Raw genomic sequence first — 72,089 nt, forward strand, 5'->3', positions numbered from 1 at the left:
CAGCCTGCTCTGTAGAAGGAGAGAAAGGAGGTGAGGTAGGAGGGGTCGAAGTGATGGAGAGCCTTGAAGCCGAGTGTGAGGAGTTTTTGCCTGATGCGTAGGTTGATTGGTAGCCACTGGAGATTTTTGAGGAGGGGAGTAACATGCCCAGAGCGTTTCTGGACAAAGATAATCCGGGCAGCGACGTGAAGTGTGGATTGAAGTGGGGAGAGACAGGAGGATGGGAGATCGAAGAGGAGGCTGATACAGTAATCCTGACGGGATAGGATGAGAGCTTGAACGAGCAGGGTAGCCGTTTGGATGGAGAGGAAAGGGCGGATCTTGGCGATGTTGTGGAGGGGAGACCGGCATGTTTTGGTGACGGCTTGGATGTGAGGGGTGAACGAGAGAGCGGAATCGAGGATGGCACCAAGGTTGCAGGCTTGTGAGACGGGAAGGATGGTAGTGCCGTCAACAGTGATGGGAAAGTCAGGGAGAGGGCAGGGTTTGGGAGGGAAGACAAGGAGTTCAGTCTTGGACATGTTGAGTTTTAGGTGTCGGGCAGACAACCAGATGGAGATGTCCTGAAGGCAGGAGAAGATGCGAGCCTGGAGGGAGGGGGAGAGAGGGCAGAGATGTAGATTTGGGTGTCATCAGCGTAGAGATGATAGTTGAAGCCGTGGGAGCGAATGAGGTCACCAAGTGAGTAAGTGTAGATCGAGAACAGAAGGGGACCAAGAACTGAACCTTGAGGAGCCCCCACAGTAAGGGGATGGGAGGGGGAGGAGGAGCCTGCAAAAGAGACTGAGAATGAACGACTGGAGAGTTAAGAGGAGAATCAGGAGAGGACAGAATCTGTGAAGCCAAGGTTGGATAGCGTGTTGAGGAGAAGAGGGTGGTCCACAGTGTCGAAGACAGCTGAGAGGTCGAGGAGGATTAGGAAAGAGTATGAGCCGTTGGATTTGGCAAGCAGGACGTCATTGGTGACCTTTGAGAGGGCAGTTTCCGTGGAATGTAGGGGACGGAAGCCAGACTGGAGGGGGTCGAGGAGAGAGTTGGTGTTGAGGAATTCAAGGCAGCGCATGTAGATGACTCGTTCAAGGAGTTTGGAAAGGAATGGTAAGAGAGAGATGGGGCGATAACTAGAAGGTGAGGTGGGGTCAAGAGAGGGTCAGAGTGTGTCAGAGTTAGGTCAGAGTGTTTTGGAGAGACTGGAGGCCAAGGAATTGGGAGCCTGGAAGTCTTTCTCATCAGCCAATCGAAGGCATTTATTGAGCACCTATTGGGTGCAGAGCACTGTACTAAGTGCTTGGGAGAGTCCAGTGCAACAGAGTTGGCAGACTCGTTCCCTGCTCACAACCAGCCAGCTGCAGGGACTTGGATGGGAAAGAAATCAACCTTCTACGTGGTCCTTTGAAGGCCTTTGGAGATGAGATTTGGGAAGCAAAGTGGGGGTGTGGGGTGTCCCTTGTGGATGGCCCAAGAGACAAGATTGGGTAAAATTTCCTTCTGGGTGGCCCTGCTTGGGTGAGGGAAGGAGGGAGGTGATGCAAGCTTCTTGGTCCCTGCTGGCTTAGATCCCCAGGTGTCCTGAAGTCCAGGAATTCAACTACATTCCCCAAAATCTAGAAATGTGACATTGTTGTGCCAGTGTGGCCTAATGAGAAGCAGTGCGGCCTAATGGAAAAAGCGCAGGCCTGAGTGTCAGAGGATCTGGGTTCTAATCCCGGCTCTGCCACTGAACTGCAGCGGCACCTGGGGCAAGTCACTTCACTTCCCTGGGCCTCAGCTACCTCATCTGTAAAATGGGGATTAAATCCTCCTACTTATTCTGTGAGCCTCCTGTGGGTATTATCAATCAGTAGTTTGATCGATCAAATCAAATCAATTGATCAATCAATAGAGAAGCAGCGTGGCTCTGTGGAAAAGAGCCTGCGCTTTGGAGTCAGAGGTCATGGGTTCAAATCCCAGCTCGGCCAATTGTCAGCTGTGTGACTTTGGGCGAGTCACTTCACTTCTCTGGGCCTCAGTTCCCTCATCTGTAAAATGGGGATTAAAACTGTGAGCCCCACGTGGGACAACCCGATCACCTTGTAACCTCTCCAGCGCTTAGAACAGTGCTTTGCACATAGTAAGCGCTTAATAAATGCCATCATTGTTATTATTATTATTATTTTAAATCATGTTTTAATGGTATTTGTTAACTATGACTACTACTCAGTGTGGCTTACTGGAAAGAGCACGGACCTGGGAGTCAGAGGTTGTGGGTTCTAATCCCAGCTCCACCGCTTATCTCCTGTGTGACTTTGGGCAAATCATTTAACTACTCTGTGCCTCAGTTACCTCATCTGTAAAATGAGGAGTAATACTGTGAGCCCCACGTGGAACACCCTGCTGACCTTGTATCTGCACCAGCGCTTAGAACACCGCCTGACACATAAGTGCTTTACAAATGCCATCATTATCATCATCATTACAATATAACAATAAGCAGACATATTCCCTGCCCACAATGAGCTTAGTACAGTGCTCTGCACACAATAAGCACTCAATAAATATGATTGATTGATTGTATCAATTAGCATTTTCAGTCAATCCTTTTTAATGGTATTTTTAACTATGACGACTACTAATAATAATTACAATTATGGTTATTGTTAAACACTTACTGTGTGCCAGGCACTGTACCAAGCTCTGGGGTAGATGCAAACTAATTGGACTGGATACAGTCCCTGTCCCATATGGAGCTCACGGTCTTAATCCCCTTCTTACAGATGAGGCAACTGAGGCACAGAGAAGTCGAGTGACTTGCACTAGGTCACAGACAGTAGACAGGTGGCAAGGCCGGGATTAGAACCCAGATCTTCTGAGTCCCAGGACCATGCTTTTTCCACTCGGCCACACTCCTCAAGCAGTTTCAGTCAATTAATCATTCAATGATACTTATTGAGTGTTTACTGTGTACAGAGCGCTGTATTAAGAATTTGGGAAAATACAATACAACAGAGTTGGTAGACACGATCCTAGCCTCAAGAATTTTACAGGCAAGAGGGACTTTTCTGTGCATTCCTGTCCAATTTTGGGGTCTTCAAAGAATCACCACAATCTATCTTGTCATGCATTTAAGCACAAGGACTAATACAAGGACATAGTTATTCACACAGCCAACTCCATTGAAGACCACCCACTAGGGCTTTGAAAAAGGGAGATGTGGTATGGCAAAGCTGAGGAGGGGACTGTCTCAGATCATTTTCGATCTGCAGACAAGTTTTCTCACTGCTCCCTTCACTTCCCGTTTCCTAAGGCTGTAGATGAGGGGGTTCACGGTGGGAGGCACCACGCTTTAGAAGAGGGACCCTATCAGGTCCAGAATGGATAGGGTCTTGGCGATAGCGGTGGAATATTCTAACAGGGCTGGGAAGACGAATAAAGTCACGACGGCGAGGTGGGTCAGGCAGGAGAAGAAGGTTTTGGCCCAGCCTGTTGCGGACCACATCCTCAGCACAGCCGAGAAGATGGGCACGTAAGATAGAATTATGGAGGCAAAGCAGTCCGAATGCTATAAGCATGTTGAAAGCAATGACTCCCAGATCACTGTGGAAACCTCCGGAGCAGGAGAGTCTCTGGAGTGGAGCGATGTCACAAAAGAAGGAATCAATTTGGACCCACAGAAAGATGTGGAGAAGAAAGCAGCCGTGTGCAGGAGACCATTGAGAGCCCCGCTGAGCCAGGAGGCAGCCGCCATCTTCCCACAAGTCCTTGGTTTCATGATAATGTCATAGCTCAGGGGGCAGCAAATGGCCACGTAGAAGTCGTGGAACACTGCCGTGAGCGAGGCCATTTCAGAACTGACAGAAAATCCGAAGAAAAACACCTGGAGGACACAGTCCGGGAAAGAGATGCATCTGTTGTTGGTCAGGGAGTTGAGGATGGACTTGGGGACAATGGTGGAGATGAGGCAGAGGTCGAGGACGGACAGGTTCCTGAAAAAGAAGTACAGGGGCGGGGGGAGGCGATTCCCCATCAGGGCCGCCAGGTAGAGCAGGAGGAACAGAGCGGCGTGGAACAGCTGCAGCTCCCGGGCCTAAGAGAATCCCAGAAGAAGGAATTCTGTCACCGCCGTGCTATTGCCCATGCTTTTAAGGTGACGTTGTGTTTTCCTGGAGGACAGAGGAGAATCAGACTTCAGTAAGAAAGGGCACGGAGCACAGAGCTCAGGGCATGTTACTCCCCCTCCTCAAAAATCTCCAGTGGCTGCCTGTCAACTTACGAATCTAGCAAAAACTCCTCACTCTCGGCTTCAAGGCTCTCCATCACCTCACCCCCTCCTACCTCAGCTCCCTTCTCTCCTTCTACAGCTTAGCCCACACCCTCCGCTCCTCTGCCGCTAACCTCCTCACTGGGCCTCTTTCTCACCCGTCCCGCCGTCGACCCTCGGCCCATGTCCTTCCCCTGGCCTGGAATGCCCTCCATCCACACATCCGCCAAGCTAGCTCACTTCCTCCCTTCAAAGCCCTACTGAGAGCTCACCTCCTCCAGGAGGCATTCCCAGACTGAGCACCCTTTTTTCTCTCCTCCTCCCCACCACGCCCCCTGCCTACCTCCTTCCCCTCCCCTCAGCACTTGTATATATTTGTACAGATTTATTACTCTATTTATTTTACCTGTACATATTTACTATTCTATTTATTTTGTTCATGATGTGCATATAGCTACAATTCTATTTGTTCTGACTATTTTGACATCTGTCTACACGTTATGTTTTGTTGTCTGTCTCCCCCTTCTAGACTGTGATCCCGTTGTTGGGTAGGGACCGTCTCTATACGTTGCCGACTTGTACTTCCCAAGCGCTTAGTACAGTGCTCTGCACACAGTAAGCGCTCAATAAATACGATTGAATGAATGAATGAACATGGGAGTCGGAGGACGTGGATTCTATTCCTGTAGCTGCCCGTTCCTTGAAGTCTCTGGGCCTCAGTTTCCTCATCTTTAAAATGGGGATCTGATAGTTCTTCTCCCTCCTTAGGCTGTGAACCTCATGTTGGATGGAGACTGTGTCTGACCTAATTATCTTGCATTTATCCCAAGGCTATATATAGTCCTTGACCCATTGATAAAAACTTAACAAATATCACAATTATTATTTATTACCATTAGAAGAACATAATATGATATGAAACAGATATTCCTGATGACCCTTCTGCTGACCACCTTCTATTACTCCTCAACTCCGCTGACCTCCTGCTCCACCCCACCTCCCCCACTCACCAACCTGGACAGACAGTCTATTTCATCATTGCTAACCACTGTATGATCTCTACCCTCACCAACTCTCAAATCCCTCTATGTGACCACAACCTCTTCACTTGCCTCCTCTCCCACACTCCTCCTCCCCATAAATCTGTGCTATTCCCCCACAGACACCTCCTATATTTTGACCCCATCTAATTTTCTCAACTCACCATGCCCTACTTAGCCTTCATACCTCAAATCTACTCTCCCTTCATGACCAAATAGATGCTCTCAACACCACCCTCTCTGTGGATCTCAGCTCACTTGCTCCCCTATCCCTTCATTGTTCTCGTACCACTAACCCACAGCCCTAGATAACCTGCACAGTCAGCCTCATTCACACGTGCCACTACTGGTGGAAATCTAAATAGTAGGTCGACTTCGTCCATTTCAAGTTTATCCTTGCATGCTTTAACTCCGACCTCTTCTCTGTCCAGTAGAATTATTTCTCCACCCTTATTGGCACTCTTGCCCATCATCCTAGCCAGTTGTTCCAGACAGGTAACACCCTCCTCAAGCCCCCTGTCCCTCCACCTCACCCATCCCTTTCCACTAATAACCTGGCTACCTACTTTATTTAGAAAGTTGACAATGTCAGATGTGAGCTCCCTAAAATCTCCCCGACCCCTCTTCAGTTCCTCCCCTTTCCGGTCCCCTCTTCAACTTTCCCATCCTTCCCAGCAGTATCTCTGGAGGAGATCTCCTGCCTCCGCTCAAACGCCATCCGTTCAAAAGCCTTCACCTGCACATCCAACCACATTCCTTCATACCTTATCAAAACTCTTGCCCCCTCCCTTCTTCCCTAACAGCCATCTTCAACAGTTTGCTCTCCATTGGGTTCTTCACTGCTTTCAAACGTGCCCATGTCACCCCAGTCCTAAAAAATCCTTCCCTTGACCCCATGGCTCCCTCCAGCTATTTCCCCATCTCCCTCATACCACTTCTCACCAAACTTCTTGAGTGAGTTACCTACACCCGCTGTCTCAAATTCCTCTCCTCCGGTTCTCTCCTTGACTCTCTTCAATCTGTCTTCTGCCCCCTTCACTACACATAAATCGTCCTCTCAAAGGTCAACAATGATCTACTTATTGCCAAATCCAACGATCTAATCCTCCTAGATCTCTCAGACATCTTCGACAGAGTGGACTACCCCCTTATCCTGGAAACGTTATCTAACCTTGACTTCACCAATTCTGTGTACCCCCTCCTACCTCACCTTGCTTCTCTCCTACTACAACCCAGACAACACACTTCGCTTCTCTAATGCTAACTTTCTCACTGGGCCTCGATCCCACCTATCTCGCCCCTGAACCCCTTCTCCTTGTTCTCCTCTTATCTCATGTGGGCTCTTCCTCTGCCTCCCACCCCCTAACTGTGGGGGCCCCTCAAGGTTCAGTTCTGGGTCTCCTTCGGTTTTCCATCCACACCCACTCAGTTGGAGAACTCATTCAGTCCCAAGGCTTCAATTACCACCTCTATGTGGATGATACACAAATCAACATCTCCAGCCCTGATCTCTCTCCCTTTCTGCAGTCTCACATTTCATCTTGCTTTCAAGACATCTCTCCTTGGGTGTCATCCCAGCCCCGCAGGTTTAACAAGTCCAAAACTGAACTCCTTGTCTTCCCACGCAAACCTTGTCCTCCCCATGACTTTCCCATCCCTGTAGAGAGCACCTCCAGCCTTCCTATCTCACTAGCCCGTAACCTAGGTGTGATCTTTGACTCCTCTCTCTCATTCAACCCACATATTCAATCCATAACTAAATCCCGTTGGTCCCACTTTCACGACATCGCTAAAATCCACTCTTTCCCCTCCACCCAAACTGCTACCACCTTAATACAATCACTCATCCTACCCTGCCTGGATTACTGCATCAGCCTCCTTGTTGACCTCCCAGGCTCCTGCCTCTCCCCACTCCAGTCCATATTTCACTCTGCTGCTTGGATCATTTTTCTACAAAAACGCTCAGGGTATGTCAACCACTCCTCAAAAAACTCCAACCGTTGCCCATCCACCTCGACATCAAACAAAAACTCCTCACAATTGGCGATAAAGCACTCTATCACCTTGCCCACTCCGACCTCACCTTGCTTCTCTCTTAGTACAACCCAGGCCACACACTTCACTCCTCTACTGCTAACCTTGTTACTGGGACTCAATCTCACCTATCTCACCCCTGACCCCTCGCCCAAGTCCTGCCTCCGACCTGGAACGCCCTGCCTCCTCAAATCCAGCAGACAATTACTCTCCCCGCTTCAAAGCCTTACTTAAGGCACATCTCCTCCAGGAGGCCTTCCCTGACTAAGCCCCCCCTTCCTCTTTTCCCACTCCTTTCTGCATCACCCTGACTTTCTCCCTTTGTTCTTCCCCACTTCCATCCCTACAGTACTTATGTATATATCTTTAATTTATTCATTTGTATTAATGTCTTTCTCCCCCACTCTAAACTGTAAGCTCCTTGTGGGCAGGGAATGCGTCTGTTTATTGTTCTATTGTGCTTTCTCAAGCGCTTAGTTCAGTGCTCTGCACACAATAAGCACTCAATAAATACTATTGAATGAATCAAATTTACCTTTAGTATTATTGTTATTATTATTTAATTTAAGTGCTTACTATGTGCCAGGTGCTGTGGCACTGTAGAGAAGCAGTGTGGCCTAGTGGAAAGAGCACGTGCCTGGGAGTCAGAGGAACTGGATTCTAATCCTGGCTCTACCACAAGATAATCAGTTCAAGACATATTCCCTGTCCTACATGAGGCTCACAGTTTAAGAGTAGGAGGGAGAAGAGTTATTGAATTCCCATTTTACACATGAGGAAACCGAAGCCAGGAGAAGTGAATTGACATGCTCAAGGTCACACAGCTGGCAATCAGAATTAGAACCCACGCCCTCTAGCTCCTAGGTCCATTCCATTTCCACCAGGCCACACTGCTTCTCATGGATACCTAGAGTGATAACAATAGATTATGGACAATAGATAACCCGATTATCTTGTAAGTCCTCCAGTGCTCAATACAATGCTTGACACAAAGTAAGCACCTAACAAATACCATCCCCTCTCAGGGTCGCACCTGGAGAGTTTCCAGTACTCTATCTGTCTTGACTATGGGAGGGAAAGTCAAGCAGAAGCATATCCATTCCATTTCTAGCTTGGGAAGTGGCTAGCAAGTGGAAAGCATTCTGCTACAAGTCAAAACTCCCCTGTGCTGGGCAGCAGCAGTATGAGAGAGAGTCCAGGACGGAGATCTAATTTACTGTGCGGAAGGAAGGAATGGTAAACCACTTCCGTATTTTAACCAAGAAAACTCTATGGGTAAGCTACCAGAACGATTGCAGATGGAGGTGGGGCGTTCTGGGAGGGACGCGTCCATGACATCGCTATGGGTCGTTGACGACTCGACAGCTTAAGACAAGACAACAAATACCATCATTCTCCTTATTAACACTAAGAACCTGTCTACCGACTAATGGTATTTATTGAGCATTTATTGTATGTAGAGCACTGTACTAAGCGTTTGGGAAAGTATGATACAACAGAGTTGATAGACATGTACCCTGTGTGCATATATATACATATATATATATGTACAGTTGCTGTGGGGAGGGGAAGGAGGTACGGCTGGGGGGATAGGGAGGGGGAGGGGGAGAGAGGAAGGAGGGGGCTCAGTCTGGGAAGGCCTCCTAAAATGAACATGTGAAGATAAGTATTAAAAGATCTTGGAACATGGATTCCTGAGACCCCTTCACTGCTGCAGGAAAGCGGTCCTTAGTCACACACACCTGTACGTGACCCAGCATTATGAATTTTTTATGATATTTGTTAATGATGATGATATTGGTATTTGCTAAGCACTTACTATTTGTCAAGCACTGTTCTAAGTACTGGGGTGTACACAAGGAAATCAGGTTGGACAAAGTCCCTGTCCCACATGGGGCTCACAGTCTTAATCCCCATTTTATAGATCAGGTAACTGAGGCCCAAAGGAGTTGAGTGACTTGCCCAAGATCACATAGAAGACATGTGGTGGAGTTGGGATTAGAACCCAGATCCCTCTGACTCCCAGACCTGTGCTCTTTCCACTAGGCCAAGCACTTACTATGTGTTAAGCACTGTTCTATGCGCTGGAGTAGAAACAATCAATCAAGCTGGACATAGTCCCTGTCCCACATGGGGCTCACAGTCTAAGCGAGCTCCTCCACCACTTGTCTGCTGCGTGACTTTGGGCAAGTTACTTCACTTCACTGTGCCTCAGTTACCTCATCTTAAAAATGGGAATTAAGGCTGTGAACCCCATGTAGGACATTGACCGTGTCCTACCTAATTACCTGGTATCACCCCATTGCTTAGTACAGTGTCTGGCACGTAGTAAGCACTAAAACGATACCGCGGGACAAAAACAATGAAAAAAAATATGAAAATGGCTCAGATTAAGACACGAAAGGATCTTTTGGCATTAAGCGGTATTCAACACCTACAGTGGCTGGTCCAGCTATTGGGCAGCTCCAGTGAGGCCTGGACTTTCAACGGACTCTGGGTAAAAGGACTGACATTCCCTGCCCACGCCTGATCTACCTCATCCTCTCCCCAAAACCAACAACCTACCTAAAATCCTTAGCCCATGGTAAGGTAAATCGAAATGGTGTACCCAAGCTGGCTACGCCACCGGTTTCCCTTAGCAATGCATCTTCCCGCAGCGGGTCACAGTTTCCCCATGTGCAGAATGAGCACAGCAACTGCAGATCCGAGACGGGACATTAAGGTCCTACCGCAATGGTGGAATGGAAGGCCATACAGGAATCAGCTCTTCGATCACGAGGAGAGGCAGGACTGAGAGCAAGGGATCTTTCCTGGTTTCTGCATCTCAGTTGTGAGGCCAGATTGGGGTTGATGGTGAATTTTTAGGGAATGTTAACTGGGGCCCTGGGGGAAAAGGCAAAAAGGAAAACTCTGATTAGACCCAATAAACAATGCAGGAGAAACCTTCTCTCTCTGGGGTGGTGGCTTTCTGGAGCGGGGAGATGGAGAGAAGGGAGGTGGGGCTGACTTGTTGGCATTTTCTTTGGTCCCCAGATATCCAGGAAGCGAGAGGCTCAATTAGACAGGGCAAGGAATCAAATCATAGAATTGCATTGCCTGAAGCAGCCTCAAGGGGCCATTCCTTCCATCCCTCTCTGGTGACTTTTTCTTGTGCTCAAGGCGGGAAAGATACTGCCATTCTGGCCTCTGAACTCAACCATGTTAGAACTTTCTTTTTTCCTTGACCTCTCTTTCATTCAACCCACCTATTCAATCCATCACGAAATCCTGTCAGTCCCACCTTCACAACATCGCTAAAATCCAGGCTTTCCTCTCCACCCAAATTCTACCACCTTAATGCAATCACTCATCCTATCCCACCTGGATTACTGCATCATCCTCCTCGCTGACCTTCCAGCCTCCTGTCTCTCCTCACTCCAATTCATATTTAACTCTGCTGCCCGGATCATTTTTCTACAAAAACGTTCAGTACATATTTCTCCACTCGTCAAGTAACTCCATGGTTGCCCATCTACCTCTGTATCAAACAAAAACTCCTCATCATTGGTTTTAAAGTACTCCATTACCTTGCACCCTCCTACCTCACCTTGCTACTGTTCTACTACTACCCAGCCCAAAAACTTCTCTCCTCCAATGCCAACTTTCTCACTGTACATCTATCTCATCTATCTCACCGGTGACCCTTTGTCATGCCCTTCCTCTGGCCTGGAATGCCCTCCCTTCTAAACTCCAATTAGTCTCTCCCACTTCAAAGCCTTATTGAAGGCACATCTCCTTCAGCAGGCCTTCCCTGATTTTAAGCCTTCCTTTCCTCTTTTTCCTCTCCCTCTGCATCGCCCCGAAATTGCTTCCTTTGTTCGTCCCCTTCTAAGCCCCACAGCACTTGTGTGCATATTTGTAAACTCTTTGTGGGTGGGGAATGTGTCTGTTCACTGTCGTATTGTACTCTCCCAAGCACTTAGTACAGTACTCTGAACACAGTAAGTGCTCAATAAATATTATTGAAACCATGAATATTTGTTAAGTGCTTACTATGTGCCAAGCACTGAACTGAGCGTTGGGGTAGATTCAAGAAAAGCAGATCCCACATGGGGCTTAAAGTCTCAGTAGGAAGAAGAACAAATTTTGAACACCCATTTGCAGATGAGCGAACTAAGGCCCATAGAAGTTAAGTGGCTTGCCTAAGGTTACACAGGAGGCATGTGATGGAAACTGAATTAGAACCCAGGTCTCTGATTCCCAGGGCAGTGTTCTTTCCACTAGGCCATGCTGTTCCTCTCACAGATCATCAACTCAGTTCTCTCCTCTACTGTTCAGGAAGGAAGAGTTTGCTCTCCAGCCATTGGTGGAAGAAGAAGATCTCTTCTTCCCCAGAACCCCTCATGTTCTTACCTCCAGTTCCATTTTGGCATAAGTGGGCTTCAATTTTAGCTATCTTGGGACTCCCTCCCCTTCACATGCACCAGACCACCACGCTCCCCACCGTCAAAGTCATATTAAAAGTGTATCTCCCCCAAATAAACCCTCTTTTCCTCGGGTCTCTCTCTCTTCTGCATCACCAATGCACTTGAATCTGTGATGTTTTGGTATTTAATATCTGCCCCACTCCCGACCCCACAACACTTCTGTGCATATCTTTGAATTATATATTATAAATTATTTGTTTATATCAATTTCTATCTCCCTCTCTAGATTGTAAGCTCACTGTGGACAGGGAACATATCTACCAAATCCGTTGTGCTGTACTCTCCCAAGTGTTTAGTACAGTGTTCTGCACACAGTAAGTGCTCAATAAATACCATTGATAATGAGGTGATGATATGGGGGTGTAACAGCTCTGGATGTGAAGGAAATGGAGGTGACAGACAGAGTAATGAAAATAACAATTCATTCATTCATTCATTCAATCGTATTTATTGAGAGCTTACTTTGTGCAAAGTACTGTACTAAACGCTTGGAAAGTACAATTCAACAACAGAGAAAATCTCTGCCCACAAAGGGCTCACAATCTAGAAGGGGGGAGAGAGCAATCATCATAGTGGTATTTCTTAAACACTTCCTTTGTACCAACCACTGTAATAAGCGATGGGGCAGATACAACATGACCAGGTTCCATATTGGACTCACAGTCTAAGTAGGAGGGAGAACAGGGATTGAGTCCCCATTTGGCAGATGAGGTAACTGAGGCATAGAGAAGTTAAGCAACTTGCCCAAGGTCATGCATCAGGTATGTGGAGGAGCCAGGATTAGAACTCAGGTCCTCTGACTCCCAGGCCCTGGTTCTATCCACTAGGCCACACAGCTCCTCAAGCATCATCAGCAACTAGCATGTACAGGGCGCTATTTGGGGCTCTGAGCAGCCACATTCATTCATTCATTCATTCATTCATTCAATCGTATTTATTGAGCACTTACTGTGTGCAGAGCACTGTACTAAGCAGTTGGGAAATACAAATGATAATACCCTTCCTTCCTTCCTTCCAGGCCCTAGATTCTAATTCAGTGGTTCCCTAACTTTTGAGCTGAAGTTCATGGGAGCACATTGTTCAGAGGTTGACGTCAACAAACATCCTCACCTCTCAGCCACTTATATATTCTGGTTTAGCTGAGCCTGGCCCAGATTCCTGGAGGCTATCTGAGGAAATTATAGAAAACAATAGACAAGAAGCCCTCTCCTACCTCACCTCCCTTCTCTCTTTCTACAGCCCAGCCCTCACACTCTGCTCCTCTGCCACTAACCTCCTCACAGTGCTTCGTTCTCCCCTGTCCCATCATCGACCCCTGGCCCACATCCTACCTCTGGCCTGGAATGCCCTCCTTCCTCACTTCCGCCAAACAAGCAAACCTCCCCCTTCAAAGCCCTACTGAAAGCTCACTTCCTTTGGGATGCCTTCCCAGTCTGAGCCCCCTTTTCCTCTGCTGCTCCTCCCCTCCCCATAACCCCGACTCCCTCCCTCTGCTCTACCCCACTTCCCACCCCAAAGCACTTGTTCATACATGTAGATATTTATTATTCTATTGATTTTATTAATGATGTTTATAAATCTATAATTCTATTTATTTATATTGAATCTATGGATTCCTGTTTACCTGGGTTTTTTGTTTGTTTTGTTGTCTGTCTCTCCTCTTTTATACTGTGAGCCCATTTTTGGGTAGGGATTGTCTCTTTTTGTTGCTGAATTGTAATTTCCAAGCACTTAGTACAGTGCTCTGCACACATTAAGTGCTCAATAACTAAGATTGAATGAATTAAGGAATGCCAGCTAGATCTGCTGGGCCCTTCCACCCAAACTGGTCTTGATTATTTCAAGTTTGAGTGGGTAAAGCATCTTTACATTGTGCCCTGTTTGGCTTCTACAAAGTTCTAGGACTTGTAGGTGGGACTTCTAGAGGGAAGGTAAACTTCATGTGTTAGGTTCCCACAAAGAATGATAAGGTCAGAGGAACAAAATACAGAGAGTGACTGAAAATGGGATGGGGCATGAGTAGATGTAATAGTAGTAGTAGTGGTAATAGCAGTAGTAGTAGTAGTGGTGGTGATAGAAGTAGTAGAAAGAGGAGGAGGAGGAGAAGGGGGAAGAGAAGGGGGAGGAGGAGGAGTATTTTGGTGTAATAGAGTACTGGCCTGGGAGTCAGAAAGTCATAGGTTCTAATCCCTGATCCACCCGTTGTCTGCTGTATGGTCTTTGGCAAGTCACTTCTCTTCTCTGTGCCTCAGTTACTTAATCTGTAAAATGGGGTTGAGACTGTGAGGCCCACATGGGACTGGGGCTGTGTCCAATCCAATTTGCTTGTAACCACCCCAGGGCTTAGTACAGTGCCTGGCACAAAGGAAGCGCTTAACAAATTCCACAGTTATTATTAGTAGAAGTAGTAGTAGCAGCAGAAGTAATAGTAATAGAAGTAGTGGTAGTAGTATCAGTAGTAACTGTAGACGTAGTTGACATAGTAGTAGCAGTAGTAATAGTAGTAGCCTTAATAGAAGTAATAATAATAGTAGTAAAAATAATAATAATAATAATAATAACAGTAATAATAATAATAATAATGGTATTTGTTAAGCGCTTACTATGTGCCAAGCACTGTTCTAAGTGCTGGGATAGATACAAGGTTTTCCCACGTGGGGCTCACAATCTTATTCCCCATTTAACAGATGAGATAACTGAGGCCCATTGAAGTGAAGTGACTTGTCCGAAGTTACACAGATGACAAGTGGCAGAGACATGATTAGAACCCCGACCTATTCCACTATGGCACACTGTTTCTTTACTACTCCTACTAGTAATAGTGGTAACAGTAATGGAGTAATAGTGCCAGTAGTAGTAGGAGTGGTATTGGTAGTAATAGCAGTAGTAATAGTAGTAGTCATGGTAGCAGCAGTAGAAATAGTAGTAGTATTTGTAATAATAGTAACAATAGTAGTAATAGTTGCAGCAATAGTAACAGTAGCAGTAGTCATGATAGTCATAGTAATCGATCAATGGCATTTATTGAGCACTTCTGTGCAGCCCACTGTACTAAATGCTTGGAAAAGGACAATGCAACAGTAGTAGTAGTAATGGTGGTGATAGAAGTAGTGGCAGTAGTAGTGATGTTAGTAGTAATGGTGATAATAATAATTGTGGTATTTGTTAAGAGCTTACTATGTGCCAAGCACTGTATGAAAATACAAGATGATCAGGGCCCCCATGGGGCTCACAGTCTAAGTAGGAAGGAAAACAGGTACTGAATCCCCATTTGGCAGATGAGGTAACTGAGGCACAAAGAAGTGAAGTGACTTACCCAAGTCACGCAGCAGGCAAGTGGCAGAGCAGGATTATCATCATCAATCGCATTTATTGAGCGCTTACTGTGTGCAGAGCACTGTACTAAGCGCTTGGGAAGTACAAATTGGCAACATATAGAGACAGTCCCTACCCAACAGTGGGCTCACAGTCTAAAAGGGGGAGACAAAACCAAACATACTAACAAAATAAAATAAATAGAATAGATATGTACAAGTAAAATAAATAAATAAATAGAGTAATAAATATGTACAAACATATATACAGGTGCTGTGGGGAAGGGAAGGAGGTAGGATGGGGGGATGGATAGGGGGATGAGGGGGAAAAGTTAAACAACTTGCCCAAGGACCCACAGCAGCAAAGGGACAGAGGATTAGAACCAAAGTCCTCTGTCTCCCACTAAGCTGTATTTGGGAGACACACAGAAGTTAAGCGACTTGCCCAAAGTCACACAGCTGACAGTTGGCGGAGCCGGGATTTGAACCCATGACCTCTTACTCCAAAGCCCGGGCTTAGAGTGCAGTTCCTCTGATTCGCAGGCCAGTGCTCTTTCCATTGGGCCACGCTACTTCCTGATGATTTATCCCTCTCCTTAGTCTCCCAGCACCCCCGCCCCCGCCACCTCTTTCACCCCTGAGCTGTAAGTTCCTTGAGGGCAGGAATCAGGTCAATCAACTCTGTTGTACTGTACTTTCCCAAACACTTAATACAGTGCTCTGCACATTGTAAGTGCTCAATAAATACCATTGATTGATTACTATGACTATCATAGTAAGTGCTCAATAAATACCATAGTAATGATAATAATAATAATAATAATTATCTTGTTCTGAAAAGCAGAAAGAGAGAGATGAACAGAGGAAGAGGGAGAAAGAGAAAGGGAGAATTGAGGAAGTGAGAGAGCAATGTAGAGACAAGCAGAGTGACAGGAGTCAGGAGAGAGGTGAGTGGGAGAGGAAGAAGAAGGGGACAGGGAAAGTGTCTGTACTGCCACTACAGGGCCCACTGGAGCTGATCGGATGTGTATTTTATGTTCTTTGGGACTCCCAGGAGACTATCTCTAGAGACATATTGATAATAAAGCATTATGCTTCACCCTTTAAATTTTGAATCCTCTAGACACTTGAAGAGCTAGCAAGTCAAAATTCGGAGGTCTCAGATATCTCACCTTCTCCTAGGGAACGATCACGAAGCTAGTCTGCCCATCATGGTCTCCAAAGCATAATCAAACTGAGTCTCCCTGGGTGGGCCCCTCCCTGCCCTCATTTTATAAATGGGGAAATGAAGGTGGAGAAAGGGGTGGTGATGGGGTCTGAACTCTACTACAGGGGAGCCTCTAGGGTGTTCATTTCGGGGCTGGAAGGTGGGGAGTAGAGGCCTAAGGGCTGGAGGAGTTGGTGCGGGGGGGTCGCTTGGTGGAGGTCCTCAACTCTCATCCAATCAATGGTATTCATTAAGTGTTCACAATGTGCAGAGCACTATTCTAAGCACTGGGGTTTTATCAGGTTGAACACCATCCCTGTCCCACATGGGGCTTCCAGTCTAAGTTGGAGATTGATTGATTGGTTGATTGATTGACTGCATGAATGCAAGGAATCATAAGCAAGCAGAAACTCCTGATTACTGGCTTTAGGGCACTCAATAAACCTTTTCCTCTCCCCTTAAGCTCTCTCCTCTCCTACAATACCCCAGCTCACACAATTCATTCCTCTCATGCCACCCTGCCTCATTCTTATCTTTCTCACCATCAATTCCTTGCTTTTCCCCTCCCTGGAACACGCTCCACCTTCACCTCAGGAAGGCCACCACTCTCTGAATCTTCAAGATCTTTCTAGAATCACATCTCCTTCAAGAGATCTTCCCAGAATGTTCTTTCATCTCTCCACCGTAATTCCTCCCCAGTGATCATGGTTACTCTCACACACTGCATTGCACTTATAGACACATCTCTATCCTCTCTGGCTTCCTCTTAGTTTTGATTATTTTAATGTCTATCTCCTGCACTAGAATGTAAGCTCCTTGAAGGAATGGATTAATGTCTTCTAACTCTATTGTAATCTCACAAGCATTTAGGACATTGATCTGTACAGAGTATGTGCCAGATAAACATCATCCATTGACTGTTGTGGCTATGTCAGTTCCAGGCAATTCTGTGAGGTACCTTCTCCAAATTCTCCTCACAAGAGATGACACTCTTGTGTCACAGAGAAAGAGGGAGGGAGAGGGAGAGAGAGAGAGACGGTAAGCTCCTTGTGGACAGAGATTGCATCTACCAACTCTATTGAACTGATATTAATTATGGTGTTTGTTAAACTCTTACTATATACCAAGCACTGGACTAAGCTCTGGGGTAGATACAAATTAATCAGGTTGGACCCTCCCCATCCTAAGTAATACTTTCCTAAAAACTAAGTACAGTGCTCTGCACACAGTAGACGCTCAATAAACACTATTGATTGATTGATTGAGAGAGACAGAGAGAAAGACAGAGATACTGTAGACAGTAAGCTCCTTGTGGGCAGAGATCTTATCTATTGTAATTAATCACTCAATTAATTGTCTTGTCTTGTCCTATGCTATCGAGTTGCTTCTGACCCATAGCGACACCATGGACTCATCTCTCACAGAACGCCCCTCTCGCCATCTGTAATCATTCTGTTAGTGTATCCGTACAGTTTTCTTAGTAAAAATGTGGAAGTGGTTTAACCATTGCCTCCTTCCGTGCAGTACACTAGAGTCTCCATCCCCAGCTCTCTCCCATACTGCTTCTTCCCAGCACAGGGGAGTTTTGACTTGTAGCAGATTGCCTTCCACTCACTAGCCACTGCCCAAGATAGGAATAGAATGGGTAGGCCTCTTCTTGACTCTCCCTCCCATAGCCGAGACTGGTAGCGTACTGGAAACACTCCAGGTGCGACCCTGAGAGGGGTCTCAATTAATTACTCTATGTAATTAATTATGGTACTTCAAATGCTCTGTACAGTCAAGCACTGTACTAAGCGCTGGGATATATACAAGATAATCAGGTCCCACATGGGGCTTACCGTCTATGTAGGGGGTAGAACGAGAATTGAATCCCCGCTTTGCTGATGAGGGAACTCAGGCAACAGTGAAGTTAAGTGACTTGCCCAATGTCACACAGCAAGTATGTGGCAGAACCAGAATGAGAACCCAGGGTCTCTGACTTCCGGTACTGTGCTCTCTCCATTAGATCATGCTGCTTCTCAAGCAAAGAGAACCCAAAATGCGGGGGCCATGAAAGAGCATGGAGAGGATTTGGTGGGTTGTAAAGGAAGACTTTTTTTTAGTATACCAGGGATAAAGAATTGGAGTAGGCTACTACGGAGGAGATTGGAGATTCCACCCATGGAGATTTTTAAGGAAATGTCAGGCTCTGCTCCACCGAGGAAGTAGACATATTCCTGCCCACAGAGAGGTTAATTACTGCTCTGAGGATCTGCCATTTTTAATTTCTCCTTTCCTCCTTAGAACTCCTGGTTGGGACCTTCTCCCTTGAAATGGCAGGAAAGAAATGACCAATCACAAAGTAGTGACAGAATTCCTCCTCCTGGAGTTCTTGGAGGTCCAGGAGCTACAGCTGGGCCACACCGCACTGTTCCTCCTGATCTACCTGGCAGTGCTGACGGGGAATCCCCTGATCGTTGCCTTCACTGCCCTCGACCGGCACCTCCACAACCCCATGTGCTTCTTCCTCAGGCACCTGTCTGATCTTGACCTCTGCTACATCTTCGTCACCGTCCCCAAGTCAATCCTCAACTCCTGGACCAACTGCAGCTCCATTTCCTTCCTGGAGTGCATCTTGCAAGTATTTTCCTTACTGGTGTTTGCTTGTGCTGAGCTCTACATCCTCAAGGCGATCTCCCTCGAATGTCATGTGGCCATCTGTCTCCCCCTGCGTTGTGATGTCCTTTTGGATCGAGGGACCTTTGAGAAGATGGTAGTCACCTCCTGGCTAAGCAGGGTCCTTTCTGCCATCCTGCATACTTCCACCACCTTCTCAGTTCCCCTGGGAGGGAACAGTGTGATCCACCTGTGAGATAACACTTTTCACATCTTCGGTGAGATCCCCCAGATCATCAGGCTCTCCGATTTCCAAGTGGAAGGTTTGGGAATTTGTAGCCATGATCCCTTCGGCAAGCTTGAGCTTGGTCTGTTTCTTGCCCATCGTTGTGTCCTAAGTTTACATCTTCTAGGCCGTGCTGAGGATGATGTCCGCAGGGAGCCAATCTGAAGCCTTCTCCACCCACCTGCCCCATCTCATCGTCATCACTTCATTTATTTCCAACACCGGTGAGGTGGCCTATCTTAAACCTGTGTCAGACTCCCCGTCGATGCTGGACCTGCTGGTGTCCATGTTCTACACCATGGTGCCCCCCGTCCTGAACACCCTGAGGTTCAAGGACACGAAGGCCACCCTGAGGAGGGTCGCAGCGTCGAAACGGTTCCCCTAGGACAGAAAGCACCTCTTGCGTATTGGGAACACCATCTGACTCCTCGTGATATCAAATGTGGCCCTCCAGCCAGAGAAGAGTTATTTAAAGTAATTACGTTATTGTTAAGCAATGACTATGCCAGTCACTGAGTCAATCGTATTTATTGAGCGCTTACCATGTGCACAACACTGTACTATGCACTTGGGAGAGTACAACATAACAATATAAAAGACACATTCCCTGCCCACAGTGAACTTAGAGTCTACTATGTGCCAAGCACTGTTGTAACAGCTGGGCTGGAAACAATGGGTACCAGGTTAGACACAGTCCCTGGGGGATTCAAACCTGTTCTCCTTCCTACTTAAACTGTGAGTTCCCTGTGAGACCTGATTACCTTGTATCTACCCCAATGCTTGGTACACAGTAATTCACAAATACCACAATAATTCTTACTACTCCAGTGCTTAGTACAGAACCTGGCACCTAGTAAGCACGTAACAAATACCAAAATTATTACTATTACTAACTGTCAATTTTTTATGGTATCTGTTAACGTGCTTACTTTGTGCCTATCACTAAACTAAGCACTGGGGTAGATACAAGATAATCAGGATGGTCACAGTCCGTGTCCCACGTGGGGAATCACAATCTTAATCCCCATTTTATAGATGAGGGAACTGAGGCACCAAGAAGTGAAGTGACTTGCTTAACGCAGAGCCGGAATTAGAAAGCTGATCCTTCTGATTCCCAGGCCCGTGCTCTGCAGTTCCCCCAAGCCCTTTCTCTCTCACAAGCTCTTAACAGAATGGTCTTCACACAGCAAGCACTCGATAAATACCATCGATTGATTGGTTGACTGCGGGTTACTGACGTCTCTCTCTCTCTCTCTCGCTCTGTCTCTGGCCCATCACCGCTGGGATCTCTGGCAGAGTCAGAAGGCCGCCCTCACACAAGCAGCTGGTCTGGGGTCTTCTGTTGAATGGGGCAGGTGGTCGCCCACCCCACAAGTCAACCAGGGGAAATGGGAAGGCTCGGGGAGACAGGGTCCTTTAGGTGAGGCCAGTCAACTGCCCACCCTTTGCCATTTCGACAAAGTGCCCACAGGTTCAGTAGTGTGAGTCCAGCTCTACTGCAGGCTGAGCAGCTCTCCGACGTTGGAAGGGAGGAAGAGAGTCCAGGGGCTCTGGGCAGGGGCCAGGGAAGCTCTTAGACATCCATCATGCCAACCCGGTAAGCCTCCACTCTCATGCCCAAATGGCACAACCAAAACCCTGTCATTGGCCAGGGGGCAGAGGAGGCAATGTGGTGCTCTGAGCCTGGAAAGCTCTCTGCAGCCCCTGTTTATTGAACTGTATTCATTAAGCGCTTACTATGTGCAAAGCACTGAACTAAGCACTTGGGAGAGTACGATATAACAATAAACAAACACATTCCCTGACCATAACGAGGTTACAGTCTAAAGAAGAGGGTAAGGGATTCCTGGCCGACACCCAAATCTACATCTCTGCCCCTGCTCTCTCTCCCTCCCTCGAGGCTCGCATCTCCTCCTGCTTTCAGGACATCTCCATCTGGATGTCTGCCAGCCACCTAAAACTCAACATGTCCAAGACTGAACTCCTTGTCTTCCCTCCTAAACCCTGCCCTCTCCCTGACTTTCCCATCACTGTTGACGGCACTACCATCCTTCCCGTCTCACAAGCCCGCATCCTTGGTGTCATCCTCGACTCCACTCTCTCGTTCACCCCTCACATCCAAGCCGTCACCAAAACATGCCGGTCTCCCCTCCACAATATCGCCAAGATTCGCCCTTTCCTCTCCATCCAAACTGCTACCCTGCTCGTTCAAGCTCTCATCCTGTCCCGTCTGGACTACTGTATCAGCCTCCTCTCCGATCTCCCATCCTCCTGTCTCTCTCCACTTCAATCCATACTTCACGCCGCTGCCCAGATTACCTTTGTCCAGAAATGCTCTGGGCATGCTACTCCCCTCCTCAAAAATCTCCAGTGGCTACCAATCAACCTACGCATCAAGCAGAAACTCCTCACCCTCGGCTTCAAGGCTCTCCATCACCTCGCCCCCTCCTACCTCACCTCCCTTCTCTCCTTCTCCAGCCCAACCCTCACCCTCCGCTCCTCTGCCGCTCATCTCCTCACCGTGCCTCGTTCTCGCCTGTCCCGCCGTCGACCCCCGTCCCACGTCATCCCCCTGGCCTGGAATGCCCTCCCTCCGCACATCCGCCAAGCTAGCTCTCTTCCTCCCTTCAAGGCCCTACTGAGAGCTCACCTCCTCCAGGAGGCCTTCCCAGACTGAACCCCCTCCTTTCTCTCCCCCCCTCCATCCCCCCGCCCTACCTCCTTCCCCTCCCCACAGCACCTCTATATATGTTTGTACGTATTTATTACTCTTTATTCATTTATTTTATTTGTACATATTTATTCTATTTATTTTATTAATATGTTTTGGTTTGTTATCTTTCTCCCCTTCTAGACTGTGAGCTCACTGTTGGGTAAGGACCGTCTCTATATGTTGCCAACTTGTACTTCCCAAGCGCGTAGTACAGTGTTCTGCACACAGTAAGCGCTCAATAAATATGATTGATTGAATGAATAAATGAATGGCCTGTGCTAGGGATTTGGGCCACATGGACATCATCAGTATCCCTTGACCACCGGATTTAAAGCCTTCGATCAACTCTTTCCCCACTATCAATCATTCAGTGATGAGCACTGAATACTTTGCAGAACACTTTACCAAGCGCTGGGGTAGATACTAGATAATTGGATTGGACACAGTCCCTGTCCCACATAGTGTTCGTAGCCTTAATCCCCATTTCAGAAATGAGATAACTGAGGCCCAAAGAAGTGAAATGACTTGCTCAGCATCTTCATCTTGTAACTTCATCCTCTAGACTGTAAGCTCGGTATGGCAGGGAACGTATCCACTAATTCTGTTGTAATGAACTTTCCCAAGCGCTTAGTACAATGCTCTGCACACAGTAAGCGCTCAATAAATACGATTGAATGAATGAATGAATGAGTAGTAAGTTCTTAATGAATTCCATGGGTTAATTAAGGAAATCTCCACACAAGGAAGCTCTCCCTATTGCTGCCAACTGGATGGTCCTTCCAATCAATCAGTTAATCAATCAATGGAAATTATTGAGTGCTTACTATGTGCAGAGCACTATACTAACCACTTAACCATGGTGGTCTCCCACAAGTCCACTAATAATAATAATAGTGGTTCTTCGTAAGCATTTACTATGTGCCAAGCACTCTTTTAAGTACTGGGGTAGATACAAGTTAATCAGGTTGGACAGAGTCCCTGTCCCACATGAGGGTCAAACTCTTAATTCCCATTTTGCAGATGAGGTAACTGAGGCCCAGAATAGTTAAGTGACCTGTTGCCCAAGGTCATGCAGCTGACAGGTGGCAGAGCTGGGAATAGAACCTAGGTCCTTCTGACTCCCAGGCCCATGCTCTATCCACTAGAGAAGCAGCGTGGCTCAGTAGGAAAGAGCACGGGCTTTGGAGTCAGAGGTCATGGGTTCAAATCCCACCTGTGCCAATTGTCAGCTGTGTGACTTTGGGCAAGTCACTTCACTTCTCTGTGCCTCAGTTACCTCATCTGGAAAATGGGGATTAAATCTGTGAGCCCCACGAGGGACAACCTGATCACCTTGCAACCTCCCCAGTGCTTAGAACAGTGCTTTGCACATAGTAAGCGCTTAATAAATGTCATTATTATTATTAATAATAAATCATGCTCCTTTTCTAATATCTTCTAGACTGTAAATTCACTGAGGGCAGTGAATGTGTCTATAAACTATGTTACATTGTACTCTCCCAAGTGAGAAACAGTGTGGCCTAATGGATAGAGCATGGTCCTGGAAGTCAGAAGGACCTATGTTCAAATCCCAGCTCCGCCACTTGCCTGCTTTGTGACCTTCAGCAGGTCATTTCATTTCTCTGAGATTCAGTTTCCTCATCTGTGAATTAGGGATTAAGATTGTGAGCCCTTTGGGACAGGGACTGTGTCCAACCTGATTAACTTCTATCTACCCCTAGTGCTCAGTACAGTACCTGGCACATAGTAAGAGCTCAACAAAAACCATTTTAAAAAGTCCGGTTCTGGACACCATTCTATAGAGTGGATCCGGTTCTGGAAGCCATGTTCTGGACATAATGCCCTAGAGTTTCTCCAGTTCAGGACACAATACTCTAGAATGGATCCTGTTCCGGAAGCCATGCCTTAGAGTGACTCCGGTTCTGGACACAATGTTCTGAAGTGGATCCAGGCCTTGACACAATGCCCTAGAGTGGCTCTAGATACAGACGGAGCCTGAGTGGGCTGAGTGGGAAGCTGCCCTACAATAAGCACTGTTACCCTCTCCTCATTGATTCTTTGACTTACTCGGGTCCCTTTAACTCCAGAGCATTGAAAGGCCAGAAGCAATTCCTCCCAGATTTTGCTTAGGAAGCAACCCAGAGTCTGAAACCGCTTGAGCATGCATGGTTGCCCCAGAGGCAGATTGTCTGGAAACGGTCATGATTCTCAGGCCTAACGAAGATCTTCGGCCCTGCTCTCGACCAGTCCTATTGGCAGAAGTCCCCATTGTCCCACCCCTATCCAGGGCAGCTCTCAGTGGACAAGCTGGGGCCACGTGGAGAACAGTTCAGCCCCAGGGAGCGCTTCTCCCAGGCTTAAAATCAAAGTTATTTCACAGTCTGCAAACCTCAGGGAGAATTGGGAATGATGCACCCCGGACCAACAGACAAGCGAAGAACAAGAGAGTGCAGCCTGGACCTATAATCACCAGTCTTCTTGAGGTCAGTGAGTTCATTATGAAATGTATGGTCTTGATCAAGAGCTCACGCTAAACTGAGCACTCTGCTTGGCACTGGGATAACCACACGGTCTTCACTGAGCCCAGGGAGAGTCCTTTCTATGGCCCTGAGCCTTACTGATGGCTCAGCTTCTCCAAGAGGCCTTCCCTTAAATCATTAAATTACCTTGTCCCCTCATACCTCACCCGACTGCTCTATCATAACCGACCCCACACACTTTGCCCCTCTATGCCAGCCTCTTCACTCTATCTCGATCTCGTCTATCTCGCCGTTGACCTCTCACCCACGTCCTGCCTCTGGTCTGGAATGCTCTCCTTCTTCATGCCCGTTAGACGATTGCTCTTCCCAGCTTCAAAGCCTTACTGAAGGCACATCTCCAAAAGACCTTCCCTGACTAAGCCCTCCTATCCTCTTCTCCCACTCCCCTTTGTGTCACCCTGATTTGTTCCCTGTATCTGCCCCCGCTCCCCTTCCAGCCCCACTGCACTAATGTCTACATCTGTAATTTATTTATTTTCATTATTGTGTATCCACTGTGGGCTGGAAAGTGTCTGTTATATTGTTGTATTGTACTCTGCCAAGCACTTAGTACAGTGCTCTGCATACAGTAAGTGCTCAATAAATATTATTAATTGACTGATTGATTAGGCGTCGATCATCAGGCAAAATGAGGAAATTCTCTCCTGATGTCAATTGCTCTCCAGCCAGAAACTCAGATTTTCTGTAATAGACCAATCAATCGATCAATCATTGGTATTTGTTGAGGATTTACAGGGTGCAGTGCACTTGGGATAGTACAGTACAGCAGAATTGGTAGGCACATTCCCTATTCACAACAAGTTCACAGTCTAGAAGAGGAGACAGACAATCATAGAAATAAATAAATTACAGACATGTATATTAAGCTCTGGAGGGCTAAGGGGTATGAATAAAGGGTTCAAATCCAAGTATAAAATCAATCAATCAATGAGGTTTTTGTATGGCATTTGTTAAGCACTTACTATGTGTCAGGTACTGTTCTAAGCACTGAGGTAGATAGAAGTTTCTCGGGTTGGACACAGTTCCTCCCATGTGGGGCTCACAGACTAAGTGGGAGGGAAGGAGAATTTAATGCCTATTTTTCAGATGACAGAAGTAAGGTATGAGGAAGCTAAATTACTTGCTCATGGTCACACAGCAAGCAATTGCCAGAGCTGGATTTAGAACCCAGGTCCTCTGACTCGCAGGCCAGCTCTTTCTACTAGGCAACGCTGCTTCTATTTTTTGAGTGATTACTGTGTGTAGAGTGCTGTAATAAGCACTTGAGAAAGTACAGTTTAACAGTGTTAGCAGTCATGTTCCTTGCCCACATTGAGCTTACAGTCTAGGGGGAAGTTAGAAAAGGAGCAGTCCTTCAAGATGATTAGATAAATAATAATGACATTTGCTAAGCGCTTACTATGTGCAAAGCACTGTTCTAAGCGATGGGGAGGATGCAAGGTGATCAGGTTGTCCCACGTGGCGTTCAGAGTCTTAATCCCCATTTTACAGATGAGGTAACTGAGGCACAGAGAAGTTAAGTGACATGCCCAAAGTTACCCAGATGACAAGTGTCAGAACCGGGATTAGAACCCATGACCTCTGACTCCCAAGCCCGTGCTCTTTCCACTGACCAACGCTGCTTCCCATAAGCAGATCTACTTTGTGTCCACACTAGAGATGAGAGAAGCTGTGTGGCCTGGTGGAAAGAGACCGGTCCTGGGAGTCTCAGGACTTGGGTTCTAATCCTAGTTCTGCTATTTGTCTGCAATGTGACCTTGGGAAAGTCACTTCACTTCTCTGGGCCTCAGTTTCCTCACCTGGAAAATGAAGACTCATTACCTCTACTCCCTTCCCCTCACACTCTGAGCCCCATGTGGGACAGGGACTGTGTCTGACCTGATTATCCTGTATTTGTCCCACTGCTTAGTACTGTGGTTGGCATAAAGTAAATTCTTAACAAGTACCACGATTATTTTGTTGAGGTAGGATGAAATAAAATGACTTGAGAATTAATAATAACTGTGGTATTTTTTAAGCACTTACTATGTTCCCAGTATTGAACTAAACACTGCCGTTGATGCAATACCAGCAGGTCAGACACAGTCCCTGTGCCACATTGGGCTCAGAGTGTGAGGGGGAGGGAGTCCCCATTTTCCACATGAGGAAACTGAAACCCAGAGAAGTGAAGTGACTTACCCATGACCACACAGCAGGCAAGTGGCAGATTCAGGATTGGAACCCAAGTATGAATAGCTTGTATCTACCTCAGTGCTTAGTAGAGTGTCTGACACCTCGTAACTGCTTAACAAATGTCATTAAAAAAAGTGGCAAAGCCGGGATCAGACTTCAGTTCCTTTGACTCCCAGGCCCAGGCTCTTTCTACTAGGCCACTTGACTTCTCTTGCTGTTTCGATAGACGGTGAGGGCAGACTGCTCGACTGTGTGACCTCCATCTTGCCAAACAGACATGATTCACTCTCACCCACCTCCACCCAGAGCTCACTGATTTTACCCTGCCGGACTCCAGTCCAGGACCCAGGCCTCCTTACCATCAACACCATTCTCAGAGTACAAAGGGTGGCACATGGTCATCATCAAATGCCATCGAGTTGTTTCCCAATTCATAGCGACTCATTGAGTATATTTTCTCCAGAACGTCCTCTCTTCACTATATCCGTAGTCATTCTGGTATGTATTCTTAGAGTTTCATAGAGTTTTCTTGGTAGAAAATAGGGAAATGGTTTACCATTGCCTTCTTTCACACAGTAAAACCTCTTTGACTCTTTCCCATGCCACTGCCACCCAGCACAGGTGAATCAACTTTGTCTGATGCTTCAGCTTAGACCTTCCCATTCTGGGTAACCCTAGCAAGAGAGTATCTCTCAAAGGCGTATCTCTAAGCACATCAGTAGAATGCAAATGGCTCCGAGTTGGCTGACTGGAATGGAACTATCCCTGGGTTGTATCTGGTTTTGTATTTGCTGTTGTGGCTGTGCTGGCATCCCCATCTCCCTCCTATTTCCCCCATGATGACAGAAAGATTTCTGCAATCAGCCATTGCCTTAACTACTGCACCAGTCCTTCACTGACCTCCCAGCCTCCTGTCTCTCCCCACTCCAGTCAACCAATCAATCAATCGTATTTATTGAGCGCTTACTGTGTGCAGAGCACTGTACTAAGCGCTTGGGAAATACAGGTTGGTAACATAGAGACAGATCCTACCCAACAGTGGGCTCACAGTCTAAAAGGGGGAGACAGAGAACAAAACCAAACATACTAACAAAATAAAATAAATAGAATAGATATGTACAGGTAAAATAAATAAATAAATAATTCATAATTCATAATCCATAGTCATAGTCCATAATAGTCCATAGTCCATAATTCATTCGTTATGTTCGTGTCTCCCCACTCCTCAAGAACCCCAATTGGTTGCCCATCCACCTCTGCATCAAACAGCAACTCCTTACCATATGGCTTGAAAGCACTCAATCACCTTGCCCCTTCCTACCTCACCTCACTGATCTACGACAACCCAGCCCACACACTATGTTCCTCTAGTGCCAACCTACTCACTGTAACTTGATCTCATCTATCTCGTTAAAACTCCGTTGCCCACCTCCTGTCTCTGGCTAGGGACACTCTCCCACTTCATATCCAACAGATCACCAGTCTCCCCACCTTCAAAGCCATATTAAAATCAGATGATGCAGTGGATAGAGCACAGGCCTGGAAGTCAGAACGTCATGGGTTCTAATGCTGACTCCACCACTTATCTGCTGTGTGACCTTGGGCAAGTCACATCACTCCTCTGTGCCTAAGTTACCTCATCTGTAAAATGGATATTGAGATTGCGGGACCCTCACGGGACAGGGACTGTGTCCAGTCCGATTTGCTTGTATTCACCCCAATGCTTAGGAAAGTGCCTGGCTCATAGTAAGTGCTTAACAAATATTATAATTATTATTAATTATTATCCCCTCTGAAAGGCCTTCTCTGACTAAGCCCTCTTTTCTTCTTCTCTTTTTCTCTTCTGCATCGCCCTGGAACTTGGATTTGCACCCCGTATTCACCCCAACCTCAGCCTCACAGCAGTTATAAACATATCTGCAATTTATTTATTTCTATTAAGGTCTGTCTCGCCTTCTAGACTGTAAACTCGTTGTGAGCAGAGAACATAATAATGATTTTGGAATTTGTTAAGTGCAAGTGCTTACTGTGTGCCTGGAACTGTACTAAGCACTGGGGTGGATACACACAAATCAGGTTGGGCACAGCCCATGTCCCACACGGGGCTCACAGTCTTAATCCCCATTTTACAAATGAAACAACTGAGGCACAGAGAAGTCAGGTGACGTCCAAAGTCACACAGCAGACAAGTGGTGGAGATGGAATTAGAACCCAGGTCCTCTGACCCCCAGGTCCAGGCTCTTTCCACTAGGACTTGCGGCTTGCTGTATAGTTTGTATTTGACTTGCCTATTTACTTTCTTTAAATCAATTTAAGCAAAATCTAATGCAGTAGAAATTCAGTATAGAAAGCAGTTGAAAATTATCTCCCAATTACCTCCTTTGCTGTTTCACACTTAACTATTTCACTGAGGGAGGTGCGTTTTGACTGAGTAAAGCAACCATTTACTTGAGGGAGGCAAGCCTTTGCTTGAAGGAGATGCCTTTTCTCAAACAAATTCTTTTTGGATCTTCCAAACTGGTAGCTTCAGGCCCCTAGATTTCCTGCAACCAACTGGGTGGACTTCAAGAAGTTGAGGGAAGGGAAAAGTATTAAAAACACCAGACTAGTAAGACGACTCTCAACCTATGGAGCTACCCAAATTCAGTTGGAAATTTCTCTGCACAGTGCACAACACACATTATCGTTCATTCCTTCGGTGGTACTTATTGAGCGCTTACTGTTTGCAGAGCACTGTACTAAGCGCTTGGAAAGTACACTGGCCCTTTCAGTCTAACACAACTCATTCTACACACACTTTCACAGACACAGGGTACAGTATATCCCCCCACCCCATCAAATGAAGTGTCAATTTTCACCCCCCAGGAGATGCCTAAATCTTTCTTCAACATTCTCATTCCTTTCTGAGACATAGGGATTCCCTCTCATCTATATTCACTCCCACATTCTCTCCTTAGCGCTAGATCTTCAGGCCTTTCACTTGTTTCCTTCTTCATAACCTTTTCTCATTCCCGTTTCACCCACGTTCATATACATAATCTTTCTGTAGGCATCACCTCAAATCTCCATGTAGAAACAGCATGGTGTAGTGGATAGAGCACAGGCCTGGGATTCAGAAGTGTATGGATTCAAAACCTGTCTCAGCCATTTGTTTTCTGTGCGACCTTGGAAAAGTCTCTTAACTTTTCTGTACCTCAGTTACCTTTTCTGTAAAATGAGGATTAAGATTGTGACTGCGTCAATCTGATTACCTAGTATCTACCCCAGCGCTTAGTACAGTGCCTGGCACATAGTAAGTGCTTGGAGAAATATCATCATTATAATTATTATTACTATTATCTCAACTTCTTGGCGTTCCCAAAACATCCTCCATTCTACACACGCAAACATGAGAGGGACCTTAAACCCAATGCATTCATGCAATCTTTTCAACTCTTAAAGCAGAATACTCTACACATTCACACTCTTCTACAAACGCGAGGGTACACCCAATCCCAAGACATTCATACAATCTTTTCAGTAGTTCAGAACAGAATGGAGATGTTCTCAGGTCATCATCAGGAACTTTTCTTCGTCCGGGACGTTTAGTGTCAGTTAACAGCAGTGTCAAACACTGATCTCTCACTTGAGGCTGGTTTAGTACTTGCAGCTTAAACTTGTTAACTGGGTTAGTGCAGTTTTAAACGTTCATTCATTCATTCAATCGTATTTATTAAGCACTTACTGTGTGCAGATCACTAAAGTAAGCGCTTGGGAAACTACAATAGAGCAATGCAGAGTGACAATCCCTGCCCACAATGAGCTCACGGTCCAGAGGGAGGGAGACAGACATCAGTAAAAATAAACAGGAATCAATATAAATAAATAAAATTACGGATACATGTAATTACAGATACATGTGTTACAGATACATGTGTTGTGGAGCTGGGAGGGAGGGAAAAGCAAATGGAGTAAGTCAGGGCAATGCAGAAGGGAGTGGGAGATGAGGAAATGTGGGGCCTAGTCTGGGAAGGACTCTGGAGGAGATGTGCCTTCAGTAAGGCTTTGAAGCAGGGAGAAGTGATCGTCTGGCAGATTTTAGGAGGGAGGGCGTTTCAGGCAAGTGGTAGGACGTGGACCAGAGGTGGGTGAAAATTCTTGAAGAACCATGGTGTCTACCAGGAAGGAGACTTCGTGGTGGTCATTCAATGGGAAAGTCATATGCGGGGAACACCCAGACTGTGAGAGGGTCGTGGCCACCCTCTGCTGGCCGGGCCTGCTGGATCCTCCTTCTAGCCTCCCTGGTCTGTGGAGCTGTTGGTCTGCCCTCCCCAGGTCGGCAGCATCAGGATATAATAATAATGATGATGATGGTACTTATTAAGTGCTTACTATATGCCAAACACTGTTCCAAGTGCTGGGGTAGATACAAGGTAATCAGGTTGTTCTACGTTGGGCTCACCGTCTTAATCCCCATTTTACAGATGAGGTAACTGAGACACAGAGAAGTTAAGTGACTTGCCCAAAATCACACAGCTGACAAGTGACAGAGCCAGGAATAGAACCCACAACTTCTGACTCCCAAGCTTGTGCACTTTCCACCAAGCCACTCTACTTCCTCACGTAGGGAAACTCTGCTCTTTTAGTTCCTGCCATATGGCCACTTGTTCCGAGTTCAGTCTCCCTGTACCGGCAGGCCACGAGGGTCAGTGGGTGTCCTTCCTAACAGCGGCCCACGTTGTCCTCCTTGGACCCGATCCTTTCCCAATTACAGCTGCTAAAAGCCGAGCAACCGGCATCTCAGGGGACTGGCACAGAAGACAGTCGCTGTTGACTATATTAGCTAAAGTGCTGCAGGTTTGTACTGCAGGTTTGTACCCCGTGGCACTATCCCTCAAGCGATGGGCCAGCCTGTGCTCTGGCTCTGGGTGTGCGCCCTTTGCTACTGTGCGTAGTAAACCCCCTTGGGTGAGGAAGGGCCAGGGGCTAGGCTCCTGGATTCTGCCTTTACAATCCAGGATTTGTTCGATGACTACCAATGTGTCTACCAACTTTGTTATTTTGTATTTTACCAAGCACTTAGTACAATACTGTGCATACAGTAAAAGTTCAGAATATATAATAATAATAATAATAATGGCATTTATTAAGTGCTTACTATGTGCAAAGCACTGTTCTAAGCACTGGGGAGGTCACAAGGTGATCAGGGTGTCCCACGAGGGCTCACAGTCTTAATCCCCATTTTACAGATGAGGGAACTGAGGCACAGAGAAGTTAAGTGACTTGCCCAAAGTCACACAGCTTACAATTGGCAGAGCTGGGGTTTGAACTCATGACCTCTGACTCCAAAGCCCGTGCTCTTTCCACTGAGCCACGCTGCTTCTCTGTTTGATGGGTCTTCTCCATAATATTAATACTGGTATTTGTTAAGTGCTTACTATGTACCAGGCACTCTACTGATCACGGGGGTAGATACAAGCAGGGTAGATACAGAGAAGCAGCATGGCCTAGTGGAAAGAGCCCAGGCTTGGAAGTCAGAGGTCATGGGTTCTAATCCCACCTCCTCCACTTGTCAGCTCTGTGACCTTGGGCAAGTCACTTCACTTCTCTGTGCCTCAGTTACCTCATCTGGATTAAGACTGTGAGCCCCACGTGGGACAACCTGATTATCTTGTATCTACTCCAGGCCTTAGAACAGTGCTTGGCACATAGTAAGCACTTAACAAATAGCACCATCATCATCAAGCTAATCGGGCTGGACACAGTCCCTGTCCCACAAAGCGCTCACAGTCTTCATTTCATTTTTTACAGATGAGGTAACTGAGCCCTAGAGAAATGAAATTACTTGCCCAAGGTCACACAGCGGACAAGTGGCAGAGCTGAGACTAGAACCCAGGTCCTCTGACTTCCTAGCCCGTGCGTTTTTGTCCAGGCCACGCTGCTGCTCCAGAAACTTCCCAACAGCCCTAGCAGACACTCTTGATTGGAGCCTGATCCTTTCCTGATGACTCCTTCTCTCCCCAAGGCAGCTCATGGCATTTCCCAGCCGATGGTCAACGTCACCACAGTGACCAGATTCCTGCTCTTGGGGTTCTCGGGGGTCCGGGAGCTGCAGCTGGTCCACGCCACACTGTTCCTGCTGGTCTACTTGGCGGCCCTGACAGGGAATCTCCTCATCGTCACCGTCACCATCCTCGACCGGCGCCTCCACACCCCAATGTACTTCTTCCTCAGGAACCTGTCCCTCATCGACGTCTGCTACATCTCCATCACCGTCCCCAAGTCCACCCTCAACTCCATCACAAACGTCAACTCCATCTCCCTGCCGGCTTGTGCTGCCCAGGTCTTTCTTGTGATTTTCTTGGCAGGATCGGAGTTGGCCCTGCTCACTGTCATGTCCCACGACCGCTATGTGGCCATCTGCCACCCCTTGCGCTATGACATCATCATGCACCGTGGAGCTTGTGCTTCTATGCTGGCCGCCTCCTGGCTCAGCGGCAGTCTGATCGCCGTGCAGTTCACTGCCAGTACTTTCTCCTTGTCCTTCTGTGGTCCCAACGACATCCACCGGTTCTTCTGTGAACCCCCCCAGTTGCTGAGGCTCACCTGTTCCGCTAACCATATCGCTGAACATGTGAGTTTAGCCACGGCCATCTGCTTAAGTTTACTCTGCTTCGTGCTCATCATCATCTCATATGTGCGCATCTTCCGGGCCGTGCTGAGAATGCCGGTGGACGAAGGCCGGGCCAAAGCTTTCTCCACATGCCTGCCCCACCTCTTCGTCGTCACTCTTTTCATCTCTTCTGGATTCTTCGCCTACCTGAAGCCAGTATCGGACACCCCGTCAGCAATGGATCTACTGGTGTCTGTGTTCTACGCTGTGGTTCCCCCGACCCTAAATCCACTCATCTACAGCCTGAGAAACCGTGACATGAAGGCCGCTATGAGCAAGCTTCTTGGACAGGAAAGCTTTCGAAAAGAAAAATTAAGTCACGTGAACTTTTCCCCATCCTAGTCCGCAAAGATCCTTTTCTTTGCTGGGCTGCTTTGGCCAGGACTTTCCTTCGATATTTATTTAGATTCATGTCTATGTCCCCCTCTAGACTGGAAGCTCGTTGTGGGCAGGGAGCATGTCCACCAACTCTGAGCCCTTAGTACCGTGCTTTGCACACAGGAAGTGAACAATAATACCATTAATGGATTGATTAATGCCTGATTTCTTTCTCTAGACTGTGATCTCCTTGTGGACAGGGATCGTGTGTACCAGCTCTGATGTATTGTACTCCCCCAAGCACTTGGTACAATGTTTTGCACACAGTAAGCATTCAATAAATACTATTGATTGATTGATTGATTAGTCTTCCCCAGCAGCAGCTCTCTTGGTGTGGGAAGGGATATGTTTGGCAGGAGCAGCCTCTGACATTCTAGAGCTAGGGTAGAAAATCTGATTTCTATGCCTCTACATGCCACCCCCTGCCCTGCTGATCTAACTATGCAAGAGTGGATGCAGGGTTCTGCGGGCATGGTAAATGTTGAAATAGACTGGAAGCAGATATAGTAAGCAGAGTTCGGCCAGTCAAGGGTTAGAGCAGTGGTCTTGGTTGTGAGTTGTGAGTGTTATAATAATAATAATAACAATAATAATAATAATAATAGTAATAATAATAATAATAATGTACAAGATAATCAGGTCCCAGATGGAGTTCTCAGTCTAAATTTGAGAGAGAGCAGCTATTGAATCCCCATTTAGAAAATGAGGTAACTGAGGAACAGAGAAGTGTCTTTACCAAGCAGCAAGGATGAAGCAGTGTCGCCTAGTGGATAGAGTCCGGGCCTGGGAGTCAGAAGGACCTGGGTTCTAATCCCTGCTCTGCCACTTGTCTGCCGTGTGACCTTGGGCAAGTAACTTCACTTCTCTGTACCTCAATTACCACATCTGTAAAACGGGGATTGGAACTGTGAGCCCCATGTGGGTTGTGGACCGTGTCTGAACCGATTCCCTTTTATCTACTACAGTGCTTACTACAGTGCTTGACACATAGTAAGCGCTTAAAAATACCATAAAACAAACAAATCGAGGTCATACAACAGAAAACTGGGATTAGAACCCAGGTCACCGGACTCCTAGACCCGTGCTGCATTCTACCGAGCCCTTGGGAAAGTACCACACGATAAAGATTGTAGATACAGTGCCTGCGACAAGGGGTTTACAGTCTACAGGGGGAGATAGACATTAAAGTAAATTGTGGAGTGTGAGAGTATGTATCAAATTGATGTGGGGTGAATATCAAGTGCTTAGGGGATACAGATCAAGATGCATAGGTGATACAAGGAGGATGGTGTGTCGGGCAAATTAGGGTTTTATCACAGTGATGTGATTTTAATAAGGCTTTGAAGATGGAGAGGATGGTGGTCTGTCGAATATGAAGGGGGAAGGAGTTCCAGGCCAGAGGAATTATGTGGGCAAGGTGAGATAGGTCAATCAATCAATCAATTGTATTTATTGATCACTTCTTTTTATTCAGAGCACTGCACTAAATGCTGGGGAGAATGCCAACAGAATTGGTAGGCATATTTCCTGCCCACAAGAAACTGAGTCAGAGGACCTGGTTTCTAAATCTGGCTCGGCCATTTGTCTGCTATGTGACCTTGGGCAAGTCACTTCGCTTCTCTGGGCCTCGGTTCCCTGATATGTAAAATGGGGATTAAGACTGTGAGTCCCATGTGGGACAGGGACTGAATCCAACCTGAATAACTTGTATCTTCCCCAGTGCTTAGTAAAGTACCTGGCACCTAGTAAGCACTTAACCTATCATGGACAGGGAACGTGTCTGCTAATTGTAATCTATTGTACTCTCCCAAGCGCTTAGTACAATGCTCTGCACACGGAAAGAGCTCAATAAATACGACTGACTGACTGATTGATTGAGTGAGTGAGTGATTGACTAGTTGAGAAAAGGCCGATGAAGGGGCTTTGGGCTTTGCGCAGCTGTGGGCCGCAGAAGCCAGGGAACCCCAAATCTGTGGCCTTCCAGCCCGGCATCACACCCCTAACCGCCCTCCTTAATTCATCCTCCCTCCCAGTCCCAGAGCACTCACGTCCATATCTGTCATGTATTTATTTATAATAATGTCTGTCTACCCCTCTAGACAGTAAGCTCGTTGTGGGCAGGGATTGCGGCTGTTTATTGTTATATTTTACACTCCCAAGCGCTTATTAAAATGCTCTATCCACAGAAAGCGCTCAATAAATATGATTGACTGACTGACTGATTCCGGGAGGCAGGCGGAGTGCATGGCGGAGCAGGAAATACCACTGAGATTGGGAAGCCTCTGACCGCCGCCACGTGGTGCGGTGAGGTAAGGAGCAGATGCGCGTCTGGGTGTCCTGCTGGGTGTTGGAGACAACGGGGCACGGAGGCTGAATTGTAATTTCCAAGCACTTAGTACAGTAATCTGCACACAGTAAGGGCTCAATAAATACTAATTAATGAATGAAATGAAGAGCCGTGCATCCCGAGAGGTGAGTTGCCACTGTCGGTAGGGGATTTGCAGGAGACAGTCAGTCAATCATAGCAATTGAGTGCTTACTGTGTGCAGAGCACCGTACTAAGCGCTCGGGAGTTTACAATAGAACAATATAACACATTCCCTGCCCTCAGTGAGCTGACAGTCTAGAGGATGTGCGGGGCATTAGAGGAGTGAAGTGTGCGGGCTGGGTCGTAGTAGGAGAGAAGTGAGGTGAGGTAGGAGAGGGCGTACAGCAACGTTGCTTAGTGGATAGAGTACAGGCCTGAGTGTCAGAAGGACCTGGATTCTAATCCCAGCCCCGCCATATATCTCCTCAGCATTGGCTTTAAAGCATTCAGTCACCTTGCCCCCTCCTATCTCAACTCGCTACTCTCCTACTACAACCCATCCCACACACTTTGTTCCTCTAATGCTAACCTTCTCACTATACCTCAAGCTTGTCTATCTAACCTCCGAAATCTCCCCCACATCCTACCCCTGGCATGGAACACCATCCCTCCTCATATCAGACAGATAATTTCTCTCCCCAAGGCACATCTCCTCCAAAAGTCCTTCCCTGACTAATCCCTCCTTTCCTCTTCTCCCACTCCAGTCTGCTTTTACTTACTGCTTCATTCATCCTCCCTCCGATCCCCACAACACACACACACACACACACACACACACACACACACACACACACACACATATATATACTGCATTCATATACACATGTACACTCATATATATGATTTATTCATTGCTGTATTTATCTATTCACTTGTTTATATTAATGTCTACCTCCCCCTCTAGACGGTGGGCTCGTTGTGGACAGGAATGTGTCTGTTTGTGATTATATTATGCTCTCCCAAGTGCTTAGTACAATGCTTAGCCCACAGTAAGAGCTCAATAAATACTACTGAATGAATAAATGCCTGCTGCGTGACCTTGGGCAAGTCACTCAACTTCTCTAGGCCTCAGTTTCCTCATATTTAAAACAGGGATTAAGAGTGTGAGCCCCATGTGAGACACATGTGTTTGACAGGGAATGTGTCCAACATGATTGACTTGAATCTTTCCTAGCGTTTAGAATAGTGCTTGGCACATAGTAAGCACTTAGCAAGTTCCATTATTATTAAGGTGACTGAGTACTATAAAGCCATTTTGGTCTTTCTTTCAAGTAAGGACTTCGTGGCAAAATTAGGAACAGGGATAAACGGCTGGAGGCAGAGGTCCGCAAGAATCTGGAAGATATGGTTTGTTTGCTTTGTCTCTTATGTGGCTGGAGGCATTGACTCTGGACTGGAAATCCCTTCTCCTTAAAATCTGACATTCATTCATTCAGTCGTATTTATAGAGTGCTTATTGTGCGCAGAACCTTGTTCTAAGAGCTTGGTAAGAACAGGTAGGCAACATATACAGATGCTCCCCACCCAACAATGGGCTCACAGTCTAGAAGGGGGAGACAGACAACAAAACAAAACATGTTGACAGGTGTCAAAACCGTTAGAATAAATAGAATTATAGCTATATGCACATCATTAATAAAACAGAGTAGTAAATATGTACAAGTAAAACACATAGAGTAATAAATATCTACAAATATATACAAGTGCTTTGGGGAGGGGAAGGAGGGGGGCGGGGGGTTGACGGGGAGGAGGAGAGGAAAAAGGGGACTCAGTCTGGTAAGGCCTCCTGGAGGCGGTGAGTTCTCAGTAGGACTTTGAAGGGAGGAAGAGAGCTAGTTTGGCGGATGTGTGGAAGGAAGGCATTCCAGGCCAGGGGAAGGGCATGGGCCAGGGGTAGACGGCGGGACAAGCGAGAACGAGGAACAATGAGAAGGTTAGCATCAGAGGAGGAGAAGGTGCGGGCTGGGCTGTAGAAGGAGGGAAGGTAGGTGAGGTAAGAGGGGCCGAGGTGATGGAGAGCCTTGAAGCCGAGAGTGAGGAGTCTTTGCTTGATTCGTAGGTTGAAAGGCAACCACTGGAGATTTTTGAGGAAGGAACTGACGTGCCCAGAGCGTTTCTGTACAAATATAATTCGAGCAGCAGAATGAAATATAGACTGAAGCAGAGAGAGACAGAAGGGAGGGAGATCAGAGAGGAGGTTGATGCAGTAATCCAGTCGGGTTAGAGATTGAACCAGCAAGGTAGCAGTTTGGTTGGAGAGGAAAGGGCGGATCTTGAAGGTACGAAAGGCAGATTTTGATGACGGATTGGATGTGTGGGGTGAATTAAACAATGGGGTCGAGATGACACCAGGGTTGCGGATTTGTGAGACGGGAAGGATGGTAGTGCCGTCTAGAGTGATGGAGCTGATGGAGTCAAGGAGAGGACAGGGTCTGGGAGGGGAGATAAGAAGTTCAGTCTTGGACATATTGAGTTTTAGTTGGCGGGCAGACATCCAGATGGAAATGTCCTGAAGGCAGGAGGAGATACGAGCCTGGAAGGAGGGAGAGAGAGCAGGGGCAGAGATGTAGATTTGGGTGTCATCAGCGTAGAGATGATAGTTGAAGCCGTGGGAGCGAATGAGTTCACCAAGGGAGTGAGTATATAGAGCCATCACCTACCGCCCCCCGCCGGCCCCACCTCCAACTTCTTTAACGATTTTGACCCCTTCCTCACCTTCCTTCTCTCCTTTTCCATGCCCACTCTGATCCTCGGAGACTTCAAAATCCACATGGATATCCCTGGTGACTCCTCTGCCGCCCGCCTTCTATCTCTCCTTGACGCTGCCAACCTCTTGCTCCACCCCATTTCGCCCCACCCACCAACTTGGTCACACCCTCGACCTCATCATTTCCTACCGCTGCACTGTCTCCACCCTCACGAACTCTGAAATCCCTCTCTCTGATCATAATCTTCTCACCTGCCTCCTCACTCACACTCCTTTCCCCTGTAAATCCATATTACTCCCTCACAGAGATTCTGCTCTCTTGACCCCATCCATCTTTCTGAGGGCCTCACACCCCACCTCGCCTCCCTTTCCTCTCTACCCAATCTTGATGATCAGATTACTTCTCTCCACTCTACCTTTTCTACTCAGCTAGACTCGCTCACTCCCCTTTCCCTTCGCCACTCTCGTACCACTAACCCACAGCCCTGGATCACTGCCACTGTCCGCCTCCTTCGCTCTTATGCTCGAGGTGCTGAACGCTGCTGGCGAAAGTCTAAACACCACGACAACCTCGTTCACTTCAAGTTTATCCTTTCCTACCTTAACTCAGCTCTCTCCTCTGTCAGACAAAACTATTTCTCCTCCCTTATTGCCACCCATGCCCATCATCCCCGTCAGCTGTTCCGTACATTCAAGTCCCTTCTCAGGTCCCGGTTCCTCCCCTTCCTCCTTCCCATACCCCCAACGATCTGGCCTCCTACTTCATTAATAAAATTCAATCCATAAGGTCTGACCTCCCCAAGGTCACTCCCCCCACTTCTCCAACCCCATGGCTCTCAACGCTCTCCGCTACTCTCCCATCCTTCCCAGCAGTATCCTCAGAGAAGCTCTCCTCCCTCCTCTCAAGTGCTACTCCGGCCACCTGTGCTTCTGACCCCATTCCCTCTCATCTCATGAAATCTCTCTCTCCGTCCCTTCTGCCCTCCTTAACTTCCATCTTCAACCACTCACTCTCCACTTGTTTCTTCACCGCTGCCTTCAAACCTGCCTATCTCTCTCCCATCCTAAAAAAAACCCTCTCTTGACCCCACCTCACCTTCTAGTTATCGCCCTATCTCCCTCCAACCATTCCTTTCCAAACTACTTGAACGAGTCGTCTACACGCGCTGCCTCGGATTCCTCATTGCCAACTCTCTCCTCGACCCCCTCTAACCCCCTACATTCCATGGAAACTGCCCTCTCAAAGGTCACCAATGACTCCCTGCTAGCCAAATCCAACGGCTCATACTCTATCCTAATCCTCCTCGACCTCTCAGCTGCTTTCGACACTGTGGACTACCCCCTTCTCCTCAACACTCTATCCAACCTTGGCTTCACAGACTCCGTTCTCTCCCTATTCACCTCTTATCTCTCCGGCCGTTCATTCTCAGTCTCTTTTGCAGGCTCCTCCTCCCCCCCTCATCCCCTTACTGTTGGGGTTCCCCAAGATTCAGTTCTTGGTCCCCTTCTGTTCTCGATCTACACTCACTCCCTTGGTGACCTCATTCGCTCCCACGGCTTCAGCTATCATCTCTACGCTGATGACACCCAAATCTACATCTCTGCTCCGGCTCTTTTTCCCTCCTTCCAGGCTTGCATCTCCTCCTGCCTTCAGGACATGTCTGCCCGCCACCTAAAACTCAACATGTCCAAAACTGAAATCCTTGTCTTCCCCACCGAAACCCTGCCCTCTCACTGACTTTCCCATCACTGTTGACGGCACTACCATCCTTCCCGTCTCACAAGTCCGTAACTTTGGTGTCATCCACGACTCCGCTCTCTCGTTCACCCCTCACGTCCAATCCGTCACCAAAACATGCCGGTCTCACCTCTGAAACATTGCCAAGATCCGCCCTTTCATCTCCATCCAAACCGCTACCCTGCTTGTTCAAGCTCTCATCCTATCCCGTCTGGATTACTGTGCCAGCCTCCTCTCCGATCTCCCATCCTCCTGTCTCTCCCCACTTCAATCCATACTTCACGCCGCTGCCCGGATTGTCTTTGTCCACAAACGCTCTGGGCATGTTACCCCCCTCTTCAAAAATCTCCAGTGGCTACCAATCAACCTAAGCATCAAGCAGAAACTCCTCATCCTCGGCTTCAAGGCTCTTCATCACCTCGCCCCCTCCTACCTCACCTCCCTTCTCTCCTTCCCCAACCCATCCCGCACCCTCCACTCCTCTGCCGCTCATCTCCTCACCGTGCCTCGTTCTCGCCTGTCCCACCGTCGACCCCCGTCCCACGTCATCCCCCTTGCCTGGAATGCCCTCCCTCCGCACATCCGCCAAGCTAGCTCTCTTCCTCCCTTCAAGGCCCTACTGAGAGCTCACCTCCTCCAGGAGGCCTTCCCAGACTGAACCCCCTCCTTTCTCTCCCCCCTCCCCCTCTCCATCCCCCCGCCTTACCTCCTTCCCCTCCCCACAGCACCTGTATATATGTTTGTACGTATTTATTAATCTTTATTCATTTATTTTATTTCTACATATTTATTCTATTTATTTTATTAATATGTTTTGGTTTGTTCTCTTTCTCCCCTTCTAGACTGTGAGCCCACTGTTGGTTAGGGACCCTCTCTATATGTTGCCAACTTGTACTTCCCAAACGCGTAGTACAGTGCTCTGCACACAGTAAGCGCTCAATAAATACGATTGATTGAATGAATGAATGAATAGACAGAACAGAAGGGGACCAAGAGCTTACCCTTGAAGAACCCCTACAGAAAGGGGATGGGAGGGGGGAAAACATCCCGCGAAGGAGACCGAGAATGAACGACCGGAGGTATAAGAGGAGAACCAGGAGAGGACGGAGTATGTGAAGCCAAATTTGGATTGCGTGTTGAGGAGAAGGGGGTGTTCCACAGGTTCAAAGGGAGCTGAGAGTTCGAGAAGGATTAGGATAGAGTAGGAGCCATTGGATTTAGCAAGAAGGAGGTCATTGGTGACCTTTGAAAGGGCAGTTTCGGTGGAGTGTAGGGGATGGAAACCAGATTGGAAGGGGTCTAGGAGAGAGTTGGCATCGAGGAATTCGAGGCAGCTGGTGTAGACGACTCGTTCTAGGCTTTTGGAAAGGAAGGGTAGGTGGGAGATAGGGCGATACCTAGAAGGGGAGGTGGAGTCAAGAGAGGGTTTTTTGTAGGATGGGGGAGACGTGGGCATGTTTGAAGGCCGAGCAGAAGGAACCAGTGGAGAGTGAGAGGTTGAAGATGGAAGTTAAGGAGGGGAGGATGGAAGGGGCCAGAGTTTTCATCAGATGAGAGGGAATGGTGTCCGAAGCACACGTGGATGGAGTAACACTTGAGACGAGGGAGGAGATTTCATTTGAGGATATTGCTGGGAAGGATGGGAGAGTAGCGGAGAGGGTTGAGAGTTGGGGGGATGGAGAAGGTGTAGGGGTGACTTTGGGGACCTCAGACCTGATGGTGTTAATTTTACTAATGAAGTAGGGGGCCAGATCGTTGGGGGTGAGGGATGGAAGAGAGGGAGGAACAGGGGGCCCAAGGAGGGAGTTAAATGCCCGGAACAAACGACAGGTTTGATGGGCATGGGTGTCAATAAGGGATGAAAAATAGTTCTGCCTGGCAGAGGAGAGGGCAGTGTTAAGACAGGAAAGGATAAACTTAAAGTGAACAAGGTTTGCTTGGTGTTTAGACTTTCGCCAGCAGCGTTCAGCACCTCGAGCATAAGAGCAAAGGAGGCGAACAGTGGGAATAATTCAAGGCTGTGGTTTAGTGGTACGAGAGCGGCGAAGGGAAAGGGGAGCACGCTAGTTGAGTTGAGTAGAGAGGGTGGAGTTGAGGGAAGTAACCTGGTTAACAACAGTGAGTAGAGAGGATAGGGAGGCGTGGTGGCGTGTGATACGCTGAGAGAGATGGATGACGTCAAGAGAGTGGAGGTCTCTGTGGGGTAGTAATATAGATTTACGGGGGGAGGAGTTTGAGTGACGAGGCAGGTGAGAAGGTTATGATCAGAGAGGCATTTCAGAGATGGTGAGAGTGGAGATAGTGAAGTGGTAGGAGATTATGAGGTCGAGGGTGTGACCAAGTTGGTGAGTGGGCGAGGTGGGGTGGGCAGGAGGTTGGCAGCGTCAAGGAGAGATAGAAGTCGGGCGTCAGAGGAGTCACCAGGAATATCCATGTGGATGTTGAAGTCTCCGAGGATCAGAGTGGGCATGGAAAAGGAGAGAAGGAAGGTGAGGAAGGGGTCAAAATCGTTAAAGAAGTTGGAGGTGGGGCCGGGGGGGCGGTAGATGACGGCTACAAGAAACTGGAGGGGGTGGTAGAGGCGAATAATGTGGGTTTCAAAGAAAGGGAATGAAAGGGAAGGGGGAGGAAGGATAGTGCGAAAGCGACATCGGGGGGCGAGAAGGAACTCGACACCTCCTCCTTTTCCGGTGAGTCTGGAGGAGTGGGAGAAGAAAAGGCCTCCACTGGAGAGAGCAGCAGAAGAGACCCTGTCGTCCGGAGATAGCCATGTTTCAGATGGGGCGAGGAGGAGTAGAGAGCTGGAAAGGAATAGGTCCAGGATGAAAGGGAGCTTACCTATAATGGAGGGGGGGTTCCAGAGGCAGCTTTAGAGGGAGGGGAGGGAGGGGGAAAGGTGGGTGAGTGGGGAGGGTTGGGAATGGAATGAGTTGGTGGGGGCCTGGGCAGGGAGAGGGGGAAGAGAGGTGGCCATAAGAAAAGAGAACTGCGATGGGGCGGGAGCGCGGAGGAGGGGAGTGAGGTGTTGGAAGGGAGGGCTTGAGGATTGACGCTGGTACAGAGGGATACCGAGGAGGGGGTGTGGGGGGTGGGGGCGGGGGAAAACGAGGGAAAGAGCTGAGTGGGAGATGGGAAGGGGAAGGTGAGGACTGGGAATGGCAGATGGGAGCAGGGGAATTAATAGTTCATGGTGAGGTCAGCAAGGTAAATGACAGCACAGCAAGTAGTTAACAATTAAAATGCAATAACAATAATGAATTAAGCAGATGACATCTCAGGGAACAATAAACAATTAACATGCGATAGCAATAATAAAATAAGCAGATGATGACATCATAGAGAACAGTTAACAATTAACATGCAGAAGCAACCATAAAATAGGCAGTTGATGCCCAAAGCAGAAGGATGAATTGTCCATGGATCAGTCAAATCGAATCAATAAAGGCTAATGGCAAGGAGAGTCCAGGGGCTCTTGGCAGAAATATCTCTGAGGTGGTGGAGGATGGAGTCCTATGGATGGCAGTTCTGGAGTAGGGCGGAACTGTTATAGGGGTTCATGGGAGAGGAAACGCCTGAGAAGAGGAGTAAACAGCCAAATAGTATGGGTGGGCTGAGTAGGTGCGAATGGGGGTGTTGTTAAAGTAACTCGGTAAGAAGAAGGGCTATTTTCCCCGGTGAGGGGTTCAGGGGAAATCAATTATGTCCGGTCCGGTCCTAGCCCAAAATGTAGGGAGTGGGGGCCCCTTTAAGAAGGTTGCTTATGGGGGCGGGGATGGAATCAGGGGGATTCGATGTCCCTCGGTCCCACGTGCCTATTTCCACGGAGTAGAGGTAGCTTCGAGGGGTGAGTCTAGTGATGATTTGCTGGGGGGAGTCCAGGGGCCTCGGTGTCCTCGGGCGGGGATGCAGATTTCTGGGAGGGGGACGGCCAAGAGCCCGGCCGCAGGTCATGGGAGCCCGATAGCAGGCTGCTCGGGAAAGGAGATCCCCGGCCCTCGCGGCGGCGTCCGGGCGAGAAGGATCCTTCCGGGAGCAGGGTCTATTCCCACCTTCAAAACCTTATCAAAGCCACATCTCCTCCAAGAAGCCGACTAACCCCTCATTTCCTCTTCTCCCACTCCCTTCTGCGTCGCACTTGCTCTTGGATTTGTATTGCTCTTGGATTTGTATCGTTTATTCACTCCTCCCTCAGCCCCACAGCACTTACGTTCTTATCTGTAGTTTATTTATTTATATTAATGTCTTTCTTCTCCTCTAGAGTGTGAGATAGTTGTGAGTATGGAACGGGTCTGTTAATTATTGTATTGTGCTTTACGAAGCACTTACTACAGTGCCCTACACATAGTAAGCCTTCAACCAATATCATTGATTGAGTCAGAGGCTGCTTCTGACTTACCGTGCAACTGACTGTGTTTCAAATCTTCTGGCTTTGTGAGGGAAAAGTCTCTTCTCCCCATTCCCTAATTCTCTAAAACATCCCCACCCCTCCTATGGTTCTTTCTACCCCTTAATGGTAATTCCTCTTTGGCTTCTATCCTCCTCTTCTGTCATCCTTGCCTACTGGCCCATTTTTCTTTCCTTTTCCCCCATAATTCCCCAGAGCGACCCTCACCCAGTTTTCAAAATAAAAAGTTGAGGCACATCTACTTCTGAGCTTTTCTTTATGGTGTCAGTTATTTGGTTTTCTTAATTTTTTTCCCATTTCAGATCATATCTGTTTCTTTCGAGAAGCAGCATGCTCTAGTGGATTGAGCACGGACCTGAATTCTAATCCCCATTCTGCCACTTGTCTGCTGTGTAACCCTGGGTAAGTCACTTCACTTCTCTAGGCATCAGACACCTGATCTGTAAAATGGGGATTGAGACTGTGAGCCCTCTGTGGAATAGGGATTGTGTCCAAACTGATCGGTGTCATCCTCAACTCCGCTCTCTCATTCACCCCACATATCCAATCTGTCATCAAAGCCTGCCGATCTCAGTTTCACCACATCTCCAAGATCCACCGTTTCCTCTCCATCCAAACCGCTACCATGTTAGTGCAATCACTCATTCTATCCTGATTGGATTATTGCATCAGCATCCTTTCTGACCTCCCAACCTCCTGCCTCTCCCCACTTCAGTCTGTACTACACTCTGCTGCCCAGATTATCTTTCCATAGAAATGTTCTGGGAATGTTATCTCCCTCCTCAAAAATCTTCAGTGGTTGCCTATCAACCTCCGTATCAAGCAAAAACTCCTCACTATTGGCTTCAAAGCTCTCCATCACCTTGCCCCCTCCTACCTCACCTCCCTTCTCTCCATCTACAGCCCAGCCCGCACACTCTGCTCCTCTGCCCTAACCTCCTCACTGTGCCTCGATCTCGCCTGTCCTACCTTCGACAGCTGGCCCACGTCCTACCTCTGTCCTGGAATGCCCTCCCTCTTCACATCAGCCAAACAATCACACTCCTGCCATTCAAAGCCCTACTGAAGGCTCACCTCTTCCAGAGGCCTTCTCTGGCTAAGGCCCCCTTTTCCTTAGCTCCCTTCCCCTCCCCATCATTCCAACTTGCTCCCTTTGCTCTACACCCCCAAGCCACACCATTTGTGTATATATGTGCATATCTATAATTCTAGTTATTTATATTAATGCTTGTTTACTTGTTTTGATGTGCATATATCTACAGTTTTATGCATTTATATTAATGCTATTGATGCCTGTTTTACTCGTTTTGATATCTGTCTCCCCCTTCTAGACTGAAAGGCCGTTGTGGGCAGGGATTGTCTCCCAATATTGCTGAATTGTACTTTTCAAGCCCTTAGTACAGTGCTCTGCACACAGTAAGCACTCAATAAACAAGATGGAATGAATGAATGAATGACTGATTGGTTTGAATCTTCCCCAGAGGGTAGTACAGTGTCTGGCACATAGTAAGCACTTAATAAATGCCATGAAAAAACAAGAAAGGCTAATTGAATCCCCATTTTACTGATGAGGAAACCGAGGCCGAGAGAACCAAAATGACGGGCTCAAGGTCACACAGCAGACAGGTTACAGATCCGGGATTAGAACCCAGTTCTTGTGATTCTCAGGCTTGTGCTCTTACCACTAGGCCAGGCAGCTTCTCCTTTCTTGTGCTGGGGTCACCGAAGTCCACAAACAGCGCTGAGCTCAGATATTGTGTTAACTCTGACCCAATCTGCCTACTTCAACAGGTTACAACTCTGCTGTACTGAATGCTTTCAGGCACTTAGCACGGTGTTCTGCATACAGTCAACGCTCAATAATCCCGACGAGGTGGGAGAGAAGAGGAGTTCTAGAGGCAGGAGGGTGGACGTTTGTATGATCTGAACAAAAGGCGGCAAATTGACATTACCACCGAGGGAGGGAGAGTTGGGTAGACTTTATGGAGGGAAATCAGATATGTTCTTTCAGAATACTGCTGCCACCACCCAGCCGGCCGTGATGAATAGCCCTTTGCTGCCTTGGCTCCCTTTGAGATCCTTCCAGCAGACATAACACCTCTATTTCACTGTTCCTCCTCTGGATCGTTCTGTTTCTGTGGCACTGATTGGTAAGTGGCCCTGCCCTCCTGGTACGGTTCCTTGGGCAGGGCAGGGACCGGGTGGAGCCAGAAACAATTCTGACCAGGCTGTACGTGCTGCCTTGACAACAGCCAGCTTCCTCTCCCCTGTCCGGTACACTGGAGGCTTGGGTATTGGAGTCAGGCAAGATAGACCAGACAGCTGTGGACGAGGTTGGGTGAGAATGAATGCTGTCTGTCTGGGCGTTATTGGATATGAATTTGTGTGAGTGGAGGGCAGCCTGCTCGATCGTGTGACTATATCTGCTTCTCCGAGGAATGGGGGAGCGCTTTTATATCCAGTCAGAGCAGAACCCTAACCCTGCCCCCCTCATTCCGAAACTTGATCCTGCTCCCTCTCTTTCCTCTTTTCCCTACTTACTGCCCCCGTCCCAGGATAGTTTGGACAACCCTTCTTTCCCCACACTGTGGCTTGGGTCTTCTTCCTGAAACCAGATCTGCTTCACTTCAGCAAATCGCCCCCCGACGGAAGGGTTTGGGTGTGATCTCTTCCCTGACTTTTTCTCTGATTTCAGAAAGGAGGCTCCATTCTCTTGGACAAGGCCTAGAGGAGACGCACCGGAGGAAGTTCCAGGGTTGATTTGCACGTGTGGGAGTGACCCCTTCCATGGACCGTGGACGACGACTGCAGAATTGAGGAGGGAACCAGTCCTGGAGTCCTTGGCCCAGGCTCCCCATCGGAACGGGGGGCTCCAGATGAGGAGTTCCCAGGGGGATGGGAGTAAATCCAGAAAACGGAAAAACAGGAGAACAGCAAGACCTTGCGCCGGCGCTTCCCGTGGTTCCGCTATCGGGAGGTGTCCGGGCCCCGCGAAGCCCTGAGGCAAATGCGGGAGCTGTGCCATCTGTGGCTGAGTCCGGAACTGGTACTGCTGGCGTTGGACAAGTTCCTGACCATCCTGCCCACCAATACCCAGGCCTAGGTGCGGATCTGGCGCCCGGAGAGCGGGAGGGAGGCCGTGGCCACGGTGGAAGATTTACAGGGAGAGGTCAGTGAGTGAAAGAGGAGACGGATGTAAGGGAGTGGGCGGGGAGACCCGCAGTTGGATTTTAGAGGGTCTTAGTTGAGAGAACGTAAACGACCGGCGAGTCTTTTTCTGGGGCCCACTCTGGTTCCTTTCTTCTGGCTGCATCTGGGCCGCACCTCTACGGACGAGGGAAGGCTTTCTCTCTTGCTGCAAACCAAATCAATCAATCAATCAATCGTATTTATTGAGCGCTTACTGCGTGCAGAGCACTGTACTAAGCGCTTGGGAAGTGCAAGTTGGCAACATATAGAGACAGTCCCTACCCAACAGTGGGCTCACAGTCTAAAAGGGGGAGACAGAGAACAAAACCAAACATACTAAAAAAATAAAATAAGTAGAATAGATATGTACAGGTAAAATAAAGAAACAAATCCAGTGTGGCAGGACTGGCCCTGGGATTCCCCTCCTGAAAAGGGAGACGAGTATCCCCTTTTCCCTAATGGGCTTGGAGGTGTCCAGGTTTCCCCTTTGTCCTCACTGGAGAGCCCCCTACGGTCCCTAATCCTCATATGACAGATTCTCTGAAGTTAGTTTTTCTGGTATTTGTTAGGTGTTTACTGTGTGACAAGTACTGGACTAAGAGCTGGTGTAACTAGATGTTAATCAGGTCGGACACAGTTCCTGTCCCACACAGGGCTCACAGTTCAAGTAGGAGGAAGAGCAAGTATTGAATCCCCCTTTTGCAGATGAGGAAACTGAGGCACAGAGAAGTGAAGCATCTTCCCCTCTAGGCTACAAGCTCATTGTGGGCCAGGAACGTGGCTGCCAATTCTGCTGTATTGTACTCCCGCAGGCACTTTGCCCGTGCTGTGCCCTCAGTAAGCACTCAATAAATACCACTAATTGATTGATTACCTTGCCCAAGGTCACACAGCAACCGGGTCGTGGAGCCAGAATTAGAACCTAGGTCCTCTAACTCGCAGACCTGGGCCCTTTCCATTGGACCTCGCTGCTGCAAAGACTCCCCATGCTCAGAAAAGACTAGGAGAAAATAGTTGATGGGGGGAGTGGGAAAAATGCAGATTCAGGGCACTCCCAAGGATTATTGTCAGGAGTCGCAGAACAAGTGCCCTGTCATGTGAGTGTCCAAGTGAGTGTCCAGTCTCAGCTGTTTCTCTGTTTTCTTCTAGTCTCTGTCCTGCTGCTCTCAGGAGCGAGTTTCTGATTCTCTTCTGCTGGTTTGTGTTACAGGATCCCTTCTGCGTCGTCTATGCATTTGTAACCATATCTTTTGAACACTTGATATTCAGCCCATATTTGGCCCCACAGAACGTACGCACATATCTAACCTGGGGTCAGGGAACATGTTTACCACCTCTGTTGTCCTTTTCCAAATGCTTAGTACAGTGCTCTGCACAGAGGCACACAGTAAGTGCTCAATAAATACCAATGATTGACTCATCTATTTCAACTATTTTCGTCATTGTATCTCCCCTTCTAGAATGTAAGCTCACTGTGGGCAAGAAATGGGTCCACTAACTCTTGTATTGGACCCTTCCAAGAACTTGGTGTTGGGATCCACATACAGTATGCAGCATGGCCTAGTGGAAAAAACTGGGGCCCGGGAATTATTATTATCATTATTATTGTATTTGTTAAGCGCTTAATATGTGCCGAGTCCTGTTCTTAGCGCTGGGGTAGGTAAAAGGTAGTTAGGTTGTCCCACTTAGGGCTCACAGTTTTAATCCCCATTTTATAGATGAGGTAACAGAGGCACAGAGAAGTTAAGCGGCCTGTCTAAGGTCACACAAAAGACAAGTGGCAGAGCCGGAATTAGAACCAATGTCTTCTGACTCCCAAGCCCACTAAACAACCTGTGTTCTAAACCTTGCCTCCACACCTGTCTGCTATGTGACCTTGACCGAGTCGCTTACCTTCTGTGCCTCAGTCCCCTCGTCTGTCAAATGGGGATTAAGACTGTAAGCCCTATGTGGGACAGGGACTATATCCAACTTCATTGTCTCATATATATTCCATTGCTTAGTACAGTGCCTGGCATGTAGTAAACTCATAAGAAATACTATTAAAATAAAATGTAACTGCTCAATAAATACCATTGATTGGGTAGTTGTTGGGGTGGTCTTGCCTGAGCTCTTCTATCATCATCTCATCCCCTTTGTGGTTACTGTTGATTAGCATCATCGATGGTATTTATTGAGCGCTTACTGTGTGCAGAGCACTCTACTAGGTGCTAGAGAGAGTGCAAAGCAACAGAGCTGGTAGATGCAGTCCCTGTCCACAAGGAATTTACAGTCCAGAGGAATCCATCAATCAGTGATAATTGAGTGTAGAGCTCTGCACTAGGAGTTTGGGAGAATCCAATTCAACAGAGTTGGTAGACATATTTCCTGCCCACCTCAAGTTTACCACCCAGAATGGGAGGCAGGCATTAATATATTATATTAATATAATTAATTAATTAATAATTAATATAATTTTTACACTATCCCAAGAGTATATGATTTTGATTGTCCTTAGGTCCCGACCTCCATTGCCAACTAGGAAGTGGTCATGGAGAATACAGCTCCCCTGCCGGGAGGAGCCCAAGAGTCGCTTCCAGCTCCCTGAGTCAGCTCCTCGTGACAAGGTATGGCATTTGATTTCCTTCAGTCCAAAATGCCAGTCCAATGCCATGACGACCATTAAGGTTCTCGTCACCACTCCTTTGGGTGCTTGTTGCCTTCCACCTGTTTCCTTCTACCACTCCATCTCCATTTTCCCACTGCCAGCTTGAGCCCCTCAACCTTTCTTAGGCCGTAGCTTCCCGGCCCCACCTTCAAAATCAAATAGCCCCATGCAGAAGCTCTTTTGAACCCATGACCCCTGAGAAGCAGCATGGCCTAGTGGCTAGATCACGGGTCTGGGAGTCAGAGAACCTGAGTTCTAATCCCAGCTCTGCCATTTGTTTGCTGTTTTACCTTGGGCGATTTGCCCAAGTGATTTGCCCAAGTGAAGTGATTTACTTCACCCTTTTGTGCCTCAGTTTCCTTATTTGTAAAATGAGGATTACGACTGTGAGTCCCATGTGGGACAAGGACTGTGTCCAACCTGATTATCGTGTATCTACCCCACCTCTTTATTACAGTTCCTGGCACATAAAAAGTGTTTAACAAATGCTTTACAAAAAACATTTTAATTGTCTCTCTCAAATGAAACCCAATATCCTTGTGTGGACAGACTATTATTGTTGTTATGATAAATTTTTTTTTTTTGTTTTCGATAGTCTTTCTGATAACGTTCAGCATTTTGTTTGGCTCTTGGGTACTGCCACACTGGTTCCATGATGTGAAAGAACACTTAACACTCACACCATCCGTCGTATTTATTGATCACTTACTCTGTGCAGAACACTGTACTGAGCACTTGGAAGAGTACAATGGAACGGAGTTGGTAGGCATGTTCCTTGTCCACAAAGAGTTTACAGTCTAGAGGGGGAGAATGACATTAATATAAATAAATACTGCCCAGTTATGTACGTAGTGATGAGGGGCTTAGGGTGGGTTGAATATCAAGTCCTTAAAAGGTACGGATCCAAGCGAATAGGCTATGCAGGCAGAAGGGGGGCGGGGGAATAGGGGAACAGGAAGGCTTAATCAGTAAAGGCCTCTCGGACGACATGTGACCTTAGTAAGACTTTGAAGGTGAGGAAATCTACCAACTCTATTGTATTGTACTCCCCCAAGTTCTCAGTGCAGTCTCTGCACACAGTGATCTCTCATTCAGTGCCATTAGTTGATTAAGTGATTGGTTATCTGTCCATCAGGTCCCATATATCTCCCTGCCTCTCAGTCATCCCCTCTTGGTTGGATTTTGCCAGCTCAAATTAAACACTTCCCAAGGGAGGAAGGAATTCCATGCCTGGTTACCTATGGGTTCAGAGGATAATAGAGGTTTCTCCTTTAGACCGCAAGCTCTTTGTGGGCAGGGAATATGTTTGTTTATTGTTGTATTGTATTCTCCCAAGAGCTTAGTACAGTGCCCAGCACACAGTAAGAGCTCAATAAATGTGATTGAAAGAATGATATTTTGGTAATTGTCTGCTCCATCGGCTCTGCCAGCTTCAAGCGGGCCTGCCCTTGCCCAGGAAATGAGCCCGGGAGATGATAAAATGGCCACTGCGCTACAGGAAGCCAGGACTCAGGTGAGTCGCGGGTCCTTCTGCCCAACTATGGCCTGGGCTCTTTGTCCTAGTTTTGGAGCTTCTTTAAGAAACTGGGAAATAGCGTGGCCTACTGGATAGATACCGGACCTAGGAATCAGAGGACCCGAGTTCTAATCCCAGCTCTGCCACTTGACTGTTGTGGGGCCTTTGGTAAATCACTTAACTTCTCAGTGCCTCAGTTCCCTCACCTGTAAAATGGGGAATAAGATGGCGTGCCCCATGTGGAACATGGGCTGTGCCCAGTGTGATTATCCTGTTAACTTACTAACCTCTTCTTCCCCCACTCCCCGGACTCGGTTTCCTTCTCGCATCTCAATGTCACTTCCGCACTATTCCTCCTCCCCATTCCCTTTCCTTCCCCTGCCTTGAAGCCCATATTATTCGCCTCTACCACAGCCTCCAGATTCTTGTAGCCGTCATCTACCGCACCCCTGGCACCACCTCCAACTTTTTCAAATATTTCTACCCCTTTCTCACCTTCCTTCTCTCTTATTCCATGCCCACTCTGATCCTCGGAGACTTCAACATCCACATGGATGCCCCTGGTGATGCCTCTGCTGCCCGCCTTTTATCTCCCCTTCTATCTACCTACCTCCTGCTCCGCCCCACCTCCCCAACTCACCAACTAGGTCACACCCTCGACCTCATCATCTCCTACCGCTGCACTATCTCCACCCTCACCAACTCTGAAATCCCTATCTCTGATCATAACCTTCTCACCTGCCTCCTCATTCACACTCCTCCACCCTAGAAATCTAGACTTCTCCGCTCTCCAGACCCTATCCATCTTTCTCAGCGCATCACACCCCACCTCGCCTCCCTATCCTCTCTACCCACTCTTGATGACCAGATTACCGATCTCAAGTCCACCCTCTCTACTCAACTCAACTCACTCTTTCGCCTTTCCCTTCTCCTCTCTCGCACCACTAACCAACAGCCTTGTATCACTGCTACTGTCCACCTCCTTCGCTCTTACACTCAAGTTGCTGAACACTGCTGGCAAAAGTCTAAACACCAGGCCAAGTTTGTTCCCTTTAGGTTTATCCTTTCCTGCCTTAACTTTGCCCTCTCGTCTACCAGACAAAACTATTTCTCCTCCCTTATTGACACCCATCCCCATCCTTCCTGTCAGCTGTTCCGTACATTTAACTCCCTTCTCCGGCCCCCTGTTCCTCTCCCTCCTCCATCCCTCACCCACAACGGTCTGGCCTCCTACCTCATCAGTAAAATTGACTTCATCAGGTCTGAGATCCCCAAAGTCACCCTCCCCCTTCTACACCCCCCCGGCTCTCAACCCTCTCTGCTACTCTCCCATCTTTCCCAGCAGTATCTTCAGATGAGATCTCCTCCCTCCTCTCAAGTGCTACTCCATCCACCTGTGCTTCGGATTCTATTTCGTCTCATCTTACGAAATCTCTTGCCCCTTCCCTCCTCCCCTCATTAACTGTCATCTTCATCAGGCTCACTCTCCACTGGTTCTTTCCCCTCGCCTTCAAACATGTCCACATCTCCCCCATCCTAAAAGGAACGCTCTCTTGACCCCACTTCCCCTTCTAGTTATCGCCTTATCTCCCTCCTACCTTTCCTTTCCAAACTCCTAGAACGAGTCGTCTGCACTTACTGCCTCGAATTCCTCAACGCCAACTGTCTCCTTGACCTCCTCCAATCTGGCTTCCGTCCCCTAGACCCTACCGAAACTGCCCTCTCAAAGGTCACCAATGACCTCTTTCTTGCCAGATCCAATGGCCCCTACTCTATCCTAATCTTCCTCGACCTCTCAACTGCCTTCGACGCTGTGGATCACCCCCTTCACCTCAACATGCTATCCAACCTTGGCTTCACAGACTCCGTCCTCTCCTGGTTCTCTTTTTGTCTCTCTGGCCGTTCATTCTCAGTTTCCTTTGCGGGCTCCTCCTCCCCCTCCCATCTCCCTACTGTAGGGTTTCCTCAAGGGTCAGTTCTTGGTCCCCTTCTGTTCTCTCTATATACTCACTCTCTTGGTGAACTCATTCGCTCTCACAGCTTCAACCATCGTCTCTACGCTGATGATACCTCCGCCCCTGCTCTCTCCCCCTGCCTCCAGGCTCGTATCTCTTCCTGACTTCAGGACATCTCCATCTGGTTATCTACCTTCCATCTAAAACTCAGTATGTCCAAGACTTAACTCCTTACCTTCCCTCCGAATCCCTGTCCTCTCCCTGACACTCTCCATCACTGTAGACGGCACAACCATCCTTCCCATCTCACAAGCCCGCAAACCTGGTGTCATCTTCGACTCTGCTCTCTCATTCACCCCACATAGCTAATCCATCACCAAAACCTGCCAGTCTCGCCTCCACAACATCGCCAAGATCTGCCCTTTCCTTTCCATCCAAACCGCTACCTTGCTGGTTCAATCTCTCATCCTATCCCGTCTGGATTACTGCATCAGCCTCCTCTCTGATCTCCCATCCTCTTGTCTCTCCCCGCTTCAGTCTATACTTCGCTCTGTTGCCCGGATTATCTTTGTACAGAAACGCTCTGGGCATGTCATTCCTCTCTACAAAAATCTCCAGTGGTTAACTGTCATCCTACGAATCAAGCAAAAACTCCTCACTCTCGGCTTCAAGGCTCTCCATCAACTCGCCTCCTCGTCCCCTCCTACCTCACCGCCCTTCTCTCCTTCTACAGCCCAGCCCGCACCCTCCAATCCTCTGCCACTAACTTCCTCACTGGGCCTCGTTCTCACATGTCCCTCCATCGACCCCCGGCCCACGTCTTTCCCCTGGCCTGGAATGCCCTCCCTCCACACATCCGCCAAGCTAGCTCTCTTCCTCCCTTAAAAGTCCTACTGAGAGCTCACCTCCTCCAGAAGGCCTTCCCAGACTGAGCCCCATTTTCCCTTTCCTCCCCATCCCCCTCTCTGCCCTACCTCCTTCTCCTTCCCAAAGCACTTGTATATATTTGTACAGATTTACTACTCTATTTATTTTGCTTGTACATATTTACTATTCTATTGATTTTGTTAATGATGTACATATAGCTAAAATTCCATTTGTTCTGACGATTTTGACACCTGTCTACATGTTTTGTTTTGTGGTCCGTCTCCCCCTTCTAAACTGTGAGCCCGTTGTTGGGTAGGGACCGTCTCTACAGGTTGCCGACATGTACTTCCCAAGAGCTTAGTACAGTGGGCTGCACACATTAGGCGCTCAATAAATACGATTGAATGAATGAATGAATAGACTCCTGTCTTCACAGGGTCCAAGTATGACGTGAGAACATCTCCATTTTAAGTGCTGGAAAGATAGTGTGAATGTGTTGTTTGGGTGCACCTTCATGCTTGTATAAGAGTGGGAGTGTGTGAATTGTTTTGTTATTAAATATTGAAAAGATTGCGTGAATATGTTGGGATTAAGTTCTGCCTCGGGCTAATATGTGTACATCGTAGGAGGGGGGGAATGCGGAAACCAACTCTTAAACAACCTTACTCCATTTTGTTTTCAGTCTCCACTTACCATTAATCTAGCTGGTTTTCCTCAAATCGTGCTTCAACTACACTCTTCCAGTCCTAGCCCTAACTATAACCCAAAACCAAGGCGACGCATAGCCACAGCCATATCCCTATCCCTAATCCTAAACCTATATTAAACGTTAACCAAAACCCTAACACTAAGCGAAGACCAAGTCCTAACCCTAGCCCTAGGCCTAACCCTATCCCTACAATAACCCTAACACTAACTGTTAATCCTAACCCTAACCCTGACCCTCACCATAACCCTAACCCTAAATCTAAACCTTATCTTTAACACTAATCTTAACCTAGCCCTAACACTAAACATTCATTCACTCATTCAATTATATTTACTGAGCGCTTACTGTACGCAGAACACTGCACTAAAGGCTTGGGAGAGTACAGGATACAAATAAACAGACACATTCCCAGCACACAACGAGTTTACAGTCAATGGGGGAAGGCAGACAATAATATAAATAAATCAATTAGAGATATGTACGTAAGTGCCATGGGGCTTGGAGGGAGGATGAATATCTCGACCCTTAACTGTAGCCCCAGACTTTGTCTTAAACCAATCATGAAACCTAACCTTAAACCTATGCCTAACCCAACTTGAACACCAACCCTAGCCCAGACCCTTACCCTAGCCTTTAACCTACCTGTACCCTTAACTCTGATCCCAATCCTAACCCTAGCCATAACTCCATCCTCAGGCTTAGCCTTAGCTCTGAACGTAACCCTAGCCATAACCCTAGTCATGTGTATTATGGGGATCATGTTTACTATATCCCACCAACATCTCAAAACAGACATGTCCAAAACAGAACTCCTGCTCTTCCCGCTCGAACCCTGTCTGGGCACCTGTCTTTTTTTCCCTGGTATTCGTTAATAAAGAATTACTATGTGTAAGGTACTGTACCAACCGTTGGAATAGACACAAGCTAATCAGGTTGTGCACAGTCCATGTCTCACATGGAGCTCACAGTCTTACCCCTCTTTTACAGATGAGGTAACAATCTGTTCTCCCGCTTACATAGCCTGGGAGCCCCGTGTGGGATCCTGGCTCTAATCTAGCATAGGCCAGTCACCGGCTGGCGCCAATCAGGCCCTGGCTCGAGGCGACCGTTGCGGCTCGGGGCGCAAAGCCCTCTGGGAGTCGTAGTCCGATGGTCGCTCTGGATGGCGTTTGCTTCCACCCACCGAACTACCTCTCCCGTCGTGACCCGCGGCGGGGCTCGCGGCCATAGGGAGGAGTGCAGAAGGCGCGGGGGTGAGGGAGTGGTTGTGACTGGTGAAGGGCGGCATTGTGGCTTCGCTGAGGGGCGCTGAGACAACCCTGCTCCCATCCCCACTGCACTTGTGTGTATAGCCGTAATTTATTTATCATGGTGTCTGTCTTCTGCTCTAGACTGTCAGCTCGTTGTGAGCAAGGAATGTGTCTGTTAAATTGTCCGGTTGTACTTCCCAACATGCTTAGTACAGTGCTCTGCACGCATTAAGCGCTTGATAAACACAATTGATTCAGTCCAGGACAACACCAAGGATTCAGGCTTGTGAGATAGGTCGAAAAGTGGTATTGTCTATAACAGTAGGAAAGAGAAGCAGCGTGGCTAGAGCACGGGACTGGGAATCAGAAGGACCAGCGCTCTAATCTCGGCTCTGCTCTCCCATTGTCGACTGACCTTGTGAGCAAGTTATTTAATTTCCCTGGGCCTCAGTTACCTCATCAGTAAAAGGGGGGATTAAGAATGTGAGCCCAGTGTGGGACAGAGCCTTGTACAACCTAATTAGCTTGCTTCTACCCCAACGCTTAGTAGAGTGCTTAGCACATAGTAAAAGCGTATTAACGAATATCAGGAAAAAGAAAAAAAGGGTGCCCAGACAGGGTTCGAACGGGGTGAGAAATTTCCTGTTTTGACATTTCTAATTTGAAATGTCGGCTAGATATAGTACACATGAACCTTCCAATCTAGATGGGAGGGACAAAAAGTATATTCCGTGTTGGAGAAGGTCATAGACGATGCCGAAGTCCTAAAGTACTGATGCATCATTTGAGCGCTGACGTCAAACGGCAGTTGCCTCTAGAGGCAGCTGCCCTGACCACTCTGGCCACGGCCAGCTCCTCTGGATTCCCACGGCCCCGCTGCCAACCCAATGATCCCGCACAACCCTCAAGAAGCAGCGAAGCCAGTGGAAAGTGCGCAGGGCTGAGAGTTGGGTGACTTGGGTCCTAGTCCCGGTTCCAGCACTTTCGTGCCATGTGCCTTTCGGCAAAGGCTCTTTGGTTTCTCTGTGCTTCAGGTGCCTCATCTGTAAAAATTGGGACTTAACTACATGTTCTCCCTATTCCTCGGTGTGGGAGCCCCGTGGCGGAGGCAGGCTGCCTCTGCTCTGATCCTAGGGTGCCCAGCCCAGCTATAGGTCAAGAGTCATCGCTGAACCAACAACCCTGCAATAATGCGGGGACTGACATCCCCGGCACAGGCACCGATCCCGCCAATCAGTCAGGGTCTCCAGGGGAGGGGGGAGGGGAGCCGTTGGGCCTCGGGGCACAAAGCCTTCAGGGAGCCGTAGTCTGACGTTCGCTCTGGACAGCGGTCGCCTCGGCCGAATGAACTACCACTCCCATCGTGCCCCGCGGTGGGGCTGGTGTCCAGGGAGCGGAGCGCGGAAGCCGGTTGTTCAGCCCGTTTTCCCATTCCTAATTCTGGTCACAGTGGTGCTTGTTACGTTCTCGCTACCACTCCCAGCGAGGTGGAGCGTAGGGCACAGAGAGTCCCCCTTCTCGCCCCCCAACTCGCTCCCAGTGCGGCACTTTCAATCCTAATCCATCCCGCCTTCGGTTTAGCACTTATTCGAGCAGGACCAGGCACCGGGCGAGTCCGGGTCCACGGACTAAGTGCGGGCCTCTTCCACGGGCGGAGTTTGAACACAACCCTTCAACCTACGAATCAAGCAAAAACTCCTCACTTTCGGTTTCAAGGCTCTCCATCACCTTGCCTCCTCCTACCTCACCTCCCTTCTGTCCTTCTACAGCCCAGCCCGCACCCTCCGCTCCTCTGCCGCTAACTTCCTCACTGTGCCTCGTTCTCGCCTGTTCCGCCGTCGACCCCTGGCCCACGTCCTTTCCCTGGCCTGGAATGTCCTCCCTCCACACATCCGCCAAGCTAGCACTCTTCGTCCCTTCATAGCTTTACTGAGAGCTCACTTCTTCCAGAAGGCCTTCCCATTCATTCATTCATTCATTCAATCGTATTTATTGAGAGCTTACTTTGTACAGAGCACTGTACTAAGCGCTTGGGAAGTACAAGTTGGCAACATATAGAGACGGTCCCTACCCAACAACAGGCTCGCAGTCTAGAAGACTGTGTCAAGCACTGTACTAACAGCTAGGGTAGGTACTAGATGATCGGGTTGGACACAGTCCCTGTACCACATTGGGCTGGCAGTCTAAAACACCATTTTACAGATGAGGCAACTGAGGCCCAGAGAACTGAAGTGACTTACCCAAGGTTACACAGCAGACAGGTGGCGGAGCAGGGATTAGAACCCAGGCCCTTCTGACTCCCAGCCCCATGCTCTATCTACTAGGCTATGCTGCTAAACTCAGGTTGGACACATTCCCTGCTCCACACGGGGCTCAAAATCTCAGTAGGAAGGAGAACAAGTTTTGAGTACCCATTTTACCAATGAGAAAACTGAAGCCCAGTGAAGTTCAGTGACTTGCCCAAGGTCACACAGCAGGGAGCTAGCAGCGTTGGGATGTGTATCTTAATTTCCCTGTGTCTCAATTTCCTCATCTGTAAAATGAGGATTCCATCCTTGTTCTACCTCCCCCTTTGCCTATGTGTCCCATATGGGACAGGGGCTCCAGCGCTTAGTACAGTGCTTGATACGTAGTAAGCACTTAGCCGATACCCACTAACTCTAGATTGTAAGTTCGTTGTGGACAGGGAATGTGTCTGTTTATTGTTGTATTGCCCTCTCCCAAGCGCTTAGTATAGTGCGCCTCACGCAGTAATCGCTCAATAAATAAGATTGAATGAATCAATAAATGAATGCAACACTGACCCAGCACCGTGGCGGTTTGGGGAAGGAAAGCTATCCGGTGTGTCTGGGAAGTGGTGGGGAAAGGATTTTGAGGTTGTCGGGGCTGAAAGAGGGAGGGGTTCTGTCAGGACCAAGGTGGGACGAGGGCACTTGTCCCTCGGCACCTCGGACAGGAGACAGGGACAGTAGGCCTCTGACCCTACCTTGATCCCTGGCCTGGTTGAACTCCAGTGCATTTTTTTCTCTCTCTCTCTTTCTCTCTCTCTCTCCCTCCCTCTCTCCCTCTTTCTCTCCCTCTCTCTCTTTCTCTCTCTTTCACACAGACACACACACCCCTCAACCCACTGTTATACACACATATGACATACACAAACATGCCTCATACCCCTGTCACACACATAAACAAACATGCACCCCTCACACTTGTTTCAAACACCCACTGATCACACCACGGTCATAATCACAAACAACCATCCCATCCTTGTCAAACACACACACATGCACAGACACACATCCCTCATTCTTCTCTCTCTCTCTCTCTCTCTCTCTCTCTCTCTCACTCTCTCTCTCTCTCTTTCACACACACACACACACACACACACACACACACACACACACACCTGAAATCATGAGATTTTCAATAATTTCTGGTCTTGCCCCAATGTAGAATGTAGGAGGAGAAGGAGGGAGGGAATGCGCTTAGAACAGTGCTTTGCACATAGTAAGCGCTTAATAAATGCCATTAAATAATAGAGAAGGAGGAAGAGAAGGAGGAAAATAAGGAAGAGGAAGGGAAGGAGGAGGAGGAGAGAAATAAGTAGGGGAGGAAATGGAGAGGAAGAGGAAGAGGGTGAGGAGGAGGAGGAAGAAGAGAAGAAGGGGGACAAGAAGGAGAACGAGGAGAAAGAGCAGGAGGAGGAGGAAAAGGAGAAAGAAAGAAAGAAAACGAAGAAGGAAACTGAAAAGGAGGAGGAGGAGGAAGAGGAGAAGGAGAAGGAAGAGGATGAGATGAAGGAGGAGGAGGAGGGGAAGAAGGAGGAGGAGGAAGAGAAGAAGGAAGGACAATGAGGTGGAGAAAGAGGAGGAGGAGGAGGAGGAGGAGCAGACTGGAGAAGGTACCGGAGATGAGGGGGAATTGAGTAGGAGACAGGTAGACAGCAATGTTCGATTCCTTTCGATTCCTTCCAGACTCTAAGGGGATTTCTGGTCCAGAGTCTACCTGTTTAGTGAGTTGGCTACGTGGAAGCCAAATAGCAGTTGGACCCTGTGGCAGTAACTGCTGAACTTCTCTCCTGAAGCTGTGAATCTTCCCCATCCACCAAAGAATCCTGAAAAAATCCATTTCAGCCTCAGGGACTCTGGAGTAGGACTGGGAAGATTTGAACTAGCACTGCAGTCTAATAGTACTGAGCGCCTATTGTACCGAGCGCTTAGATGGGTTACTATGTGCCAGACACTGTTCTAAACGCTGGGGTAAACACAGGATAACTGGGTTGGATACAGCCCCTGTCCTACATAAGGCTCAAAGTCTTAATCCCTGCTTCACAGATGAGAGAACTGAGGCACGGAGAAGTAAAATGACTTGCCCCAGGTCACACAGCAGTCAGGGGGCAAAATCGGGATGATGATAATCCAGGTCCTTCTGACTCACAGGCCCGTGGTCTGTCCATTGGGCCACGCTGCTTCTGCCTAATTATGTTGGCTGAGCAGGACGTAGAGGGAATTCTCACGGGGGAACTCCCAGTTAGTCCATTGCTGTCCAGGACCCAGCCGGGAGGAGTTTAGCTTTTCCCAGCTCCCTGAATGGGTCCCCTGCTCAAGGCCCCAGGGGGTAGAAGCTGCTTTTCTTGAGGAGAACTCTTTGTGAGAGGGTTTCCCAGTCAGTCTCAGAGGAGCCGGGGAAGCTTTTGAGTCTTTATCTTTCCTAGAGATCTCCATCTGGCCCCACTCACAGACAAAAGAAGGCCTAATCCTAGACTGAGGACTGAGGAGGTGAGTTTCGGTGCAGGAGGAACGGAGAGGAAAAAGGGGAAAACGTTTGGAGTGTGTGTGTGAGTGTCTGTGTGTGTGTGGTAGCGGAGAGTTCTGGGAATCAAACAATTGACCAATGAATTTACTGAGCGATTACTGTTTGCTTCAACAAAAACGTAGGGGAAAGAGAACGGGCTTGGGAGTCAGGAGTCGTGGATTCTAGTCCCGGCTCTGCCAGTTATTAGCTGTGTGGCTCTGGGCAGGTCACGTCTCTGTGCCTCAGTTATCTCATCTGAAAAATGGGGATTATGACTGTGAGCCCCACATGGGACAACCTGATAACCTTGTTTTTACCCCAGCGCTTAGAACAGTGCTTGGAATATAGCAAGCACTTAACAATTGCTCTCATTTTATTATTATTATTATTGTTATTATTATTATTATTATTATTATTATTATTACTACTATTATGTATTTCCACTCTAGAACCTGCAGTGGTTGCCCATCCACCTCCGCATCAGGCAGGAACTCCTCACCATCGGTTTAATAATAATAATAACAATGAGGGTATGTGTTAAGTGTTTACTATGTGCCCAGCATTGTTATAAGCACTGGGGGAGATACAAGGTAATCAGGCCGTCCCACGTGGGGCTCACAGTCTTCATCCCCATTTTACAGATGAGAAAACTGAGGCACAGAGAAATGAAGCATATTGCCCAAAGTCACACAGCTGACAAGTTACGGAGCCGGCATTAGAACCCACGACCTCTGACTCCCAAGCCCAGGCTCTTGCCACTGAGCCACGCTGCTTCTCTGCTGATCCATGCTGCTTAAGGTACCAGTCAGCTCAACCCCTCCTACCTCACTTCTCTGATCATTTACCCCAGCCCAGCCCGCACACGCTGCTCCACTAGCTTCAGTTTACTCACTGGGCCCCGATCTCGTCTATCTCGCCGCCGACTCCATTCTCCACAACCTCCCCTTAACCTGGAACTCTCTCCCTCCTCCTTCGTACAGGACAGACCACCACTCTCTCCAGATTCAAAGCGTATTAAGGTCACATCTCCTCCGCGAGGCCTTCCCTAATTGAGCCCTCCTTTTCACTTCTCCCTCTCCCTTCCGCATTTTCTGTGCTCCTGAATCTGTGACCTCTGGATATTTGGCGTTCGCCCCACTCCCAACCCCACTCACACGCAAGTTGAGAAGCAGAAGTAGCATGGCTTAGTGGAAAGAGCCCGGGTTTGGGAGCCAGAGATCGTCGGTTCTAATTCCGACTCCCCCACTTATCATTCATTCATTCAACCGTATATATTGAGCGCTTACTGTGTGCAGAGCACTGTACTAAGCGCTTGGGAAATACAAGTTGGCAACATATAGAGACGGTCCCTACCCAACAACGGGCTCCCAGTCTAGAAGGGGGAGACAGGCAACAAAACAAAATAAAACATATTAACAAAATAAAATGAATAGTAAATATGTACAAGTAAAATCAATAGAGTAATAAATCTGGACTAAAATATACACAGGTGCTGCGGGGAGGGGAAGGAGGTAGGGCGGGGGGGGATGGGGAAGAGGAGAGGAAAAATGAGGCTCAGTCGAGGAAGGCCTCCTGGAGGAGGTGAGCTATCAGTAGGACTTTGAAGGGAGGAAGAGAGCTAGCTTGGCGGATGTGCAGAGAGAGGGCATTCCAGACCAGGGGGAGGACGTGGGTCGGGGGTCGACGGCGGGACAGGCGAGAACGAGGTACAGTGAGGAGCTTAGCGGCAGAGCAGCAGAGGGTGCAGGCTGGGCTGTAGAAAGAGAGAAGAGAGGTGAGGTAGGAGGAGGCGAGGTGATGGAAAGGCTTGAAGCCGAGAGTGAAGAGTTTTTGCCTGATGCGTAGGTTGATTGGTAGCCACTGGAGATTTTTGAGGAGGGGAGTAACATGCCCAGAGCTTTTATGCACATAGATGATCCGGGCAGCAGCGTGAAGTATAGATTGAAGTGGGGAGAGACAGGAGGATTGGAGATCAGAGAGGAGGCTGATGCAGTAATCCAGTCGGGAAAGGATGAGAGATTGAACCAGCAGGGTAGCAGTTTGGATGGAGAGGAAAGGGCGGATCTTGGCGATGTTGCAGAGGTGAGACCGGCAGGTTTTGGTGACGGATAGGATGTGAGGGGTGAAAGAGAGAGCAGAGTCGAGGATGACACCAAGGTTGTGGGCTTGTGAGACGGGAAGGATGGTAGTGCCATCTACAGTGATGCGAAAGTCAGGGGGAGGGCAGGCTTTGGGAGAGAAGATAAAGAGTTCAGTATTGGACATATTGAGTTTTAAAAGGCAGGCAAACATCCAGATGGAGATATCCTGAAGGCAGGAGGAGACACGAGCCTCAAGAAGGAGAGAGAGCAGGGGCAGAGATGTAGATTTGGGTGTCAGCACCGTAGAGAAGATAGTTGAAGCCGTGGGAGCGAATGAGTTCACCGGGGAAGTTAGTGTAGATAGAGAACAGACGGGGACCAAGAACTGACCCTTGAGGACCCCTACAGTAAGGGGATGGGAGGGGGAGGAGGAGCCCGAAAAGGAGACTGAGAATGAATGGCCAGAGAGATAAGACGAGTAGCTGGAGAGGACAGTGTCTGTGAAGCCAAGGTTGGATAGCATGTTGAGGAGAACGGGGTGGTCCACAGTGTCGAAGGTAGCTGAGAGGTCGAGGAGGATTAGGATAGAGTAGGAGCCGTTGGTTTTGGCTAGCAGGAGGTCATTGGTGACCTTTGAGAGGGCAGTTTCGGTGGAATGTAGGGGACGGAAGCCAGATTGGAGGGGGTCGAGGAGAGATTTGGTGTTGAGGAATTCGAGGCAGCGGGTGTAGACGACTTATTCAAGGAGTTTGGAAAGGAATAGTAGGCTGTGAAATGAATAGTTAGACTGTGAGCCCACTGTTGGGTAGGGACTGTCTCTATATGTTGCCAACTTGTACTTCCCAAGCGCTTAGTACAGTGCTCTGCACACAGTAAGCGCTCAATAAATACGATTGATTGATTGATTGAATAGTGGAAGGGAGATAGGGCGATAACATCATCTGTGAGACTTTGGGAAAGTCACTTAACTTCTCTGTGCCTCAGTTACCTCATCTGTAAAATGGGTAGTAACACTGTAAGCCCACGTGGGACAACCTGAGTATCTTATTTCTACCCCATCGCTTAACAACTATCATCATCATCAAGTAACCTCACCTCTCTGTTCCTCAATTCCATCATCTGCACAGTGGGGATTCAATCCAAGTTCTCCTTTCTACTTATATCGGGAGCCTCTTGTAGGACCTGATGATCTTGTCTCATCAATAATAGTATTTATTGAACACTCACTATGTGCAGAACACTGTATTTAGAACAGTGCTTGGCATATAGTACGTGCTTAACAAATACCACAGTTATTATTATTATCGTCATTATTATTATTATTATTATTATTATTATTATTATTGTTATTATTACCTGCTATATGGTTTAACTTTTATTGACAGCCTGACCTAGTGGAGAGATCACGGGATGGAAGGCAGAGGACCTGGGTTCTAATCCCAGCTCGGCCACCTGTCTGCTGTGTGACCTTGGGCAAATCACTACACTCCTTGGAATGGGGTTTTCTACCCTGTTTTCAAGGTGAGTAAACCCCACCCAACCTCACTAAATGAGTAGCTTCATCTTGTTTTCAGCTATTCCTTTCGAAAGACCTAGAGAACAAAGTGAACATGTGTTGCGAACTGGATTGCCTTGGTAACCAGAGGCAATCAAGCAGGCCTAAAGCTGACCAGGGTTGGAAAGAAGGGGGCAAATGCAAGCTCTTGACCATTTTGCTTTCCTATTACAAGTGGGGTGAAGATTTGGGAAGCAGGTGGGAAATTAAGTGGAAGGAGCCCAGGCTTGGGAGCTGGGAGCTGGATTCTAATTCCAGCTCCACCACTTGCCTGTTGTGTGACCCTGCGCAAGTTGCTTCACTTCTCTGAGCCTCAGGTACTTCATTTGTCAAATGGGGATTAAAACTGGGAGCACCAAGTGGGACATGGATTATTTCCAACCTGATTAGCTTGTACTTACCCCGGCGCTTAGTACAGAGCCTTGCACATAGTGAGTGCTTTACAAATACCATTAAAAAAATCCCCGCCTAAGAAATGCCTGGGAAAGCGGCTTTACGGAGGGGAGGGAATTGAGGTGGGAAGGAGATGGGGTGGAATTTAGGGGAGACCCCGCTGGATGATTTCAATTTCCTTAACAAAGTAGTTGGTGAATGAGGGTAGGAGAAACTTTGAGGTGTGAGATAGTTAAACGATAACTCTCCTTGTGGGCAGAGATTGCATCTATCAATTAATGAATGAAATTTCTTCAGGGTTCATTGTGTGTGGAGCATTTTAGTAAGAGCTTGGTAGAATACAATCATCATCATCAATGGTATTTATTGAGCGCTTAATGTGTGCCGAGCCCTGTACTTAGGGCTTGTCACAGTATAATCATCATCAATGGTATTTATTGAGAGCTTACCCTTAGTACAGCCCTCTGTACTAAGTGCTTAAGCTCATTACTGTTATAAGGTGCTCTCCCAATAGCTTAGTACAATGCTTTGCACACAGTAAGTGTTCAATAAATACGACTGAATGAATACAACAGAGTTGGTAGAAACAATCCCTCCTCACAGTGAGCTTACAGTCTAGAGGGGGAAACAGACACTAATATATCTGAGTAGGTCTACCAACTCTATAGTACTATATTCTTCCAAGCGCTTAAAACAGTGCTCAGCACAGTGTGAGTGCTCAGTACACATGACTGATTGATTGACTGAGGTAAGGAGTTGGAACGTATGGCTCTTGTCTCATCACATGGGCAATTTCCTTTTGGAAATGTATCCATTCTCTATGTCTGGTTCACATATCTTAGATCATGACCAACCTCACGACCGTGACAGAATTCCTTCTGTTGGGATTCTCGGAGGTCCGGGAGCTGCAGCTGGTCCACGCCGCGCTGTTCCTCTTGGTCTACCTGGCGGCCCTGACGGGGAATCTCCTCATCGCCACCGTCATCGCCCTCGAGCAGCGCCTCCACACCCCCATCAATCAATCAATCAATCGTATTTATTGAGCGCTTACTGTGTGCACTGTACTAAGCACTTGGGAAGTACAAGTTGGCAACATGTGGAGACAGTCCCTACCCAACAGTGGGCTCACAGTCTAGAAGGGGGAGACAAAGAACAAAACAAAACATATTAACAAAATAAAATAAATAGAATAGATATGTACAAGTAAAATAAATGAATAAATAGAGTAATAAACATGTACAAACATATATACATACATACAGGTGCTGTTGGGAAGGGAAGGAGGTAAGGCAGGGGGGATGGAGGGGGAGGAGGGGGAGAGGAAGGAGGGGGCTCAGTCTGGGAAGGCCTCCTGGAGCAGGTGAGCTCTCAGTAGGGCCTTGAAGGGAGGAAGAGAGCTAGCTTGGCAGATGTGGGGAGGGAGGACATTCCAGGCCATGGGGATGACGTGGGCCGGGGGTCGACGGCGGGGCAGGCGAGAAAGAGGCACGGAGGGGAGATTAGGGGCAGAGGAGCGGAGGGTGCGTGCTGGGCTGTAGAAGGAGAGAAGGGAGGTAAGGTAGGAGGGGGCGAGGTGATGGAGAGCCTTGAAGCCCAGGGTGAGGAGTTTCTGCCTGATTCATAGGTTGATTGGTAGCCACTGGAGATTTTTGAGGAATACCTGCTCCGCCACTTATCAGCTGTGTGACTTTGGGCAAGTCACTTCACTTCTCTGGGCCTCAGTTACCTCATCCGTAAAATGGGGATGAAGTCTCTGAGATCCACGTGAGACACCCTGATTACCTCGTTTCTATCCCGGCGTTTAGTACAGTGCTCGGCACATAGTTAGCCCTTAACAAAAACCATCATCATTATTATTATTGCAGATGAGGCCAACGAGGCATAAAGGAAGTGATGTGACTTGCCCAAGATCACCCAGAAGACAGGTGGCAGAGCAGGATTAGAATCCAGGTCCTCTAACACCTTCCACTATCTGTTTCATGCTCAAATACTATTGCTTGACACATTCTGGCACATTCCACAGTCACTTAAGGAAGACATGTTCTCTGGGCACAGTTTGGGGGAAACCTTGTCCCAGTAGAAAAAAAAAATGGATTTGTACAGCCTTGAACTTGTTAAGATACACAAATCATTCAGGTTCTTAGACCCCACTCTGGGAATGACTAGGCGATACTGGACTGCAAGGTCGTTGTAGGCAGGCAATGTGCCTGTTTTATTGTTATAGTGTACTCTCATTAGCGCTTGGTACAGGGCTCTGCACGCAGTAAGCATTCCATAAATAAGCTGATTGTTTGAGCCACTAATCAACTGATTTGGCAGCGATCGCGTATGTATTTTGCGAGCTGCTGACGAGACCATTTAACTGTGCCGATCCATCCCATTTTCTTTCCAGGGCAATCGCACCGTGCTGAGGGAATTCCTGCTCCCGGGATTCTCGGAGGTTCGGGAGCTGCAGCTGGTCCAGGCCTCGCTGTTCCTTCTGGTCTACCTGGTAGCCCTCACTGGGAATTTCCTCATCGTCGCCGTCACCGTCCTCGACCGGCGCCTCCACACCCCCATGTATGTCTTCCTCAGGAATCTGTCCGTCCTCGACCTCGGCCTCATCTCCGTCACCGTCCCCAACTGCGTCATCAACTCCCTGACCAATAGATCCATCTCCTTCGTGGGCTGTGTCCTCCAAGTGTTTATGACTTTGGCATCTGCTGAGCTGGCCTTTCTCATGGCGATGTCCTACAACCGCTATGGGGCCATCTGCCTCCACCTGCTCTACGAGGTCATCATGGACCGAGGGGCCTGTGGGAAGATGGCGGCCGCCTCCTGGCTCAGTGGAGGCCTTTCCGGCCTCATGCACATGAACGCCACCTTCTCCGAGCCCTTCTGTGGGTCCAACACGATCCACCAGTTCTTCTGCGACGTCCCCCAACTCCTGGCGCTCTCTGACCCCAGTGTGATCATCCGAGAACTGGGAGTCACGGGCTTCATTTTGGGTCTCTGCTTCCTCTGCTCTGTCTCCATCGTCGTCTCATACGCTCACATCTTCTTGGCCGTGTTGAAGATCCGCTCGGTTCGGGGCCGGACCCGAGCCTTCTCCACCTGGCTGCCACACCTCGCCGTGGTCTCCGTTTTCCTCTTAACCGGGGCTGTGGCCTTTCTGAATCGGAGACCGAATGGTTCTCTGTTTCTTGACCTTCTTCTATCCATGTTTTATTCCGTGGTTCTCCCCCCCCCGAACCCTGTCATCTACAGCCTGAGGAACAGGGACCTGAAGGCCTCCCTGGGGGACATTTTGGGTGGTCTGTTGTACATCTAGAGAGAAGTGTACTCTTGCTCATAGATCAATCAGTGGTATTTATTGAGCCCATACCGTGTGCAGAGCTCTGTGCTAAGCGCTTGAGAGAGCTGGTGCTTAGTACAGTGGCTGGCACATAGCACTTAACAAATACCATTATTCAATATTATTATTAACAGTGAGGAGATATTTGTGTAATGGAATCACTGGTCTTCCAAAACTCCAATCAATTTCTTCTCTATCTGGGTGGGTGTTCCCTTGCTCTGTTGTTTAATCGAACCTCTGGGCTTCTGGGCACCAACCTCAGATCAACAGCCTCAAACCCACTTCCCCATCCTCTTCGAATCTGTGCCACAGAAGGACCAATTCCATTGTTTTGTACAGTGGGACTAATTAAAGTCTGATTTCCCTATCCCATCCCTCAGGACTTCCTCTCATCCCAGAGTTCCCAGAGCCTTGAACACTAGAAAAGCAAAGGACCTGATCCTCATCCCCTCAACAAAATCTTGACACTTATTACCCATCATCCTCATCTCCCATTTTTTCAACTCCGATCCAAACCAATTGCACAGCTCTCCGACCTGTTCCAGCATCGTGGGAGACTGGAAGAAAGTCATCTTCGTTCCCGAAAATTTCTATTCCTCCTCAACTGAGAGTCATAACTCTCTCTTCCTGTTTCCATATCCCTGATCTCCATTTCTACAGATAAGGTCTTCTACCGAACGGGAGAGGAGGAGATCTGTTGTGAATTACAGATCTCGGTGCCCAATGAGGACGCGGGGGAATAACGGGAGGATTCAGGAAAGCCAGTTCGATGATTCTCCCGTGTTTCCTCGCAGGCCGTGCCGTGAGGTAAGTTCTTTCTCTTCTTCATGGTGCCACGAGTGAGAAGGCAAAAAGACCCTTTCTGCCCACTTGTCCTGAGATGCTAGGGCCCAGTGAGAGCCTTTCAGATCCAAGAATGAAGGATTAGAACAGTACTTGGCACATACTAAGCGCTTAACAAATGCCAAGCACATACTAAGCGCTTAACAAATGCCATTATTATTATTATTATCAAACAGACTTCACACTGCGAGAGGTACGACGACTGAATCACGTCAACGACCTGTCCATCTCAGTACTCTTTCTCCGACAATAGCAACAGGCTGCATAGGAGCATATGATAATAAATGTCTTAACCTCCATTTCAATGCATCAATCGATCAATGATATTTATTGAGAGCTTACTCTGGACAGAGACTGTACTAAGCGCTTGGGAAAGCCCAGTACAGCAGGAGTCCACAAGGAGCTTACAGTCTACAGGAGGAGATGGACATTATTATAAAGTAAAGGAATTATGGATATGGACGTAAGTGCTGTGGGGCTGAGGGAGGGGTGAATAACGGGAGCAAATCTAAGTGCAAGGGTGTGGGACAAGAGGAGATGAGGGCTTAGTTGGGGTGTTCTGTTGGAGGAAATGTCCCTTCAAAAAGGTTTTGAAGGGGGAGAGAGCGTTTGTCTGTCGGATATGAAGAGGGAGGGATACGGGCGACAGCTCATTGTTGAGCTGGACTAGACTGAGATCTCAAAGAACGATTCCCATGTCATCCCATCAGCCAATTTAGCACTAGTATGTTCATCTGTATAACGCATTTCTTATTCGTTCATTCCTACTTTTCAGATGGGTTTTAAGTAAGCTTTGACTCCTGTTCCTATGGTGCAAATTCAAGTTGTATCTGCCTCCCTCACTAGCTTATCAACTTTCAAGGATAGGGGTGACATCTGTTGCTCCCAGTATCCAAGTACAGTGCCCTGCACTCAGTAAACCCTCCGGACCTCAGTTATCCCATCTGTGAAATGGGGATTAAGATTGTGAGCTCCAGGTCGGACAGGAACTGTGTCCAGCCTAATTAGCCTGTGTTTACCCCAGTTCTTAAGACATGGTCCTTAAGACATGCCATTAAAATGATAAACATCCATAACATTGATGGTGGTGGTGAAAAATATCTATAGCATTTACCTAGTCACCATCCACTTTCTCTTGGGAAACCCAGCAACAGTTTGTCCAAGTCTCATTGGACTTATTATTAATTATGATGATTATTATATTTGTGAAGCCCTTACTATGAGTTAAGCACTGTTCTAAATGCTGGGGTAGATGCAAGTTCATCAGGTTGGACACAGTCCCTGACCTACATGGGGAACACAGTCTAAAACTCCATTTTATGGATGAGGTCACTGAGGTGCAGGGATTGTGATTTGCTCAAGATAATCCATCTGACAGAAATTATCCGTAATTTTATTTATTTGTATTGATAGCTGTCTCCCCCACTCCAGACATTAAGCTCACTGTGGGCAGGGAGTGTGACAGATTTTTGTTGCATTGTGCTCTCCCAAGCGCTTAGTACAGTGCTCTGCATACAATAAGAGCTCAGTAAATGATTTAATGAATGAATGAATGAATATCAGGTAGCCGAGGCAGGATTAGAATCCAGATCCTCTAACTCTCAGGCCCGGGCTCTTTCCACTAGGCCACACAGCTTCACGCTCAAATACTATTAATTGGTTGACCTGAGTCTTTGACACATTCCGCACTCAATTAAGGAAGTCACATTCCCCAGGCACAGTTTGGGGGAAACCATGTACAGTGTGGAAAAACGGATTTGGGTAGTGTTTGTGTTGTTATGATACATAGTGCAGGCGAGTTCCTAGACTCCCTCTGGCAGTGGCTAGGAGATGCTAGACTGTAAGCTCGTTGTGGGCAGGAAATGCGTCCATTTTCTTGTTTAAGTGTACTCTTTAAAGCACTTAGTACAATGCTCCACATGCAGTAAGCCCTCCATAAATACGAGTGATTGATTGACGTCCCCATCAACTGATTTGGCAGGGATCGCGTATGTATTTTGCTAGCTACTGACGAGACTGTTCAACTGTGCGATCCATCCCATTTTTCTTTCAGGGAACTGACGAGATGGCCTTGGACAATCGCACGGCAGTGAGAGAATTCCTG

At 48.0% G+C, this 72,089-nt stretch overlaps 1 protein-coding gene, 2 non-coding genes and 1 pseudogene across 3 annotated transcripts; 2 read left to right on the plus strand and 2 right to left on the minus strand.

Annotated features, from left to right (window-relative positions):
- Positions 1 to 3,220: 3,220 nt before the first annotated feature.
- Positions 3,221 to 4,114, minus strand: LOC119923591 (annotated as a pseudogene).
- Positions 4,115 to 8,326: 4,212 nt separating this feature from the next.
- LOC119923594 lies at positions 8,327 to 8,464 on the plus strand. The gene has a single exon (XR_005448898.1). It is a non-coding gene; the product is annotated as a small nucleolar RNA SNORA7 (small nucleolar RNA).
- A 9,422-nt stretch (positions 8,465 to 17,886) lies between these two features.
- On the minus strand, positions 17,887 to 18,024 carry LOC119923595. Its single transcript, XR_005448899.1, has one exon. It is a non-coding gene; the product is annotated as a small nucleolar RNA SNORA7 (small nucleolar RNA).
- Positions 18,025 to 32,635: 14,611 nt separating this feature from the next.
- Positions 32,636 to 47,958, plus strand: LOC119923593 (olfactory receptor 14A16-like). Its single transcript, XM_038742935.1, has 2 exons — positions 32,636 to 33,580; positions 47,782 to 47,958. The coding sequence occupies exons 1-2, from the start codon at positions 32,636 to 32,638 to the stop codon at positions 47,956 to 47,958; spliced, it is 1,122 nt and encodes a 373-aa protein (XP_038598863.1).
- The last annotated feature ends 24,131 nt before the right edge of the window (positions 47,959 to 72,089 follow it).

The sequence above is a fragment of the Tachyglossus aculeatus genome, unplaced genomic scaffold (assembly GCF_015852505.1).
Source record: "Tachyglossus aculeatus isolate mTacAcu1 unplaced genomic scaffold, mTacAcu1.pri scaffold_200_arrow_ctg1, whole genome shotgun sequence".
NCBI classification, from domain to species: Eukaryota; Metazoa; Chordata; class Mammalia; order Monotremata; family Tachyglossidae; genus Tachyglossus; species Tachyglossus aculeatus.

Coding starts and splice junctions, on each gene's coding strand:
- LOC119923593 (XM_038742935.1), top strand. CDS start 32,636: ATGGTCAACGTCACCACAGTGACCAGATTCCTGCTCTTGGGGTTCTCG. Junction 33,581..47,781: donor GAAAAGAAAAATTAAGTCAC/GTGAACTTTTCC, acceptor ACGGAAAAACAG/GAGAACAGCAAGACCTTGCG.